Here is a 70,624-nt window from a genome sequence, read left to right on the forward strand (position 1 = left end):
CACAGGCAAATGGGAAGGGAAACATGATAACTGAACTCTGTGGACTTTTTAAATTCATGACAGACATCCAAGAAGGCCTGAAAACGTAATATCTGGCTAGGGAAGAAATGAAGGGTCATCTGTTCTGACAGCTGAGTGCCTACATATGTAGGTAGAGGTGACTTCTTTCTGGGTTTGAACATCGTGGCACATAGTGCCAGCTTGTTGGCCGTTAAGTAGCCCTGGAGTCGGTGACACAGATCGATGTGGCTTCAAAAGCGCACCGTGTAAACTGAAGGGATGATTCCCCCAGCTCAGATGAAGCTCTGTCCTCCCTGTCAGAAGGGTGGGAATCATATCTCCCCATTTCAGGCAAGGTTTGCTGAAGCATTGTGGAGCACAGCAAGCGAGAAGTGATGTAGAGGTCATGTTACATGGTTGGGGCTGAACGGATCTATAGCAGCTGCCACTGAAAAGTGGCCCCCACTTGTACCTCCTATCTGCCAGGGCATCTTAGCTCCTCTGTTGTGCTCTTGTCAAGCATCTTTTTTGGTGTTTACTACTTGTTTAGGGCTGGTTTTCAGTTACTTAAGTGAATTAGCTCAGTAGGGAGTCAGATGAACGCCCCAGATGATGCGTCTGGAGTAGGAGGTCACTTTCCAGCTGTGATGGGGCATTAGCTCAGTGCAAAGCACAACACGTAACTTCTTCCTAGATATGGCACGAGGTGTAACGTGAAGAGAATAGCAGTTTTACTTCCTAAAAGCAAATCAGCTGATTAAGAAAATCTGGGCTGATGGCAAGACAACTGACCGCCACCAGAAACTTCACCTTGGTGAACATGAGCAGCAGCCATGTTCCCTCAACAGAAACTAGGAAGTGACAGCCGCAGCAGACCAAGGGGCTGAATGAGAGCTGCCTTGCAGGGAAGAGGTCTGAGAGGTCACAACCTGACCCTTCTGTCCCACACCACCCGCATGGGGGACACAGCCTCCAAGAGCCGGACGCGAGCTTGGAGACCTCAGTCTCTGCCCTCTGTTTGGCTGCAGGATTGCCATGCTGTATGTCCTTCCCTCTGGAAACCCGGTTTTCACATTACACGTGCCAATTGGATTAGCAGGGTACGTTACTTTCTGTATCCCTGATGCCTGCCCTCCTTCTCTGTCAGATTTTCTTCCTGACCTTGCACCCAGCGGAGAGGACCAGGCCAGATTCAGGTCCCAGCCATCAACACGGCTGACTCAGAAGGGCAGATAGATCCCCTGGTCAGCACAGCTGTCTGCATCTGGCGGTGGCAAAAAGGCTGCTTAGAGAGTCTGAGCCCATTCGCCTGCTTTCTGCGGTCCCTGTCCTTCCTCTTCCATCAGCGTCTGATACGGTTACAATAGGGTATGTCCCGGCAAAACAAAGACCATGCCCGAATTAACTGTTCTTTCATCAAAGCTACGTTCCCAAACTAAATGTCCTTTCCTTAGATTTGACATTCTAGCTTCGTGGAAGCTATAGAAACAAAACCTAGTAATTAAAAAGAAAAGGCAATTTTAGCAGACTGTATTAGCAACAACAACCAAGTGCTCCAGGAAAGAAAATCTATACCCTGTGGCTGTGGACACAGGACCTGATTTACTATGGGAACAGCAGTAAAACATGACTGATTCCCCAGGGTCTTATTTTTGGTAACCCCTCCTCACAACACATTCTTTCTTTACCTTAGAGCATCAAACTAATCTAGCCATTAAAATCTGGCGGTAGATGCTGCACATTATAGCTTATCTTGTGGGTTAATCTGATCCTTCCATATTCTCATATGATATAGAAATATTGATGTTATTATTAATTAAACATTAACACATTCTGGCCTACTAATGCTCTTCTATTCAAACCTCTTTACTATTAAGTTTGCAAACGTCTTGAGCCAGGAAGTAAGTTAATACAGTACCAGGCTAGTTTAGTACCAGGTTAGCAGGAAGCATTATCGCTTTCCTTGTATTAACAACAAACCATTGTAAGCTTGCTTCTACTGCACCAAAAGCATTTGCTGAGCTCTTCCAGAAGCCTGATTGATTTCTATGACAACCTTCTGTGTTGTTACTACTAAAAGCCTCGATATACATTAGAATGAGACATACAGGAGCTTTGAACATGTACTGAAGGGTATGGTGTATGTGTGTGTGTTTCCTCTCCTGGCTATTGGGCTCGCTAATGCTTGGGGGATGCTTCTTTCCACAGATGATGAACAGCATCTCACTTGAGGCTGTGGGCTTGCTTTGACAGCAAGTATGAGCTAATATGAGGCACCTCACATGCTGCCTTACGTTGCTTTTTGAAGCTTGGCTGTAAGTTGGTTAGCTGCCCCAGCTTAAAAATAGACCACAATGTTTTTGGAGGAAAGTGTTTTCAGTATCCTCCCCCTCAGCAGCTGTATCAGAGAAAGCCCCATCAGAGCAAGCTGGACCAGAAACACCTTAAACATTGCCGCCCTTGTGCTTCAGTTTGCCTTACTTGTGCAAATGTAAATGGCATTTGTCTGCCTTCATGAAGATTTTGAGACCGTGACCTCATTATGGACAATTGCTTAGTAACATTGCAACACTAAAGTGACATCTAATGGCCTTCTGAAAGGATGCTCAATAGGTATGTGAGTGCAGAACCACATAAATGAGAACGGGATCCAAGTTCATCCCCGTTTATAAGGAGAGTAGAAAGAAAATATAACAAACAGAAAGTCAATAGTAAGTTCAGCCAGTTCAATGAAGCTGGACCTTGAGGACCATTGGGCTAACATAACATCATGTGATTTAAATAAAAACTAATGAGAGTGAATGGCATGAAGAGGCTTTGCTCTTCAGTAAATTTGCCCTCAGCATCACTTTGCTCCATGCCCCTGCTGAACGGCATCCTCAGGCCTAACTGGGTGCAAGGAGAAGGGGCTGATGGTACCCGTGGTTGCCCTCTGCCTGCAAGCTGGCAAGGTGGGCTGCTTGCACTCCAGCCACAATGCACTCAGACCAAGCTGACTTCTGTTCCTAACTGCTTAGGCCAAAACAGAGCCACCAAGGAGAAGAATAAGGACTCAAGACAGACTTTCATTTCCATGTCTGTAATTAATTGGATTTGGCTCTGGTTGCATTGGTGGAATTTGCTGCCTCTGTTCCTTTTGTGTGAAAGCAGCGCTAATACTTAATAAGGATGATCTGAACATCCCAGACATCAGTAGCATCAGTGGCGTGACAATGTCTCCTAGAAATAAGCTTTAAGTATGTTGAGAAGGGAAGTCAGTACCTTTGGAAGAAATAGTTGCTTTAAGTTGCTTAAGTTGCTTTAAGCCTGCTCTGTTACGGCCAATGGTAGGTCCTGAGCCAGCGAGAGAGGGACAGCAAAGGCTGCAAATGAGCATACGTATGCAGACCTGCTTCCAGCTCTTTTGTCTTCTATAATCTTAAAAGGAAGCATAAAAGCTAATTTGTTAATGCATGCCTAAGCTACCAAGGCAAACAAGCTGCAACACCCTAAATTTAAGGCAAACACCAAACAGGCAGGGAGAGGAACAGGCGATTTTGTTGGCATGTGCTTTGAGCACATGCATTTCTTTACTGCGTTTTCCTTCTCTGCGGGGCTTCCTGTCCTGCAGAAAAGGCAAGTGACACAGGCAGGAAGACAACACAAGTGACCACGCAGGAAAACATGTCCAACAGCCACCTCTTCCCACTCTAACACATTGATACACCTATTCACACTTCTCGGAGGTTGGTATTCCCACCTGAGCCTCCAAAATAAACCCGCCATGGTTCTATGGCTCGAGCAGTAGAAAACCATGGTATAAAATGTCAGAGAGGGGAGGAAAAAAGGGTATTAACTATTACCATCAGGGGAAAATTACAGCCTTGGATGGGAGGATATTTTTCTGCTCTCATCTGGCAGTGTTTGTGCAACAGCACAGTGCACGATGCTGTGACATTCAAGTGAAGTTATAGTGCTATTTCTCAGATGCAGAAGTAAATTTGACTGTAGTCCTATTGGATTTATAGGGGAAATTAAAGAGGTGACCTTTCTTCCTAATTAAATTCTTCTTAGATGGCTCACTTTGGGAGAAATGTTATCCTGTTATTGGGCAGGAGCAAATCCTATGCCCCAATGAGTCAGCGCTCTGCATTCCACATGGCAGGTTTAATGCTTATGTGTAGGTTCAGAAGTGATGTCCAGAAACGCAGGAGTGGTCTCTGCTCCTGGTCTGAGGATCTGCAGGGCCAGGATTGTGTGGGGAGGGGAGAAGCAGCTTCAGAGGGAAGGAGCAGGCACGTGGATAGCGGGGGCTTGAAGCAGCACAACGTGTCTGAGACAGGCTGATGACTGCTGGGTGTTTCCAAATGGGATTTTAAGGAAGTGTATGCATTGTCATCTTGTCAATAACGGTGTCAAGCCCATGAAAGCATTTGTGTTTGCACAAAAAGCAGCCAAACGCTATGTTTCTTTCATTTCTTGTTAAGGCACGGAAGAAGAGAAGGACAAAAATGAGCAGAGATTGTTTTTAGGAGCAGGTTTTGCATTAGTGTCATTATGAGTCAACACTTCACTCTAAGTTTCTTTGTATTAGCTCCCACGCATAATGCAGATTGAAAGGTTGCTCTGCTGCTTCCAGATCCTTCCAACACACAACCCAAAAGGTGTTGTTTTGATCACGTTCTTAAAGATGCTGGAGCGCCACGGATGTGCCTTAACACCCCAGAGCTGCTGAGTACTGGACCTGGTTTTTGTGGGTTTGGCTTTGGTAAAAGGGGAGCAAAACCACTTCCACAGCCACATAAGTGCAGGTCTGGCTTTAAATTGCCTGGGTACCATGGCAACATTGGTCTTCCAAGTGAATAGGAAAAGCTTTTGATACAAGGAGGAAAACCAATACTCCAGGTAGCAACTCAGAGGGTGCAAGTGGGATATAAAGGGCACCTGTGCATGTGCTCAGAGCAGTGAGCATCTCCTGACATCCTCCAAAGAGACCTTTTCCCCTGATCTATCACAACAGCCCAGATGAATCAAGCACTGTGCCACAGTTGTGGCAGTGGTGTTAAACAGTGGCAGTGTTTTCGGGATTCCCCAGATCTCAGAATATGGTTGACAGCTGGACTTGATGGTCTCCTTTCCAACCTAAAGGATTCTATGGCTCTGTGAAGATGGGCTACAGCTGAGTCCCCACACAAATAGCAGGTGGAGAAGGTTTTGCTACTGCAGTACAAGAGCTTGAGATGTAGTCAGGTGGATTGACTGGTGGATTGCATGAAAGAGCTGCAGTGAATGGTTCAGGCCTTGCCTGGGGAAAGGTAAGTTGAGGCTATAAAAACCCCAGGCTCATGTGTGTAAGCTGAAGTGCACATTGTTTTACTGTTATGGGAGCTTTTGCTCCGAGGCAGTGATCCTGAAATGGCTCAGCACTGCCAGGAGCTGCTGGGAATGTAACAAAGCGGCTATTAATCTTTCTTTGCTGTTGGTTATTAAGGGTGTTTTATTTCTGGGTGTTGATGGAGCTGTTATTAAGCAGTGGCAGTGTGGCCACAGCTGAAAGAGAACAGTGTAGGAGTGTGGCATGTGTCTCCTATGTGCTCATGGTCCTTGCAGGAGCTGCTGGGGTTAAGGGCAAGCTGGCTCTCTTGGGGAAGGCTTGCAGTTCAGATGTGCTGACTGGCATTATGAAGGTCAGTGTAGGGAGCTTTCAGGAACAGACCTGCAGTCCCCACATGCTGGGAGCTGATTTTCAGGCTCCTGTGCATTCAGTCTAATTCTCTACCATTTCCCTTGGAGTGCTGTCCTTTTAGGGTTTCTTAGTGTAACCAGAAAGCTTTTCTGCTTGGATCTCAGAAAGAGACCCACTGAAATCACAGTGTGTGTTTTGTACGAGATTCACTTAGCCCTGAAGGTCTTGCTTAAAAACAAGTCACTTTCTCTTCCTGCTGTGAAATGTTTTATTACATGAATCCTTTCCCCAGAAGCATTACTATAGTAGAAGCTGTATTATGAGGTGCTAAAAACAATGGCTGGAACAGAGATGATTTTTGTGTGTGTTAATAAGTCAAGCTATGGCGATAGCCTTTCAAGACAGAATAGGAAGAGAAGCATTATGTGAAGGTGATTGTTGTGGTAGGTTTCTGTGTTTTCTGGATGTGAAGCACCTGTAACCAGTTGAGTCAAAGTAACTGGATAAAGAAGTAGTGGCCTTTGTAGTAATTGGCTATCATTAAGTTGTCTATTATTAAATAGCCTTTGTAGTAATTGTCTATTTTAATTTTTCTCCTATTACTTCTTAATTTTTTTCCCCTCTTAATATGTTTGGTGTAGGATGAGGATCAAAGGATCAAAGCAAAGTTACTTTTTACGGCCAGAGTCAGCAGTATTCTGCCAAATGAACCCATGAATGATTAAACAGCTTTTATGCTGTTTGCTTTCTAAGCGGGAGCTGCAAAATGAAACCAAGCCTTACTACTGCCATGTCACTGAAGCAGGCTGCACGAGTGAACCTCACTTTGGCAGAGTATGTTCTGTATTTAAGATGTCTGTCTCGGTGTAATATGATGAGTCCCTTAAGAACTGCCTTCTGCAGTTGCTCTGTGAATTGCACTCCCACTGGAAGCAAGCACATCCAGGCAAATTGGATTATTAGCTGGAGATAAATGGGCCCTGGGAGCACTTAACTGAAGGAGTGCTGATGCTCATGCCCTTCAGCTAAGTATAAATGCTGTCTCTTACAAAAGGTACGGAGCAGGATGTTTCAGTTCTGAACAATGTCTGCTTTCTTTAAGAGGCTGTGTACCAGCTACACTGGGATGAATCATAAACCTTAGCATTCATCTAGAATGAATCTTCAGTTTTGAAGACAATGAATTTCAGCAAAATGTTACCTTCTTCATAGTAATTTTGAAGTAAAAGCAGCGATTCAGCTTTGTGTTCGGGACAATCATCTTAAAATGACAGTTTCATCTGTACTGCAGGTATACCGTGTATGATCAAGGCCAGCTGAGAGCAGTAAGCGTGCTTTAAACTTCAAAACCTTTCTTTGCCCTGGTATTTTTAGAGTATGAGACGCAGACAATGGAGGATGGAAACAGCTGGATTTCTTTGTTCATTTGCAATGTCATAGTGATGAGAGGCAAACCCCCGGCAAAGCCTGCAAGGAACTGAACTGCAGTGGTCTTGACTGCTCTAAGCGGGGGATGATGCATGCAGCACCCTGCAATGGGCAGAGAAAACCAAGGTATTTTGTTGATTCCTGGACTCCTTGTTTAAAAGTAAAAAGAGAGAGGAGGGGAAGGTCTGATAGGAAAGCAAAATCAAAAGCTAACGTTTCTTGCCTAATACTGATTAGTCTGTTTCAAACACATGTTGGGTCTATAGGGAAAAAATGCAAGTTGGAAAATAGATGAATTGGAAGAACAGATGGATTTGAATTTGTCTTTCCAGTGAGCAGGCTTGATATAACCCATGGAATATGGGAAAAGATAGAATAAAAGATGTTCTTGGACAAAAGGAAGACTGGAGTGGAGGGGATCCCTAGGAGGGGAGCCAGCTGCTCTGTTAGAAAAAGGGGGATCCCCCTCATTTGTGAGGAGGAGATGAATGACCTCTACAAATGGAAACATAAGAGTCAGACTTACTGTCATTGATACCTCTCCTTTTGTCATCGCAAGCCACCAAGCGTCTCGAGTTTTAGTTGTCCCTTTGGTGAGTGCTTTTATATATTCTCAGGTAATAGTTCTAATTTAAACCTATCCATAGCAAGTGAAGGGGAAAGTCCTGTCATGTTGGCTGAGAATGAGGGAAGGCGGATCTCTCTTCGCATTAGTGGGAAGTTGCTCATAGCAGAGACCGGTAATGTGCATTGCTTCTAGAGAACTGGCATGTGCTTGTTTCCTTGGCTGTCTAAAAATAAGACCAAATGCCCAGCAAAACGTACATGCTCTCCCCAGAACCAAGCTTCTGTGCAGGCAAAGCTGCTGCACTGGGATAAGCTGCACCCATGTCCAGTGGGAGCTACTGGGGAACGAAGAAACAGAAGACAGCGTTCCTGCTGAAGTGTTTTTATTGTAAGATGGATGAGTGTCTGTCCATCAAAAGGAAACCCAGACCTCCAAAACGCCATATTTCTTGTCTTTCCTTCTTTAAACTGTTTTGCTCTTAGGAGTGAGGAAAATAGACTCCAAAAATAGCTCTTTATAGAACATTACTTATGATGCAAGCACTTGTAACTACATTTTATCCTTTGAGATAAAGGCTTCGGCTATTGTCGTTTGCTTGGTGTTTTGCAGAATGAATCATGTTTCCGCCCTCGGGATTCATTACAAATGCAAAGCACTTCTGAGACTTACCGTGGTGTCTGGGAGTGCTTTAAAATCCTCTGCACTGAAAACGCAATGAAAACACAGTTTCTATCACCCATTTAAACGGTAGGAATCACGTACATACAGCCCCGTCCGTCACCACCCCCCTGAAATGGAAGCAAAAGAAGTGTCTAAGAAATGATGAAGCTGAGGCAAGTTCGGAAATGTGGTCTCTTGAACAGGATCCCAGCAGTGTGATGGGTGCAGGGAAGGGTAGCAAGGCCCTTACAGCTGTGTCCCTGTCATGGTTCTGAAGGAGAAACGTTGACAGCCCTGCATGTCACTCGCAAGATTGAGATCCAAGGCACTGTGAGGCTGCACAAGATCCTAAGCTATGTGAGGAGGGGTCCACATAAAGCTGTAGGTATGTTTTTGTCATGTTTGTATTGTTTCATGGCCAGGGCAGTAAGAACTTTTCAGAGGGTGGCTCTGCCAGCATCTTGGATGATGCTAAATTAGCTCTCCCCTCTTTTGACATAGCAAAACACCATAATGAATCCATCTCGCCTGTTAAAATCTATCCACTACAAGTCCGGACAGGCAAAAGGTAGGAAGACGACCAGCCAACAGGGAAGTGGATATAGGAAGCATCCTGTGTCTAAAGGTCAAGGCACACAGACATTCAACTCTGCTCTGTTACACAGAGGAAGCACAGAGTCTTGGCAGGTTCTGACATTACTGTACACAAAGGATTTGGTGTGGGACTCTTATCTCGTGCTTTCCAGGCAACAAGGGATACTGGAATTTCACTGCAGTAGGCAAATGCAGTTTATGTGTCCAGCTATCTTTAACAGGCGCTGTACTGGTACATGTGTGATCAGCTTCTGTTTGCTGTGATATCCTCCTGATCCTCAAGTACCGAGCATTAAACAAATCTCAGGTGGCTTTCCCACTCTGGCACATGGCCAATCAGACTGATTTCCCAATGGTCTTGATCAGCTTCATTTTATCTTCTGCGAGGCGATTGGCTCTAGTATTGGAAGAGTTGAACCTGCTTGTGGCAAAACACTGTTTAAATCTCCGATACAGATTATGTCCACAAGGCTAGCTCAAGTGGTATTGCTGTGAGATGATGACTGGTGGAGCTAGGTAATACGATGGTGCTGGAGGAAGGTTCATAAGCTTGAATTGAGGCTGTGTGGAGACCCAAGGGCTGGAGAGGGTCCTTCTCTCTGCTGAGCTTCCACACAGCAGACACAAGAGGTAAAAATGAAACAAACCCCCCTCAGTTGTAGTGCAAACTATGGTCACTTTATCTCTGTCAGGGTCTTGTGATGACCTTGGAAATGGAGTTTACAGGGCTGCAGTTCCGTCCTGTCAATAGCTCTTCTGTGGTTGTGATTTCATCTTGTGGCAGTGAACGCATAAGGACACTATCATGTACAGACCACCCTTCCAACTCCTGCTGCTTTGATCAACATACAAACAGCAATCTATAAAGCAGAACCTAGAAGCAAGCAGGAGAAACAAATGCAGCTTATGTGGGTCACAGCAGCAAGTTTTAAGTTTACTTTCATTTTTGTTTCCTCCAGTCTAGATCCTCGTAACTGGCGCCTGCTACTTCACTGCACTCAGCCCGAGGGCATGAGCACGTATTCAACCACCTAAGGAAGATTAGGGGGCCTATAAGGATGCTGGGGAGGGACGCTTCATTAGGGACTGCAGTGATAGGGCAAGGGGTAGTGGGTTAAAACTTAAACAGAGGAAGTTTAGATTGGATCTAAGGAGGAAATTCTTTCCTGTTAGGGTGGTGAGGCACTGGAATGGGTTGCCCAGGGAGGTTGTGAGTGCTCCATCCCTGGCAGTGTTCAAGGCTAGGCTGGATGAAGCCTTGGGTGGGATGGTTTAGTGTGAGGTGTCCCTGCCCATGGCAGGGGGTTGGAACTGGATGATCTTATGGTCCTTTCCAGCCCTAACTTTTCTATGATTCTAAGATTTGTGTCCCTGCAGCTGAGACACAGCAGTTGCCTGCCAGTGCTCTGAGATGTCAAGGTCAAAGGGGACTGTGATGACCGAGGAAGAACATCAGGAACATGGCTGGAAAACAAGGTTTGAGCAGTTGACTGTGCACTATAGTCAGCAGGAGCCAGTGCAATTCTTGGTCAGTTGTATTCATGGTTAACAGCCCTCACTAGCGATTCATCTCAACTGGTTTGTCTGTGCTTGTGTGTGATTTTTATTCAAAACACCATATTTTCTTTGTAAGTTATCTAGTTGCACTGCCCTGCCTCTACTGGCACTTATAATTTCCTTTATCTCAATGAGGAGCCTGCCAATAACAGAGCTATGCAGTTCAAATGCTACAGACACTTTTGATTATCTTTTCCTTATAAAATTAACTGGACTAACTTCCTGGTGTCACTCGCTGTCAAGTATGAGTTTTCAGTACTTGAATAACCTCTGCAGGTCTTTTGGGTAATCTACTTAGCAAACCTTTTGGTGGGTGAGGGATGACAACAGCCGTGTCAGTCATATCTAGGGGGTGGAATGCTGAGCTGCCCCATAACCGTGAACAAGGAAACTGAAATCTTAAATTCAAAAGAGTGAGAGAAACAGGTTCTTTAACACTTGGAAGTGCAAATAATCAGTGTAATAGTAAGGTCATTCAAGGTATGTGCTTGAAAGAAGGTAAATCTGTTCTGCTCTGTAACAGTTTGAAGTTCTATGTGCTTGCTGCAGCCCATCACTGCCTGGGTGATAGCATCACATGACTCAGACCTGATCAAGTAGGGATAAAAGTGGCATAGGTGGGCTGAATGCCCTGCTTTTAGGTGGAAATAATGATGCTAAAAAAAAAAATGAAGTTTCTTTTCATTTTTTTTCTCTTTTTTTTTTTTTTTTTTTTGTTCTCCTTTCCTACTTAGAAGGGGGTTGGAGAAATAAAAATGAGATGAAAAGTCAAGACTGAAAGGGAGGGACATGGGTAGGTTTTGAAAGACAAAGGAGGAAAGACAAAGAGTTAAACTTCCAGTGATGGTTTTCTTACAGGGTATCAAAGCTACTCTCTGCTTAATTGCAAGGACTATGGAGAGGCAGGACAAGTAGATAACATTGGCATTTTATATGGAAATACATTTGTGGCAAACGCTGAGGCTAAGCTGGCATGAGGCAGCTTGTGGAGCTCATGGGCATGGTGTTTCCTGGGGGAAACACTGCAGCCCTGCATATGTGAATGAGAAATCTTTGGTTTGCTTGCACTAAAAAATAGCCTCATTTCAGCTGCACATCCCTTGGGGCAACTGGATGCTAAGAACATGTAAGAAGAGAGATGTTTTCCCTTTTGCTTTCCACATGGCACACAGAGAACAGGGTATCCATTAATCATAACAGCCTCCGGCGGTCTCAGCCTCGTGGACCAATGCTTTTGGAGAGCTCTGTTGATTAGCTGATGCCTTGAACTTATCAATCAACTTCTTGTTCACTTTCAGCAGGGCACCCATTGAGGACCATGTGAAGTGTGATTCGCAGGGAGGAGCACAGGCATGTTTGCCAGTTCGACTTGGCTTGTCAAACTCCGCTCAAGCTTGACCTACCCAAGCGCACATGACTGAGCACTCTGGTAGATGTGAGTCTGCACATCAGCACATGTCATCACCTGGAAAGCTCAAACGCTGCTTTTGCTTGGCTGAAGCACTGCCATGACTTGACTTCTGTAGAGGGTGTTATCATTGGCTTCAGTGGTAGCTTAACTGGGTCAACCTCATTATTGTTGAAACTCTATCTTTTTTGTGTGTTATTTATTTTATTTGAAATGCAGCAGGTTTCAGAGTGCTGTGATTCTCTTAACTGGCTGTATTTCATCTACTAGTATGATTCATATACTCTGTGTCAATATTACTTCTCTTGCTCCCTGCTACACATAGCTGTCCGTACAAGCAAGAGAGAAAATGAGAGTAAAATTAGTGGCTGGACAAGTGGAACAAGACCATTAACTGATGGAACAGCAGGGCTTGTCTGCCTTTAAAATGCCACAGACTGATAAATGGATACTGTGCCAAAAACAATGTGCTCACTTAGCCTTTTTATTTTCATTTGAATTGATGGACATCCAAATAACTAAACTGTTCTCAGTCCACACAGGCGAGACAAAATAGCTCCTCCATTAGCACTTGGGGAAGCTGCTAGGCAGGGCATTCAGCTGCTTCATTTTAGATGAGATGCTCTGTCAATGGCAGTTTTATGTCATGTCTGGATCTCTGAAGACAGTTCAATTGGCTGTAATGTCCAAGATGATTTTGTGTGTTGGAAGCTGTGGTGTCACATCAGAGGCCTCTAGTGCATAGTCAAGCATTGTCAGGAATTGGAAATTAGGAGCTCGAGGAGAAGAGAAGTAAATATGAACACTGTGATTCGAAGCTGCATCTCCACGTGACAAAGATCTTGAAAGCAAGCAGCATGGTCTTCATTCAGTGGAGGAAGAGAAGAAGTTCAAATTTGATACTGAAACAAATAGTAGAAGACGACTAATAATTGAGTATTTAATAATCAATTGCAATTCATTTCCATACTTTGGTAAAAGCCTCATTTCAATTAGCTTGCAATTTCAGCTTCCAAAAAAATAAGAAATTAAAGGAACAGCTTTTGTGTGCTGGTTTTGTCTCCTGTGATGGAAGACCAAAATGTCACTGACTTGCCTGCTTGCATGCAGATCTCTGCATATTATTAATGGCATACCAGTCATTATGAGTATGCACCTAACAAAGGTACAGGTGTTTGACCTTCTCTAGGTTCAAAACGAAGCTGTATTATAAATTCAGATGGGTTATTGGCAAGGGCAGCCAAAACCTTTTCTTCCTCCGTTGGAAGTAATCTTGGCTGTAATTTGAAGAAATGATTCAAGGGACAAAATATGCAATCATACAGCATTAATCTTTGTCAGGTGTGATGCGAATTGATTGACTCAAGAATATTTACAAATGCCTTCTCAAACGTTATCATGAATCATCACTTCAACACTTCAGTTTTCACAGGCACGGTAAGATCCGTGCTTCACCAGAGTTTGAGGAAACAAAACGCTACAAGTAATATGCTAAGGAATTCTTACGGGTGCTAAAATAAGGTCATAGTAGAATACACTTTGCATTGTGTGTGCGCTATTCTTCCTTCCATGTTATTCTGCAGCTTGTCAGGTATTCATTAGGGACTGTAGTGACAGGACAAGGGGTAACAGGTTCAAACTTAAACAGGGGAAGTTTAGACTGGATCTAAGGAAGAAATTCTTTCCTGTTAAGGTGGTGAGGCACTGGAATGGGTTGCCCAGAGAAGCTGTGAATGCTCCATCCCTGGTGGTGTTCAAGGCCAGGTTGGACAGAGCCTTGGGTGGCATGGTTTAGTGTGAGGTGTCCCTGCCCATGGCAGGGGGTTGGAACTGGATGATCTTAAGGTCCTTTCCAACCTTAACCATTGTATGATTCTATGGTTCCCACTTAGCAAAGGGAGATCCTGAGATACAAGCCAACTGTCACTTCTGTTGTGCAGTTTGGGATAAGCATCATGCTGATGTTAGTAGCTCTCTAGAGTATCCTGATGAGTTAGTTCACTAACGCTGGTGAGCTGCTTCTAGGCTCCTACCAGCTGAAGGAGCAGGAAAGACTGACCCTGAACTGATCATAGAGGCACCTTTGATCAGAAGGGAAAGACTTCTATGACACAGAGAGGATTTTGCGGATGACAAGTTTGCTAAAATAATTGCCTCTTTCCCATCTGTACTCGGTGGTGAAAGTGTGATTCATCTTTTCTGTTTTGATTGCTTTTTTGTCACCTTTGTGTATAGACTGAGTTTCAAAAACAAACTTGGATTGATATGCCTAACTTCTAGACAGGCTGAGACAGGTGAGATAAACCCTACTGCTCTCCTAGCACTGCACTAGGTTTGTGCAGCACAAAACAAGCTTTTTTTCCTTCCTACAGAGCTGAACTGCTGGTACCCTGGCTTCCTGCATAGCATCTGTGGAATACAGGCAGGCATCTCAGCTGTGGCTTGAGACTGTCAAGTCTACCTGTTGCAGCCCTTCCTTTAATCAGGGACTTGGTGCAGGAAAGGGAGGAGCACACATTAAGCTAAAAAGCTGCTCCTGGTTCTGTGATGGTCTTGGAGAGGTGGGAAACAGATAACCAAGCTGCCAAATGGATGTGCATGAGAAAGCTACAGCCCTAAGAGAGAATGGTGTGAGTAAACCCAAGTGTCACTGTCACTGTGTGCATAAACTGAAAGCCTGTGATTTGAGATAGTGGGTTTTACAGTAGTAGGAAAGCATGGGGAGGTAGAACTGATGTGGAAGTCATGAAGGGCAAGAAAATAGGATGCATCTGAAAGTTAATCAACATAGGTGGTATGTTGGTTTGGGTCAGAAAGAGGTAAGAGCTGTCTTTCGGTATGCATTATGTGCAGGAGGTAAAATCAAGCTGCTTAATACCAGCCAGTTCATGCATACTAAGCAACAATTTAAAGCCAGTAGCCCTTTCAGGTGGACCTATGTGAAAGCATGTTTCTCCACAGAGCTCAGAAATGGAATAACTGGCTTATGCTTCCTTTTCAAGCTGACCTGGAATTATTGCTATCAGAGGAACATGAGGGAGCAAGCCTATGATTTGCACTGCCTTGATTTTTATCTTTTGTTTTTTAGTCTTCAGACTTTTTTATATAGGGAACATGCAGTTAACGGCTCAGAAGGAAACGGCAGCGCTGGCTTACATAAGATGATTTTTTTGCTAATGTGTTTCATGTTTTATTTCAGTTTGCCAACCTCTTTATTCTCAGCTTTGCTTGGAAACAGAATGCACTTAACTTAGAAAAATAACCCCTCAAACCCTAATCTTCCTTTTTAAAAGGAAGAGGTGGAAAGTAAGCGCCAGGTACTGCAATGTTGGGTTAGCCATGGCTATCGCCCAGCTGCTCAGTCCCTTCCTCCCCTCCTCAGCAGGACTGGGGGAGAAAATGGGAAGACCAAGGAGATAAAAATAATGGTTTGAGACAAAGGCAGGGAGGTTGTCTGCCGATTTCTGTCGCAGGCAAAACAGACTCAGCTTGGGGAAAATCGACTTAATTTGTTGTCAGTTAAAATGTAACTACTAATTTGTAACATGGAAACAACACTGTTCCTTCCCCCTTTCCTAAGCTCAGCCTCATTTCCTCACATACCACTCCTCTACTTGCCCGCCTCCCTTCACCCGCTGAACCCAGAGTAGCACAGTGGGGATGGGGGGTTCATGTCAATGCACAACGGCTTCTCTCTGATAGTTGTTTTTCACTCTTTTCCTCTGCTTTAACACAGGCTTTCTGTGGGCCATAGTCCTTCAGGAATATCTATCTGCTCCAGTGTGGTCTCTTACATGGATTGCAGCATAGGTCTCCATCCTGGCTCCTGGAGAACCTCCTCCTCCAGCATTGTATTTTTTGCTTAACTTATTTATTTCTTAAAGCAGCCCCTGTACACCTTAGATGTGTGAAAGGTGTGTAATAATGTTATTTACCTCTTTGAAGGGATGGAAATAACTTTCATCTCAGCCTTTCGGTAGAGTTTTGAGAAAGTGGCATATAATTTTCATACCAGGTTTAAAGCACACATTTAATGCTCTACCTTTCAACTGACTCTCGTTGCTGCTTCAGTTTAACACCATGGTTATTTTTATATTCTCGGGAGAAAATATGTGAAGTTGAATAGCTGAAGAAAAATGAAATCTGGAGATAATTGTGCTTCCTTGGAGCACAGAGGATTTCTGGAATAAACATGCAAAAGATTTGATGCTGAGAATAGAAAGTATTTTTACGCACAATGCTGTTTTAATCTGTGGACCAGCTTCTGTTACACCATTTGTATTATAGTAGCTCCCTGTGCACAGATAGTGGAAGGCTTTGGGAATTCCATAAACACTTTAGGAGACCATGTCATCTTCCCAAAATTAAGTTTAATAAAAAAAAAGTGGCATTTGGAAGCAATTTTATATATATATAAATATTATATATATATTTATATATATGTATTAAAATAGAATGAATTAATAGATTTTCCTATGCTTCTAAAGCATTAATAAGACCCAGAGCTTAAAGCATTGCTTCATACGGTTAAAATATGGCATAACACTGATTGCTGTTCTAGAGAAAATAACAGAAAATGATTGAGGACGTAAATACTGTGCTTCAGGGAACAGCCGAAGACTTAACACACAGAAATATTTTGGTTTACAAGTCCATTATCTAACTGTAGGACTTTTTGCCGTGTAGTTGAAGGAATCTGTTGCTGGTTACACAGAATGTAGATCGCGCTTTGAGTTCGCTTGCTATGAGGTCTGACTACATCTTTTCTATTCTCAGTTTTGGTGATCGCTAGTTTCAGGTTTTTATCTTCAAAGATAAATTAATAGAAGGATGGTTTGGGGTTTTTTTAACAAATGTTGGTATTTCTGCAGTGCCGTTTCTGAAGCTGACCCAGGGAAGGCATTGAGATTGTTAATCACTTAAAAGTCAAGTCAGCTCTGTAGTTTGCATCCATTGAGGAAAGTACTGGTTTACATCCTCTATAAATATTTAATTACTAAAGAAAATAGGATGGCACTGCTATGGTACAAGTGACTTCCTGCATCTGATTATAAAAAGATTATCAGTTTGAAGCCTAATCTATTTTAAAGAGATGAAATATGTTGCCTGGAGCGGTTAATTTCTAAGTTACAATAAATAACCAAGTTGGAGTGCTCAGCAGGCACATTACGAAACTCCATGGAAGAGTCAAAGTGCTCTTCTTGATTTGCAGCTGTTATCTGCTATTTGCAGCACTTTTACTCAACGTGTTTACATTTTGCTTCTTTTAGTTGCAGGAGTTTGCTCTCGTATTTACATTTTACTTCTTATTTTCTTGTTCATGGCAACTTACTTTGTGAAGATTTAATGGTATATAGGTTTTAGCAGTGTGATTTTGTGTTTTAACAAATGGGAGTCTATTTTAGCTTTAAAAGACTGTAAAACCCCTATTTTATTCAGTCTGACTTGATGTCTAAAGTTACAGGATAGCATCCTTCTAATATTCACAAAGGAGCAATAGGGCAGATGAGATTACAATTGGAAACTCATCAAAGTAAATTGATGCCTCTTTTGGTCCTGACGTTGTTGTTAGCTTTCTTCAGCTTCAGAAGTGGAAGTAGTGCCCAAGAAAAGGTTCAAGGCTCTTTAGCAGCTTGGACCAGCAATAACATCAGTTTTGCTGGTATGGACAAAAAAAGAGATCACCCAGCAGCTAAAACTGAAGATGAACTAAGTGTAAGTAGGTGACTTAAGTGTTCCTGATTTCATACGCTTCTTGACACTATTCGGTCTCTTATGTTCTATTTCTCAAGTATTAAACTTAACATCACAGTTAGATTTAGTATAATTTTCTGTTTTGTAACTCAGTCTGAAAATGTCAGCATATGTTTCATTGCCGGTAACATGTGTTTTCAGGCAATTGAAATAATGGCCATGTCAGTGTGACAATGTGAAAAGCTTATATTGGTGTAGTGGCAGTGGGTTTAAAGAAAAAAGGATTTCTTGACAAGGAAGGCAACATTAAAGGTAAAGTGTTCTGTTTTTCCCTGAGAAAATGCCGAAGGGAACACTTGCATGAGCGTTAACTCGTGACAAAGAAGCAATAAATAATTTAGTGTGTGGTGATAGTCACATTGCAACTCCAGCTGGAAACCAATTCTAGAATACAAGGACTAAGTTGCAGTAGAGAAGAAAGCTGAGTTAAGAATCCTGATCCTTACTGAGAGAACATCTTAACTTTGCCTTTGGCTCTCTTACTATAAAATGTTTATGGTAAACTAATATAATCTAGGAAAATATTTAAAGTGTACTGCATGGCATTCAGTATTCCTATGAATCCTGTGTAAGTGAGAATTTTGACATGCAAACCTTCATATGTGAAGTGCATTTTGTTTAGTTTTATTCACAATAAGGTTAGAATTGCAGTAGATGCGATGAAGACATCACTTGTTTCAAAAGCATATTTATAGTCTTTAATGATCCTGGAAAGGATGTAGTTTTCAAGAATAAAGCCGTCTGGTGAAGTCTACAGCTACAAGAAAAAGGCACAGGAAAACTTAAAACTAAGATAATCTTGGGGGAAACTTGATCAAAGTGGCCCAAATTTCAAATGCAGAACTGGGCATCCATTGAGCTGTCTCAAGCTGTCCTACTGAATGCTTGAATGTAAAAGGGAACCCTACATGACAGAGCAGAGCTTTAAACAAACACATAGGCATTTCGGTTTTCATTCTTACACAGAATTGTACTCAATAAGGTATTTAAAACATAGTGAGAACTGGTAAATGGAGTCCTTCTTGGTAACATGCAAAACATGCGCAGTTATTTACATAGACAGGAGTCTGAAAGCCTCCAGTTCAATATTTTCATTGGGGTTTTCTTTAGGAAATGAAGTGTACTACTGCATTTTGTTATTATTCTCATTATTTATTTCTCATTTTTATTCTCATCTTCCAACATCCTCAACTCTGACGTAAAAGATTGCCAGCCACTGTATTCAGCTATGGGACTGGCAGGATATTTATGGTGATGTGGCGTATGCTTTCTCTGTGGGGATACACAGATCTCCCTTACTGAAAGCATTTCTAGGGCATAATATCAGAGCATCAGAAAAATCTGCATTGGTGGGGTCTTCTGAAGGCTTTTAAATGTTAGAGAAGGAGGGCTAACACGAGAGGCAGCACAGATTTCCTGGGGCTTTGTATCACTGAGGTTTGAATACTTCTAGGGATGGAGGTTCCCTGACATCCCTGGGCATGGCTCAGGTGTATGGGCCTCATGGTGAAATCATTTCACACACCCTGCTCAGTCTAGCTGGAATTTCTCCTCTGAAATGTATGACTGTTGTGGCTGTCTCTTCACTGTACATCAGTGATAAAAGCATGGCTCTGTCTTCTCCGTAACCCTCTTTAGATAAGGAAATCTGTAATTAGGTTTACTCACAGTGTCTTTTCCTCGTCTCCAGTAATACAACCCCAAGGGCCTGAAGTGTACTTCATACCCTCCAGCCCCTCACCTCTTTGTGGCCTGCCCCTGGAACCACTCCAGTTTATCAGCACCTTTGTTATAATAATGGGCCCAAAACCAGACACAGTGTTTCAGATGTGGCTTTACTAGCACTGGGCAGAAGGAAACAACTACTTATTACAGTTTATAGCATCACTTCTGCAAACGGCTAATAGTTATGCTTGTCATTTCCTGGGTGTCAAGTTCCATCAGCACATAATTTTTGTAGCCACTATATTATAATACTACATTGATAACTCAAAGCGCAGTTCTTAGCTGAGTACTCACTAACTTTCATAGTCACATACTCATCAAGTGAGTTATGGCTAGTGGGAATGAAAAGTAAGCTTTGTGTCCACACCTTCTAGTATATAACAAGCCGCATACTCTTGCAGTGTGCCTTCTGAGAAGCTTTGAAGGATGTAATGATGGTAAATAGCCACCCGTATGCAAGAGGGACTGGCTTTGTATCTGCAAGCGTTTGGAAGAAAAAGACATTTCTTTCTGACTGAAGTTTTAAACTGCTACTAAATTATAGTTGTGTATATGTGGTTACAAGCAAATGTATATGGAAATATGTTCTGGTTGTTGGTCAGTCAGTTGCTCTTAGAAATGTTCCATGTTTTTTGTTGTCTTTCACCTTATTTTAGGTAGCCAACATCTCGGTCCAAATGGTAGCTGCAGAAGATAAGCTGGCAAAGAGGATCCTGGCAAGGAAAAAGCATGGAAAATTGAAATTGAAGAAAAAAGATAGCTTGCTGTGGAATTTTCAAAACAAAATAATTCTCTTTACCCTCATTCTATTCATTTTAGGAGTTGTAACCTGGACATTACTGTGGCTGTTCATTGGTGAGTTGCCGAAAGCTCATGCCAATTTTATACATCTCCATCCTCAGTAGCACTTTCAGCTGGGTTTAGGATCTCACTTGCCCTGAAGGCTGTTTCTAAATTAAACATAGAACTAGTTTAAACAGGGCCCGAAACACTTTTGGGTGTCTCTAAGATTTAACAAGTAATTATAAGAACAGGCATAGCTGCTGGCTTTTTTCATGTGACTTTTTTTTTTTTTACTTTTTTTTTCATTAAGTCACTTTCTTATTACTATTTTATTACTATTTTATTATATTTTTATTTTTATCATTATATTTTTTATCATATCTATAAATGTGACTTTTTTATTAAGTATTATTATGTTATATGTGCTAGCTATTGCACAGACCTGACAGTTCCTATGAGCTTTACCCTTCAGAAATGTTGACTTCCACTGTGTTTCTTGGCCTGCTGAGGGTCAGGTAAGTCCTTTGTCTCTCATGCAGAACAGATTGATAGAAATTAAAGGGGAGTAAAGCATAGAAGTGTCTAACCAGGCAGTAAAAGCGATGTTCTGCTCTTTAGACCCTTGGTGCTAATTCTGTTTAAGATTCCTTAGGGGTGTTCCAGAATCTGGATGTTGATATTCATTATAGCGGTTCATTCGAATGGTGCGATCGCATGTGTAGGGAACAGGTGCTCAATTAACAGTATTGTGGTACTCCTCTAGAACCATTTGGCTGTGAAAACATAATGTTCTTTCAGTTGGTGTTCCCATTGTTAGGCTGAATAGAGCAATTTGGTTTAGAATTTAGTCAGAAAAAAATCTCATTGTTGTTAAGACAAAGAAAAGCAAGAAGAGGCAAGCTGTCTCCTTTGTGTCTTACAGTTCAGGCAGAAAACAAAGATGCGTTGTATTTTGTCGGACTGTTCCGTGTGGCCAACATAGAGTTTCTCCCAGAATACAGGCAGAAGGAGTCAAAAGAGTTCCTGTCCGTGGCTAAGAACGTGCAGCATGTGGTAAGATGAGTGGGCTGCTTGGCTAACAAAAAGACCAAAGCGACTTTCAGGAGCCGCTGAGTCTGCTGTGGTATTCTTTTTCTGTTCCTTATTTTGTCTGCCCTCTGGAAGACCATGTACAAAGGGTGGCTATCTGCAGGTAGGAAGGAACTGACTGCTTTCAGCTTTTTAATCACAAGTTGAGTTTTGCAAAGGTCTGTTTGACTTTAACATTTACTCAAAATTTTACGTACTTCCCTCCACAAATAGAGGTCTATGAATAGAACTCTACAAAAGCCCTTCAAAACTTGATTGCCCCTCCAGAGATACTAAACCGATTAAGTCTTTTGCATTTAAATTGGTATTTTCTGCCAGTCTTATGCCTTAAAGCATCTGTAATGACCTTAGAGCTCTCAAGCATATTTACATTTATGTTTCCTTCTGATGGTACGTGTTCTAAAGAGGGTTATTTTTCCCAAACACCTTGCATCAGTCAAAGCAGAAATAGCCATCTGTTGTAGGCAATTAAGGCTGCTGTAAAGTGGGGAGAGAGGAGTGGCAATCTTGACTAAAATGTAGTTTGACTTGAAAGACATTTGGTATAGGGAGGGAAAAGACCTTAATGCCAGGAAGTGCAGCACTGTCCACATAAGGATTCAAGCAATAGTATGAAAACTGCTAAAAATGCAGCCAAGCAAACAACACAATGTCAGGTGCATCCGTGAGAGTCTTGAATAACTGCTTGTTTTGTCTTATGATAAGAACTCAGGTTCCTGTTTTCCTGCACAGGACATGTCTTTGCCCTGCTCTCCATGGAGCAACTTCAGCCTATTGAGAGCCCTGCATCTTGCTCTTGATCCAGAGCATCCTGCCATTGTCACACATAGTGGAGAGAGGTGGCAGACAGCAGGTGTGAACTGCCAGTGCCACCACCTCCTGCTTGAATGTAACTTGGAATTTGCTTCTTGCCTGTAAACTTTTGCCTGAACTCACCAATGGATTTTGCATTGCTGAAACTGTGCTTCATGGTGATGGCACTAAAATTGCTGGGGGAATTTGGGGTTTTGCTTATTTTACTACTTAAAACCCATGTGTTCATGGCTGCTGGCCCACAGACCCCCAGAGTGGTGGTGGAAGAACCTCTCAAGATGGGCTTCTTTCCCCTTTGATAGTAACAGTAATATGTAGAATCACTTCTAGCCTAATCTAAAGAAAGATACAGCTCCCACAATTTTATTTAGGCCCTTAAAATAACTGACAGACGTCCTTTGTCAAATACTGAAAGTTAGGGACTAATATTACTGTAATTTTTGCAGCCTTTTCTTCCAAGTAATCTGTGTTTTAGTCCCTTGGGTACTTACTTAACCAGCACGATCTGAACAGCTTGAGGTACATGCCACCTTGTGGCTTTAGAAGTGTGCCTCCTTGAACAAGAGAAAGGAAGGTTATTATTACACTGTCACATGCACCCAAAGAAGTGGTGGAATCAGAAGCCTGCTTTCCACAAAGGCAGTCCTGCACATGAAATGGGCAGAGATTTTCTTTCTCCATGTATTTTACACTGGGTGTTTTGGAAAGAAGTAAGTTATTACTAAGCTGTCAGTGGAGAAAATAGGCACACATTGAATCAAAATGCAAAAAAATCCATATAAACATTAGAAATAACCGCTTAACTACAAAGGTGATGAAACAGTGGAGCAGTTTGCAGAGCCTGTGAACCCTCCTTTCTTGGAGATACTCAATTGAATATAGCCCTGAGGAACCTGGTGTAATTGACCTTGCTTTGAGGGGAGGGGTTGGACTAGATGCTCTCCAGAAAGCCCTCCTAAAGGCTCTAATGTATGCTGTAAAATGCACCGTAGTAGCAACACACAGAACATTAAAAGTGCATGCACGTTTCCCGAAGGCTGGCCTGAAGCTTCAGCGTAAGGATAAGGAAGCCCTCTGTGTTTGGAATTTACTGGGCAAAGAATGTGCGCCATATTCAAAACTCATTTATTTGGAAGAGACATTGCTGTACGTGTGTCATCCAGCCTCAGCAAAAGGTTTGGTGTTTCCTGGGAATATTTGACTTATTATGAATGCATCGAAGAGCTTGTCTGTTGATGTCTGCTGCTTTGCCTAGCTTGGCTGATGTATGTCTGGAAATGTGTGCATACTGCATATTCTCGGTGGGAAAGAGGATATTCCTAGGAAAGCCTAGGCTCAATCTTAATACTTTCTCTTTCAGATGAACTTGGTCTACACAACCTCCTCTTTCTCCAAATTTTATAAGCAGACCACAGTTTCAGAAGTCAGGTAAAACTGTGGTTAATATTATTGCATTTCTGCAGGGTAGTGTGTAATGCAATGAGCCCGCAGGAGAAACCTATTTCTGATGGTTATGATTTTATCTCTGCTACATACTTGTACTGATAGCAAAACACATTTATAACCTATACTGATTAGTTTCACTGAAGTATGGGCAAAACTAAAGTCATATAAGCAGTTGCTTGTCTGCCAGAAGTATAATCAAAGGTTAACAGAAATGTCCCTAGAGGTATTTGGTGATGCTCTGGCTTATAGGTCACACAGAAATTTAACCACTTAAACAAGCTCTTAGAGCTGTAACCACTTAAACATGCTCTTAGAGCACAGCTCTGTATTATGGGTTAAGTTGTACATGTTTTCTAAGTAATGTTATGGCCATAAAACTATTTCCTATTAAGAGAAGGGCAAAATCACTATAGAATCATAGAATCTACAGAACGATTTTATGATTCCAAGATTGGGGTGATCATACACATCCTATGATGGGTTACTTAAATAGTCTAGGAATTGTTTCTTACGTACTGCACTGCACAATACAGGGTGAAATGCATTGTGATGCAGTGTTCTGCATGTCTGGTGGTGATTATTTTACTACTTCTGCTTTGATTTTTAGGAGCTAATCCAGCTCTACTTCAAGTAGATATTTACTCTATCTTGGGGAAAAAAATATATCCAGTGTGTCACAGTTGCCACCCAAGGTGGAAATGAGCCATATACTTCTAAACTTGTACTTCAGAAGCTTGTGTCGAGTCTAGTCTTCAGAAAGCTTTCAACATGAGGATAACCTGTAGGACCATTTTATTTCAGTAACAACAACAATGGAGGCCTTCTTGTTCACTTCTGGATCGTATTTGTGGTACCACAGGCAAAAGGCCAAGTGCTGTGTGAGGATTGTGTGGCTGCCATTTTAAAGGATTCCATTCAGACAAGCATCATTAACCGGACCTCGGTGGGAAGTCTTCAGGGCCTTGCGGTCGACATGGACTCCATTGTACTAAGCGGTTAGTATTAGCCCATGCCCATATCCTTGAGGAAACACTTCATTAAACAAACATGTTATCTTGGAGTACCAAATACTATAAATAAACCAAAATCTTTATCTGGCAACTTTAGCTTCTAATACTAAATTTATTACAGAAAAAAAACGGGGAAAAAGGAAAATCAAAACCAGACTTGAGGTCAAATGAAGGTACAAAGTATCCTTGTGAACAGCCATTGCAAAACTTCCTTTATTTGGGGTGCTTATGTCTTTAGTCAGGAGCTAAGCCTGACACTTTGTAGGCAGCTCAGATTTGGGTTAGTGTGTGCCTTTAAAAGCATAAAAAGATGAAGGGTTAGGGTTTCCAGATAGGTCTAACTTTAGCTCCTCACTGAAAATGTGATTCTTGTCAACTCTTTATTTAAGATTAAGAAAATGGATTATAAAGCTGCCCATTCATTAAACAACTCCTGCGCCATTCCTGTCTGGGGAAGAAATTAGCAATGTGGGTTTCAAGTTATCTGCAGGTGATGTAATTAGCTACAAATTGTTGTATGAGTTCTATGAACGAAGGACAGAACAAGCTACAGTCCAAGGTCTCTGTCTAGCTGAAAGATGAGAAAGACTTTGTGTCCAAGGGTGAGAAAACGACCTGGGTACCTCAGTAGCAGTCCTTAAATTGAATTTGACTCATTGATTGACATGCAGTCTCTTTATGCCTCAGGCACTGAGGTGTCTGGGGACATGATGCTTCCAAAGCAGATTGCAGGATCTACAGGAATGAAGGGGGCTTGGGTGGCCTCCCTCATAAAGCTTGCTGTTCTGTCCTGTGTTTAGTGCTAGAACTGAAGTGTGATTGAATTTAACCCTGAATTCTGGCTTTTAGGCAAATGAAGAAACTCACACAACTCTTTTTCTATGCAGCAGGTCTTCGGTCAGATTATTGGTCATCAACAGGAACAGGTAATCCACCGTTTTGGCAGCTTCCTGGTAAAGAAGTGGAGAAGAAAGCTTAGTTCTTGCCTTAAGCTCAAAGATGCTCTTCAGAGTCAGTTTAAGAGGGTTAAATTCAGCTTTGACATTTATGTCCTGACTTGCTGTAAGAGAGACCAAGAGTGTTATGTGCAAGAAATATGATCCGCCTTTAATGTGACTGGTAAACTTCATGCATGCACCCTGTGGCATGGTAGGAAATAAACTCAGTCAGCTGCTTACTCTTCACTGTGTTGAAGAGATTAACCTTTTCTGACCTGGGTAGTACTGAATTTAAATCATTGCCTTTTACACTGAATGCTAGCAATGCTTTGGTCCATCTGTCCATCCTTTATCCTCCTTTACTCCCTTTTTCCAAGGTTAATGATGAACTTTTCTTTCAAATAAACTCCCTAACAGAAATGAGCTTAAGCAGCTCAGTTTTGCCAAGGTTGTGGTTACTTGCATACCTGCTTTGTTTTATATTGTAGTGTGTAAAGACTTCACAAGCAGTTTAAAAGTACAGCACATCTATATTCACCAGTACGTGGAATATGCACCTAGAAAAAGTGTGCTGCTAGGCTAAGCAGTAGTGTGGTTATCAACCTTTGGTACAGACACCTGATAAGTTTCTGTTGGGCTAGCAGTTGTCAGTCAGATAGGGATGTGTTTGTGTTCCTTGCTCATTGACACAGGCTGACTCTTCATCTTTTGAAGCTGCGCTGTTCCAGTTTCTTAAGTGGTTTATACCTTTCCATGTCTGTAGATTTAACTTCTTTTTGTGAGACATTAACTTGTTATACTTATAGCTGTGATTTCCACTTCTGCTATCTTGCAAGATTTTAACTTGCATGCTTCCTAAGAATCTAACAGCTACTTTTGTCACTGTTACAGCCAGGTTAAGGTCTAGTTCTGTGGTCCATGGTTGGAATTCAGGTCATAGACCCTGGACCATGTTTTGCAATGCTTAGATTGGTATCGGCACAGAATTCATCAGAATTCAAGTCAGGTTTGCTACAGCATTCATTTGCTCAAAACCTTTCCTGACTCACACTGCAAAGCATAGCAATATTGGGCTTTGTCACATCTCCTTTACACACATTGCAATTATACAACATGATTTTGTGCTTTGGTACTTACTTGCACCACAGTATCCTCACCCAGTGTTCCAGGGGAGAGGAATTAGTACAGTCAGATCTTGTGTTTCAGTTTATTACAGAGTGCAGTCCCTAAAAGAGAAGAAAATAAGAAGGGTCCAACACAAATACTGATGCTAAGTATTTTTTAGGACTCATCTGGTATCTCTCACATGAAGGTTGAAGGATGACCTGTCATATTCTAGATGTCATTCATAGACTTAGTGTCAACCACAGGTGGCAACTGGTATCTCCCAAAAGCTTTGTGCTGGTATGCAATGAAGTTGTAAGGGAAGAGCAGCATGGATTGCCACAGGAGCTGAGAAAGTGTTGTACTGGTGTAATTTATTGAGTTTATTGGGTTTATTGAGTGTGTCTGCTTAGGACTATAGAATCTGGTGCATAGATGAAAGTGTTAATGCTGCAGCATACAAGGAAGGTGCATCTCATGGTGCATATTTTGAGAGTAACGGAGTTACTTTGCCATGAAGATGCACTCAGTTACTAGTTCAGGCCCAGCACTGGAGTGCAGATCTATTAAAGAATGGCTTGGAGAGGGGTCTTGTATTCAGCTGAGGCGAGTGACTTGCATGGCCATGATATCTGGCAATGCAGGGCTTGTTTGGGTAAGGACTGTATCTAGATTTGCTTTCAAGCTGGTATGCTTGCATTAGTACTAGTTCCAGAGCTAGCTCTGAATTCTCTGCACTGTGCTCCATACCAGCAGTGAGCTTGTCGGTTTATTATTACTTAGCCGAAATAATGGCAGTCACATAATTCTAAAGATTATGATCACAGCTGTCTTTGTTAAGGGTGAGTAAATAAGCACAAACAACCATTATAAGAAGAATGTTACTGGGAAGAGATAAGAACAAGAAGGAAGTAAGAACAACAATGGCTCAACCAAAGCTTTAAATAGTCATAACTGTAATTCAGCTGAACGGTATGTGACCCTTATAAATTGCTCATAAACATTCAGAGCATTAGTTTCAAGATTGCAAATTGGAAGTGGAAGTCGAACAAAGCCTGCCCCTTCCTATCTTGATTAATTGCTGGTTAAAAGGCCAACATTTAATTCCAGTCAACAATTGATAGTGAACTTTCACAGCGCTGTAAAAGATGTTCCATGATGGTAACTATTTCAGAGACTTGTGTTCTTAACAGGCAGAAATCAATGCAAATATTTCCTTTGGATATTATTCTCCCTAATTTGTATTTTTCTCCTTGTCATATTCAAAGAGCTATGTTTAGAGTTATAGATATGACCAAACAAAAAATTCCCTAACCTTTTTGCTGACTGTGAGCTGCGATGTTGAGTTGAAGACCTCAATATATTTGACTTGAAAGTCCCAATTGTTGCAGTTTAATTGGAAAACTGGATGCAAGTAGGGTAATTTTCTGGTTATTAAGTAAAATATAACACATTTTTTTGCCTTTTTTTTTAATATAAAATTATTGTGTAGATTGGGCTCTATATATTCCACACTAACTCCTTTTCTGGCAGTGACTCCTAATGTGGCAAAAGTGTACAAGACTTGACAGAGCAAAGGCCTGATCTGAATTCATTTAGATCCTGCTTTGAGCAGGACATTACATGGAACAAGAAAAATCCTAGTATCCCTTCCAAACTGCAAGAACTGGCTAATCTGTATTTAGTGGTAACACTTATAGTGCATTTCACATTATAAGAACCCAGATGTTTGAACGGTAACCTAAAAAAACCCCCCAGAGTAATACAGACATGTAGCTGAATTTTTATTTTGGTTTTATTTGTTATAAATACCATAATATTTGTAGGGGGAGGAGTTGATTTATGCCTTAGCAGTAGGACATTTCCTAGTGAACAATTATTTAAGCAATTTATCCTCTGGGAGCCCCACAGAAGCCGCAAATACCTGCTGTACAAAACGATGCTGCTTTTAAATACACTGCAAAGACACCTTACAGCATTGCTTGCCATGCTCTGTAGTTTTATGAATAGACTTTCCCTTGACCACAGACTTATAAGTAAGACGAAAACAGTGAGTGGCACAGATAACTTTGTTTTCAGGTTTAGATATGCTTTCGTATGTTGCTTTACTTGAAAATTATTGTATTTTTTTAGATGCCACGTGAATTTAACAGTTTCTGAGTGTCCAATGTTGAAAATGTGCCATTTTCACAGGGACAAATTGTATGTATGATATGTATGCTGATCGCTTACATGAGCGCTTTCCTCTGGATATCCGCACTACCTCAGGGTCAACGATCTGCTATTTTAAGCTGACTGCATCAGTGGGCCATCTTATTCGTCTTTCAATAGTATCCCTTCATATTGAAGCAGATAACTGCATCACTGACTCTCTAACCATCTATGACTCTCTCATGCCAATCACACATAAGATACTGTACCGGTGAGTACACTGGGGGGGGGGGGGGGGTTGCTTGGTTGTTCGGTTTTTGTTCTGTTAAAACCACTTTGTTCTTCGAGCATTGTGCATACCTGGCAAGTTGCGTCCCACCACCACCTCCTCCTGCCTTAATAAACTGGAGAAGTTTATGCTGCTAATAAAAGAAACAGCAAATTATTCTTCTGTAGTCTTCAACTAGAGTGCGTCTTCGCTTAGTTACAGAGCTATGAGAAGTTCACACATTACTGGGTGGAATTTTCTGTTTGTATCGGGAAACAGACGTTAACTAAAAGAAACTGTCAAAATCTCCTCCCCTAAGCAAACTCTCCTTCCCTTCTAATATTAGTGCTCTTCATACGGAGACTGAAGTTCTAAAACCGGGTCTCGTGATTTTTGGATGCTTACCACCACCGCTCACCAGCTCAGTGCCTTTTTTTAGCTGCTCTATTTGAGTCTGTTTTAGGGGGTTTAAAATCTAGAGTTGAAGCTGTGGTGGCTTGAGTGCTGTGGACTATCACTTCCCCAGCCTCCCCTCAACGCTCCAGTATACTTGTTAGGTGATATTTTCGTCCAGAATTCCTGTTAACTGGTTCCACAGGGCTTTGTTAGACCAAAAGGTGAAGACTGCACCTTTGGTCTAAGAGAAAGCACCTCCATCAAGCAGATGAAGAGCTCAGTGCTTTGACCCTGGAAATCCTTTTCTCTGGCCTGTCAATGTGTGTGTAAGCCCCAAAGAAGAGCATTGGCTTTTCAGTCCGCTTCCATAGCTGGCCTTTACCAACCTGAATCACACTCTGACTTGTCTATAAAACAGCAAATGGTTTTCACTTAGTTGTTACTATCTGTAGATGGCTGAGGATGCCTGCTAGGTAATGCACGTGGAAAATAACATTTTAATGAGATCAGTTGATTGGCTTAAGTTCTTCATTTCTGACTTGAAGAATAACTCGCTTGTCTTTCCCACTCCCCAACAACAAGCTAAATATGTCGGTCTAATGAAATGATTTTTCTCTTTCTACAAGACTTTCTTTACTGTTGTCTTCCTTCATTTTAACTTGGAGTGAAGGCTCAAAGTCAGTATTATCTCCCAGACCTAACCATTCCATCTTCATTATCATGTTTGCAGCTAAGGCTTGACTTTCAAATACTGGGTTTCTAACTGGCCGTGTGATAGATGTTTAAGAGCAGGGAATTTTTACCAGGCTTTGAAGTAAGTAAGCACTGCAACAGTGGAAAAAATTTATTGACAGAATGCATCTCCTTTCTTCCCCCTCAGAGCCTGTGAACCAGCTGATTCGCTGGTGTCACTTGTGTCCACAAATAACCTCATGCTGGTGATGTTTAAGGCAGCACAAATAAAGGAACGGAAGGAATTCCACGGCTATCTTGAGGTCATTACACAAGAAAGTAGGTTTGTTCAGGAATGTGTTTGTTGTATTGTTTCTAAGATTCCGAAGTGGTTGCCACTTTCCTGACTATGAACAAATGACTCCTGTACCTCAGCTGGTTTTCATCTGCATGCCTGTCTCTCTGCTTCCTTTCATCTGCATTGCCAAGCGTCTGCCTTCCTCCTGAGTGGCTTAATCTGTGCAGATTAGCTGTTCTTCACTGAAATTCGGAGGTAGAAGGCAGCAACCAGCAGTCTGAGCCCAGCCGATCGCGACTGCTTCTATCAGTAGATGGAGCTGTTATTCCGGGTGTAGCCCTGCTCGGGATCTCTCCTGGTTTAGGGCTCGGCGATGATGTTAAAGGTGGAGCGAGTTGAGCACGAAAACCTGCTTTCAGAAAACAAAACTTGAGTAGCTTTCATTTTCTACCTGTGCCTGTTTCCACATTAACACAAAGGAGCCGGGTTTGTTTGTCGTGCAAGTTAATGGTTTGCTTGTTATTGCTTTAAGCTTTAAGAAGTGTTTAGATCATAATCATAAATAGTACAAGGAAATGTACCTTAGAAGCACAAGGAGTAAAACTCCAAGCTAATGCCAGGGAATTCAAGCTGCCCCAAAAGATGCTGCATACTTTCCTTTTAAAAGTAAGTAAGCATCAAAGTGCCATCATAAAAACATGTGAGAAAGCCTCCATCTTAAGTAACTTCAAATTCCAAGCTCTTGTTTGGTAGATTTAAATCCAGAGCTGAGTTTTCTTTGTTTCTCTGTATTTTGTTTCTGCATTTTGTTTTTAATGAGTTATTTAAATCCATTCAGCAGTGATAAAACGAAATTTAGGTTTTGAGGAGGCTGGTTAGTATAGCATGTTGTCCATTTCTCTTCTAAACAGCTGCATTTTAGAACTAGAGGCACTCATGTATTACTGCAGTGTGGATGCACTGATGTGCAAAGCAGCTCACTAAGACCTGTCAGCAGAACTGCCCCTAGTGAAATACACAATATAAAACTTCACAAGGTTTTATCCCGGTCTTGCAGAGCCCTGCAAGCATTCCTAGGTTTTTACATCCCTTGCCTGTCTGTGTGGACAATTGGAAAGGGTATCCTTTTGCAACGTGACCCAGATAAATGGAGTTTGTCAGCTGCCCTGTTTTGCAGTGAAGAGTTCTGATAAATTTGGGCTTAGCATCTGAATATCTGTTCGTATCTGTATGAAGTATATTGAGGTTCACTAAACTTTGCTTTCCTTTTTATTCCCTAGGGTGTGGAAAAGCAATACTGACAAAAGAGAAAATTGGCTTTGAAGGGAGAATCACAAGTCCCTATTACCCAAGCTATTACCCTCCAAAGTGTCTTTGTGCATGGAACTTCCAGGTAACATGATTCTCTCGTAGGCTGTTGCATGCTTTGGGCGCACAGAGACTGTAAGTAGAGCAGAAACAATTGTGTAGGGAGTAACCTTCATCCTCATGAATGCAGCAGTTCATAGATGTGATATAGCTGAATAGCTGGCTGTGCTCAGGTGTCTTGTATTGGGGTTTTCCTTTCTCTTTTATTCTGTGAGCCTTTTCTTAACTAGAACACAGTTCCTAAGCTGTCCTATTATAAAGGCAAAGACCAAAGTTTTAATGTTGAGCCTGCAGGATTGTTTTAATGGCAAAGAATGTAAGACTTCACTGTTTTTAAATCACCTCTTCCCACCCCAAAACAACTGGTAAAAAGTATTCCCCTAATGTAGTTATTGCTGCCGCATCTGTGATATCTCTTCTCAGGCTATTTCGATATGCTTAATAAATTTGCCATCTAAGATGGTCTGTCCTGTCAGTACAATCCCGCAGATTGTTTCCTCTTGGCATCATTTTTCTGCATCTTTTCAGGTACATTCCTGCAAGCAAATGTCTAAAAGTTTACATCGCTTTAGAATACTGTCATGCCTGGTCTGATGACATTAGTGTTTCTCTATTGATGCTGCTAACATAAGATCTTTGACTTATGGTTTGCCTTTCAATGTTTTCTAAACAACTGCTTTTCTGCTTTCCTAAATAATATGGCAATGGATATGGTGCAGTCCACTTTCTACCTATCTTTTCTTTCTGTTTATGTTACTCGTGTCTGGTTAAGCTAGTGATTGCCCATGTTGAAAGTCACCCATCTGCATGGAATCCAGCTAGCAATGACCTACAGCCAATTCCTTTTCTAGAAAGCGAAGGCAATTAGTTCTTTTTCCTTTGTTAATCTTTGGGTCTTCAGTGCACCCTGGACTTCTGAGGGGAAAGCTCCTGAACACTTGACATGAGTAACCCCCAAAACTTATTTCTCACACCAATTTAACTTGTCTGTAGTTCAATGCTGAAAACTTCTCTTATTTCCCCCTGTTCTCTGTTAAAGAAAAGGAGAAAAAACTCCATTTGCGGATTCTTGTCCTGAACCAGCCCTTGTTTTTAAAGGAACATTGCCTTGCCTTGCAAAAAGGTTGTTACTTTTAATAAAGGAAATTCTAATTCATTATGAACCCTCATGATACTGGGGGTCTTAAAAATCTTCTACAAAGTGCTGAAGGATGTTTGGCTCATCAGGTACTAGCAGAAGACTACAATATTGTGGTAGAAATAACTCCTAGTGTTACAAAGGTGACACAGGTATTCAGTGCAGTGCCTTAGCTAACAATCCACTCAGGCTGTGTGTCCCTACAAAAGTAAATTTGGATGGGTTTGAGTGCTTTGATCATGATACAAAAGCTGCGTTCTATGGCCAGTGGCTTTTTGAAGATGAAAGGACTGTTGTTGGATGTGGAGAAAGCTCGCAGCTATGGTGGGGCTTTGCCAACCTTTGCTTTTACTCAATAGCTGGCAGGTGTCTCAAGTGCTGGCTGTTGAGCCAGCAAAGCCAATACAGTTCCTGGAGTGTTGCATTGCCAAGCACCATAATTGCTGAGATAAATCTAAAGACTTTTGTGCTCGATGTCTGCAGATGGAAAACGATGACTGCTTTCACTGTCTTTCTTGTTCACAACAGACTCCACAGAAGAGCCTTGGTATAGCTCTGAAGTTTCATAACTATACCATCAGTGAGAAGAATATTAAAGGCTGTGAGCGAGGGTGGTGGAAAATTAATGAACGCATGTAAGTACTTCTTGTAATGTTATTAAACTAACATTACCAAAATATACCTTTCTGTCACTACTGCAGCGCACTAGGATGGTTTCCACAAAGACAGAGATGCCTCACTGGTTGTCTCTTAAGATTCTTTCACTTTGGCTCATGATATATTTGAAATTCTACAAAAATATATATGTGGATATATAAAATTTTCTATTGTCAAGTACAAGAAACATGAAAACAAGAGCCTTTGGTATTCTCTGGAGAGAAAGAAATGGGAACAGTTGAGTGAAGAAGGATGCTCTTTGAACCCTAAAGTAATTAAGGGTTTTCTGGGATCGTTGAACAAGGCCTGTTAAAAACCCTTTTAAGTGAAATTTGACTCTATGGTTGCTCATGAGGACACCGAACCTAATTAACTTCTCAGCGAAAGCTCTTACAATGAGATAGTTGGATATAGAAGAGCAACTGCTTCCGCATTCTAGTCACTGGCTCTCTTGAAAGAGAAGCTGCGCGCATTGGCTGCCAAGGTACCACTGCATTCCTTAAATGTTTATTGTTAAAAGACTGCTGTTTTTAAGTAAGATACTGCTTTTCCATGCACATTGTCCGCCCGTTTTGCCTCAGATTTTTAAGTCATCTTTTGGTCACTGGGTGAGGAGACAAAGTTGGATTTAGGATGTTGGATAGTATATATTTCTTTTAAAATCTTTGTTCAGGTGAAAACCTCAGTAAGATCAGACTTGAAACTGAATTTGTGAGCTCGCTGCTGAAACTAATCAGCCAGTTAGGCCTTTAAAAGTGTAAGTGAAAGAATTAGAGAGGAGAGAAAACTTTCTATATTCCTTGATATCACATTGTACTTACATACTCAAAACTCAGTTGGTCTGAACCTGCTAAAGTGGAACCTTGCTGGAAACTGGTTGCTGGACTAGATGGGCACATAAAAACACCAGTCAAAGTAGAACATTTAGTGTGTTTGAGGCTTTTTTTGGTGTCCTTTTTATGACACAATTGGAAAGATTTGAGACATGAATCAAATAAAAGTAAAATCTGGAGAAAAAAGGTGATGGTTTCATATTGTAAGGATATGATTGAAAGCATGAAACCTTTTGATAGTCAATATTTTTTTTTTCTTTCCCCAGATTTTAATGGTTAATGAAAAGGGACAGACCCCACTTTTTCAGCTTCCTGTAATTGCAGTTTATAGCATGCATCTTCTGCTGTCTCAGGTAAAAAGGGTGAAGAAGCTTCAGAAGGCAGATCTTGGTACATAAAGACTGCCGCTGTGAAGATAGCGCAGATAAGGTTCTTTCAAACTTCTAGAAACATAATCTAACCAGAAACACCGAACACAACCATCTGTCTTCCTTGTCTTTCTACCAGTGGACATGCAAAGTTTCCTTTGCCTAGTCAAGAGGTGTTGCAGTCGGTGAACTGCTTTTGCTGAAGTTCTTAGAGGCACAAATATTGAGTTTTTGCAAGCAAACCATTAGAGGTTTATGTGAACAAAGAGGGTGCAAGTATTTTCTTTTGCTTAAAGGCAGTAATTAAAGTGTGGCTACAAAGAAGACTGTTTTTACATGAGACAGACAGCGGGTAATGGGCGCAAGTTTCTTCTGGGGAGATTGTGACTGGACAAGAGTAAAGTTTTTCATAGTGAGGACAGTCAGCCATTGGAATAATCTCCCCAGGGAAGTGCTGAATTCCCCAACATTGGTCTCTTTTAAGATTCAGCTGGACAATGTGTTGGGCCATTTAGTCTAGGTCATGTGTTTGCCAAGGAAGGCTAGACCTTGGGGTCCCTTTCAACCTGGTATTCTATGATTGGTGCAACATCCTGTTGTTTCTGCTATATGAATGTTTCTACTCATCCCCTTAGTTGGGGATGTGGTGTCCCACTTCCTGCTTAACGGAATCCCTTAATTAGTTTCTCTCTGTGGCAATGGCACAGAGTTACAGATGGTGCCTTGCAACCTCTGTTAGCCCTGGGCCTGGAGCAATGGCTAGTAAAACCAGCAGAAGGCTCCCAAGGATTTGTAGCTCTGTCTTACAAGTCCCACAAGCACATGGCTTCCTTGATGTAGCTGTATCAGCTCTTCCACAGACAGGCAGGAGCTTCCTCTGCTTTTGGTGAGGTGAGGTAGTTTCATGTGGCTGAGAAGTGGGCAATGCAGCCTTCAGTTTTGGGTGTGTTTTGTTGGGTTTTCTTGGAGGGGTGATGGTGGCGGGGTTTTTTGTTCGGTTTAAATGGTGCTAAGATTTGTTGTGAGAAAGTTGTCCAAGTCACTGACAGAAGGAGAACTGTCGAAAACGCTGTGGGTTGATTGAGGGGAATCAGATGGTTAGGTGGTTAAGTGGTATTTTGCTATGCACTTTGGCATGCTGGTTTAGGTTGGGAATGCTGATGACAGAGACACTAAAATGAGTGAGAATGAGACTTCCTGTAGCAGGAAGTCTTCACTCTTAGCTCTGGTAGATTTATTTCTTCCTATTTTCACAAGTGTTTTCTTCATTTATTTTTCTTATTGCTGGAACAGAAGCTCCCAAGTCTGTTCAAAGGATGTTTCATTTTCATGCGGCGAAACAAAGCACATACAGAAGCATATGAATGAGCATGGGCATACCCTATGGCATGCTTCAGTGTGGTGCATAGGACACCAAGGCAATATCTATCTATAGGGAAATCACTGACCAGTTTTCCTCCATCCATTGAAATGAAGAGTATTTGTGGGGCAATGCCTGGTGTTGCCAAATAAACAAGGCAAATATTTATCTCTGGATAATGGACTCATAGAATCATAGAACAGTTAGGGTTGGAAAAGACCTTAAGATCATCCGGTTCCAACCCCCCTGCCATGGGCAGGGGCACCTCACACTCAAGTCCATTGAAGTCCATAATAGCCCATTAGTCCATGTAACAATACAATAATCCAATTTCATAGGGTTTTTTGAGCTCCTTCTAACTTCAGCATGGGACTTGCACTGCTGTCCAGCAAGTGTGGGTACCAAGAATCAATACAGCTGTTTCTGCTCTTAAGTCTATTTAGACTGATGAGTACTTTTCTTGACAGGAGTCTTAAATCCAGATGGTTTTTGTCTTAAGTATTTCATTTCTGGAGAATTTTAGTGGAATAGAAGTCAAGGTTTCTTTTTACTTCTGGAACAACTGCTACTGTCAATATTCACTGGTTTATTACATTTAAATCTCTCTCAATTTTAAAGCATGACCCAGCGTCTGTCCCTTTTAAAGATGATTTTTTGGGGGCATGTTTGTAACGTGGAAGTGCCAGTTGCAACATCTTTGGTGTCTTTGATGAAAGGGGATGAGTGGATTAAATGTTTACTGGCATCAGGGAGCATTTAGGTATTTCTGAGACAAGTGGCCCACCAGGTCGAAGTCCAGGGCAGCTCTTTGCCAAAATGGCAGCTTGAAGTAGCTGTGCACCCAAGGGATTTCCTCTCCTGCCCCATCCAGCCTAGTTATCTGAACATGCAATTTTCAAAGGTAAAACTCCACAATGTAAATGGTGGGTGAAGGGTGGGTGACTACTTTCAAGTAATTTCAGGTTCCCTACCTCTATTCCCCTCTGCCTCCAAAGTTATCCCAGTGCCTATTTTATCCTATTGCCTTTGTACTTTCTTCTTTATGGGCAGTCCTCAAAATCAGAGCAGCTGAATTTACACTCTACTGTGCTCATATTTCTCCTGCCACTAAACTTACTGAAGTCTTCCCCAAAATCCAAATCTTCTGAAAAACAGCTATCAGAACTGGTGACAAAAATACTCATTTCTTTGTTATATCCCCATTCCTGTAGACTTTCTGGCAACACATTTTGCTTGCATCTGTTTGTGTGGTCACGAAGGATTGTAACCAGTATTTGGGGGTATTTGGGCACTTGTTTCCGGTTTTGGCTCTTTAATTACATACAGTATGACGGTATTGCTGAATTCCTGTGATGCTTGCATTTAAATTGTATGTAAGGCAGTTTTGACGTGCAGGCTGCTTTAAAGCTCTTTGAACACTTTTTAGGTACTGCGGTTACTACGTTGATCACCAAACAGTCTTCCACGTTGCAAGTTCTGCTGTCAGCATCGAGCTTCAGTGCAGTTCGAAGGTCTCAGAGAAACCACTCCTAGTGGAGTATGGCAGCTACAACATCAGCCAGCGTAAGATGGGTTCAATCTTTTTCAACCCACCTTTGCATTTCAGACCTGTGAAGCAGCGTTTTTGAGGTCCATTAGGACCTACTTAGGTTTCTGCAGGAAATTCCAATTCCCTCTTGGGTTTTAGCTTGTTTTCTTTTCTAATCTTACTAAGTGAGGTGATTAGCAAACAAAGAGCCTGTACTTAGCTCATTAAGGCTATGCAGCCAATGTTTGCGGGCATCTGCAGCATGCTCTGGTTTCCTCTACGCAAGCAGTCTGCTCTCGTCTTAAAACTTCCTGCAAGGCTGTGCCCGCAGTGCAGTCAGTTGAAGCCTTCTTTCCCTGCTTGTTTTCACCCCCAAGGTTTTGTTTGCAATGTTTCTATTACTACAAGGACTTCCAAGTAATAGAGAGCATCCAGTCACCAACCGCTTATTCCAATGTTTCCATCCATTTGAATACTACATGTGCAAATACAAATCTGAGCTGAAAAAAGTCTTAAGGAGTCGATGAAAGTGTACCAACTGCAAGCTTTTTCAAGGCCTACAACACACGACTGTTTACTGATACTTTTTGCCCTGTGTTAATCTTATGTGTTCATGTCTAAGTACTAGAGAAGCAATGGTTTCTAGTCAGAGATATTTGTCACATTAAGGCAATTTTATGCATTGCATATATATGGAGTAGGTAAAAAGGTGGTAACTTCGTGATTCTATTCTGGAAGACAAACATCTATTTAATTCAGAAGTCACCTTAGTACAGGTTACTGACTGAAGGTGCAAAGTGCTGGGTATGTTGGCTATTGAGAGTGAGATCACCCTTAAAGATAAGCTGTCTCATGCCAGTGACTGCAAATTGAAATGAGCTGGCAATATTTGGGAGAAGGAAACTTTAAAGGGGGGTTTTACTTGTTTGTTTGTGTTTGCTTTTGTTGTTTTGCCGTACTTCCAGCCTGTCCACCTGGACATTTCAAGTGTTCTACTGGCTTATGCATCCAGCAGATGCAGCGCTGCGATGGGATAAACAACTGCTTCGATGAAAGCGATGAACTCTTTTGTGGTTTGTATTGGCTTATTAGAGATCTTGACCCCAATGAATGTATTCTCTAGCCTTTGAAGACAGATGAAACAAGGTGAAAACTTTATAGGAGGGAGAATAAAGGGAAAGAATATAACTTCCTTTGCAAGTTCAGCTACAGACAATCATAGAACCATAGAATAGTCAGGGTTGGAAAGGACCTAAGGATCATCCAGTTCCAACCCCCCTGCTGTGGGCAGGGACACCTCACGCTAAACCATCTCACACAAGGCTTTGTTCAGCCTGGTCTCGAAAACCATCAGGGATGGAGCATTCACAACTTCCCTGGGCAACCCATTCCAGTGCCTCACCATCCTCACAGTAAAAAACTTCCTCCTTATATCCAATGAGTCAGTCTCTTCGCTTAATTCATAGCTAATTAGCAAGGGACAGAACTAAGAGCAAAGAAAGTGTGGCATTGGAAGGCACAAGAAAGACAGATATGTAAAATTATCTTTATTAGGCTGTGTTTTGAGTTTTGCTCGTGTGACAGATGCTGGTAATTATCAAGTTATCTTCTGTTTTGAGATGAGTTATTTTTGTGGGGCAATGACAAATTGGGGTGCATAGAGTAGATAATAATGTCCGCGGTGAATGAGGTTTAGCACTGGGGCCACTGCACTTGGGGCAGTGCGTGAACTGGGTGACTGAACTCCTTTGTGCTTTATTTTCTGTGTGGATAATGTGGCACTCATACTCATCCTTGTACTGTGCATTGAAGGCAGTAAAGTGGTACCCGGGCATGGTCAGAAGGCTAGTGTTAGCAGTAAAAGCACTCCTCTGTGGCTGATCTGACTTATGTTTTTCAAGTTGTCTCAGAGTGGAACTGTAACTCCAGCTTCACAACACGGGATAGCCCCCTTGCCTGCAATGGAGTGAGTGATTGTGAGGATGGAAAAGATGAGCAGAACTGCACCCACAGTAAGGATACTCTCTTGATTAATTTTCTTCCTTTCTTCTATCAGCTATCCAATCCCGACTTGAATACCGGATGCCATATTCAAAGAGTTAAGAGGCACTATCAAATCTAACTCAGACTATATAATTCAGTTTTCAAGCCATTATTGATTTTTAAACTGCTTCTTTTTAATGAGCTCTCAAACATCTGTTTCAGCAAAATACTGGCAGGAGAATTAAGTACTCTGGGTGGAAGATAGGCATCTGGGGATTTAAAGCTTGAATCCCTGATTTTATCTCTTTAAAGCATAATCTGTGCAAATTATTTCCTAGATCTGTTTTACCATCTGTAAAATAACCATGAAAGCGATAGTTACCCTGGAGCCGTTTTAAGGGTTATAAGGTTAATATGTTTAAAATGCTATGGAAGCTATAAATTTAGCGCTAGGCACATGAAAGATTTGAATCAGCCATTTCTTTAGCCCTTCAGAATAAATGGACAGGATACTTCTGTGTGTTGACAAAACTTGGTTGGAGTGGCCTTATTTATTGAGAGCCACAAGGAAATACCAAATGCCAAAGTCGAGGATTGCAATTTAACTGGATACAATTAGTATGACTGCTTTCACTGTGATCTTATATTTCAGTAGCAAATATGAAAAGAGACTTTTCTTTCCGGAGTGCTGGATGTTTTCTGTTTCTAGCCTAACAATTGCTGTACAGCTAATCTTTAACTACTATATCCAAGTTCATTAGTGCTTTGGGAAAGGACTCAGTCAACTTGAGGAACCTTGGTAGTCCTACTTGAGTAGTTTATTCTACTTAGAGAGAAGTTTAAGCTATCCCAGCCTAAGTGCTCTTTTGCAATGTTCCCTTCCGAGCTATTCATATATGTATGAACCTTTTATTTGTGCAGACATGTTTTCACGTGTCAAGCTGAGCCAATAGTCTCTCATTTTGTTTACCCTTTCTTTTTCTCCCCACTATTTCAGGTATTCCTTGCACCAGCCACACCTTCCAGTGCAGGAATAACATTTGCATTAGGAAACAAAACGCAAAGTGTGATGGGACTGTGGACTGTATCGATGGAAGTGATGAAAGCAGCTGCAGTAAGTCCCTCTGGGATGTTCATCTTTTTGAACTCCGGCCTTTCTACACAATAAAGCCCCTTATTACTTCCTGGTTTGGAGCGGGTATAATGCATGCAATGGGTACTGAGAAGTGGGCAGTGCAGCCTCCAGTTTATTGCATGCTCTCAGTGTAAGAGGGAATGATCAGCTATTGGTTTACTTCAAGTCTGGTTAAAGATCCCGTGGAAGGGTGAGCTTACTGTTAGGGGGAGTCTTAGCGGTAAAGTTTATTATACCTACATTAAGGAGCAGGGAAACAGGGTTAATTGCAGGGTGAACTTGGCTAGCTGGTAAGGCAGTGTTTTTGCTCCCTGTGGCAGTGTCAGGGTCCTCTGTTGGAGTCAGACTGTATTTGGTCTTCAGGAGTTACACAGCTGCAATGAGATAAAACCCACCTACTCTTTGCTTCTCTCTTCTGGACAGAGAAGATGCCAATGTATCATAGGATGAAGTTAGGTTCTAGTCTCAAATCTTCCTAAAGTAACCCCTGTACAAGCTTTTCAGTTTGTTTTGCTGTAAAGTAAATAGGTGATTGTTACTGCAGTAGCAAGAGAAATGGGGTTAGGATTTGTTGTTTGAACTGAACATTCTCGGGTGTTTCTGGCCTTTACCTGTATGCCTTGGATTCAGTAGGGCATCTTAAAAGCCTAGCTGTAAGTCTGCTTGTGTTTGGAAACATTAATGCTGCTTTTGACACTTTGAGTGCCGGGAAGTGACCAAAAGCATTAACGCTTGTGTGTGGGACTAAGACTCCAGAGCAGAAGCTTTATGTGCATGCAGTAGAGATGGACATATGGCTTTGCAGAATGGTCTTTATTCCTTCAGACTACAGTGTGCTGTTTTTTGTTGTGCTGGGAGATTACTTATTCACCTGTGAGTTAGTAATATACGGCATTTTCTGACTGTCAGTTGTTTCCATGCGAATTAATGATTAGACCATCTGGTTTCTGCAGTGTTGAATGATCACACTCCACATATGTGGCTGCTATTATCAACATTTTTCTTGTCTCATTCCCACTGTTTTGGCAAGAAATAAGCGTCCTGATGATGCTGAACTTCATTCCTTCCTGATGGACTCCTTTCAGTTCAGGGCTATTAAAAAAATGATGAGGGATTGCCTGTTTTTAGATATTCATGTTGACACTTATATAAATCAATTGGTCCTTTAACATTTCTGGCACAAGAAATATTTAGAGGCCAATTTCCAGAGCAGACCTACAAAAGAAGCTTATTACATTTCCTAAGCCAGAGCCTTTTTCATGGATTCACCTCTTGCTTCAAGAAAGAGCTTTCTGATTAAAGCAGGAAATAAGTGATAGTTTCTGTGGAGCTTCTCTCATGAAAGGAAAGCACCATGGATGTGGATTATAACCTGAAATATCCCTTGCAGGTTGTGGCAGCAGCAAAAGCAGCAATCCCAACTCTCGGATCGTAGGCGGTACAAACACTGAGGAAGGTGAATGGCCTTGGCAGGTCAGCCTCCACTTTGTGGGAGCCGCTTACTGTGGGGCATCAGTGATATCGAAAGAGTGGCTTGTGTCTGCAGCACACTGCTTCCAAGGGAGCAAGTAAGCAGTCCTCCCCCTAAACTCTGCCCCAGATAACACCAGTGTCCCCAGACACCTTTAGCTTCCAGAGTTTGAACTGTTCTGAGGTGGGATGTGCTCTCCTTTTCTACCTGTCCCACTGCTGGTAGGTGTTTCGGGGTGCTTTTTTAAGAGATGACTTGTGTGTTTGCTCCCAACCAGGCTGGCTGACCCCAGAGCCTGGAGCGCTCACCTGGGCATGCAAACACAAGGGCACGCCAAGTTTGTATCTGCGGTGAGACGGATCATAGTCCATGAATACTACAACAGCAGGAACTATGACTACGACATTGCATTGCTGCAGCTGAGCCAGCCATGGCCAGACACAATGAGCCACGTCATCCAGCCCATCTGCGTGCCTCCCTTTTCACACATAGCCCGCAGCGGTGACAAGTGCTGGATAACAGGTTGGGGCCAAAAGCAGGAAGCAGGTATGGTTTTTGTAGCTTCATTTCCCAGGCAAGCAACCACCTTCACACAGTTGTAAGGGGGTGGTTGTTCAGGACACCTGCCTTGGTTGTGTTGCTGAGGTGGGCAGAAAACCATAATGATTTGAATCTACTGTCCTACATAAGTAGGTTCCTGCATGCACACAGCATCATATGCTCAGGAAAATTGGCTGCCGGTCCTGTGGGTCTGGAAGTCCTGTGCACTCATGTTGTTAGCTAAGACTTGAAGGGAGCTACGCCGTGAGGCGTTAGCTCTGTCCTTGGAGTGCAGCTTGACACCATGGCTGCACCTGTAATGGTGCACTCCAACCTGCTTGTCCCTGAGCTGCCTCTTCTCTTGTGTGAATGCTGGTACCTTCTGCCTCCCTTGTGGCCTCTTTCCTAAAGCCCTTCCAGTGTAACCACGGGTGTGATGGCTTCCCTTGGTGTAAATCATGTAGCTGCCACCGCACCAAGCCCGAGGTCTTGCCACCAATGCCCTGGTACAGGCAGTTTGCCTGCATTTGCAGGGCTTTCCTGGTCCAGCCTCACCTGCCCTTCCAGTGTTGCGAGCACTGCGGTGACTCAGCCATCCTGCCACTCCTTGCAGACTGTAGGAGAGGCAAATGCATGGTACAAGGCAGTAGCAGGTAGCGAGCCTCCAGCATTTTGACATGATGTCCAGAGGCAGAATTGCCATCTGCTAAATTACATTCAGCCTCCTCCCTATAAATACCTGTGAGAGAATATATGGTTTCAAAACCAACCACAACCACCTGAATGGGAAAGGATGGCAGTACAAGATGTGTGTTGTTTCATAGAATCATAGAATGGTTTGGGTTGTAAGGGATATTAAAGCTCATCCACTTCCAACTTCTCTGCCATGGGCAGGGGCACCTTCCACTAGACCAGGTTGCTCAAAGCCCCATCTAACTTGCCCTTGGACAATTCCAGGAATGGCATCTATAACTCTGGGCAACTTCTCTGGTTTCCTCTTTGACCAATTGATTAGTTACCTGTGAAACTTGAAAGCTGATTATTCGAAAGATAAATGTGATGCCTGAAAAAGAGTTTTCTTTTCCCTGATCCCCTCTTTTCTCTTCATCATTTTATACAATTTAATTGCCAAATGGATCTTTTTTTTCAATGTACTTCATTAATATCGGCTTTATCAAAACCTGAAACAAAGTTTCAGGGTGTAAGGCAACACTTGTGTGTTTTAAAATGTTGGTAAAGTTTATTTGGCTATACCCAGTGATCACCTGGCGACATTCTTAGAGCTATTGTATACAAAGATGGGGACAATCTGCTCTTGTGAGACCTCACTTGGAGTATTGTGTAGAGTTCTGGTGTCCTCAACATAAAAAGGACATGGAACTGTTGGAACAAGTCCAGAGGAGGCCACGAGGATGATCAGGGGACTGGAGCACCTCCCGTATGAAGACAGGCTGAGGAAGTTGGGGCTGTTCAGCCTGGAGAAGAGAAGGCTGCGTGGGGACCTCATAGCAGCTTCCAGTACCTGAAGGGGGCCTATAGGGATGCTGGGGAGGGACTCTTCATCAGGGACTGTAGCGACAGGACAAGGGGTAACGGGTTCAAACTTAAACAGGGGAAGTTTAGATTGGATATAAGGAGGAAATTCTTTCCTGTTAGGGTGGTGAGGCACTGGAATGGGTTGCCCAGGGAGGTTGTGAATGCTCCATCCCTGGCAGTGTTCAAAGCCAGGTTGGACAGAGCCTTGGGTGGGATGGTTTAGTGTGAGGTGTCCCTGCCTGTGGCAGGGGGTTTGGAACTGGATGATCTTGAGGTCCTTTCCAACCCTGACTTTTCTATGATTCTATAATTCTGGTTTTCTGGAAGCAGGTATCTTATAGAAGTGCTTTACCAAAGCTTTCAGACAGAGAGGACCAAATCTTGAGATATGTCCAAGTTCTTTATGCTGCTAAAGGAATAATTTGTGTTCTGTAACTCTGACTCATAATCTTGCTTTTAGATCCTGCACCTTCAGGTATGGCACCCTAATTGCGAATCTGTCTCATGATGACCTGAATACCTATGTAAGATTCTGTTTCCTTTTAAAACTAAAAAGAGAACAAGTTAAGAAGCCTTGAGGTGTTTGCAAAAGGCATTAGAAAAGGCTTTTTTGGCTAACCCTAGCGATTATGCCATTGGATTTGGTGTGGCCAAAGGCCCAAGGCCACATTACACAAACGCCTGACACTTAGAAGAGTGTTTCTGTGCTATCGCAGTTAGTTGTTTGGAATCTGGAATAACTTGGATGTCAAAAGTACCCATGAATATTTTCTGAAGACTTCCTGTTTTGTATTTCAATAGATGAGTAAAATGCCAAGCTCTGTTGGATCTTTCTCATTTCAATGTGTTTTCCAGATGACGAAGGTTCAGCAGTTCTTCAAAAAGCAGAGGTAAAAATCATTGACCAAACAGTGTGTCATTCCACGTACGGGATTATCACAGCTAGGATGTTTTGTGCTGGACTCATGTCTGGGAAAAGAGATGGATGCAAAGTACGTATCTCAGCACACTTTGCGTAGAGTTTATCTTGTCTTTCATTGTTCCTGATGAGGTGTAAGAGTTGACTGTTTGTGGTCTGTACATTTCAGTTCAGAAAAACAGCAGTGTAAGAGTTCTCTATCGCCAAATCCGTCATGTGGGTGTTTTCAGTCTTTTGCTGCTTTATGTGCATGAGTAGCCACCCTAAGTTTCAGTGGCAGGCCAAGGGATGGTCAATTTGCAGGCTGCAACAACAAGTCCAAGTGAGGCAATTTTTGGCGCAAGGGTCTCCCAGCTGAAGGAATAAGTTAGAAAGCAGCTTGTCTGTTTCCAGGATTCCTCCCTCCCAATTTGGAACTACAGGGCCATCTGATGAGATGCAGACATCTAGGCATAGATTTTCAAACGTATTATATTTCTGATCTGGAAATGCTGAAAGATAATAAATGTGAAGTTCTAAATGTACTTCTAATGAATTGTAGTAAAACTATATATGCACACAATAAATTTATTTAATATATTTCGTATAGTTTATATTATTTATGTTACATAACTATTATATAGGACTTGTATAAAGCGTATATATTTACTAATAAAATAGTATATTTATTACTAAAATATCAAAGTACTGAGGTTTTTTATATATAATGATGGAGATACAAAATCTGCAAGATGTTCTAGCTTTTACTGGTCTACATAAAAGTGAGAAAGACCACAATTGCTCTTAGGACAGGCAGTGTCCTAGGGCTTTCTGAGTATAATGCACTAGCTGCTTCCTAGAGATTAGAGAAACCATTGACATAAAGCATCATTTTCACTAACTGGAGAATTTGTTTCTGCAGTTATCTGTATGGCCACTGAAGATGTAGCCAAGGAAAGGCACAATTTACAGGCCTTTTGGCTGCATTTCCCTAAGGGCAAACGATTTGTGACTATGTATGGCCGTTGTTAGAACTGATTGAAATGTAGTATTTCTGTCGTGAAAAACTCTGGTGTTCAACTTTCGTCCCAGGACTTGAAGAAAAACCGTGAGAACTTGCTAAATGTAAAATCTCACTATTTATTATTTCCTTGGCAATTCTCTTCTAAACTAAATCTTTAACAATTCTGTGATACATTTCAACAGCATCTTATTTTGAGCAGCAGGTGGCTTTACTAGATCATCTTCTGATACCCTTCTACCTGCATATCCTAAAATCCTATGAAGTTAAAGCAAAATCGTTTGCTAGCTGTAACAGAAGATGTCTGGAATGAAGGCATTTCTCATGCAAAACATTTCCGTTTTACCGACTCACTTTTTGCTTTTGGAAGTCCTTTTTTTGCACCCAGCATTTTGGTAAAGTTTAATTTGCTACTGGTTGTCTATTTCAGTGGTGTTGTGCATACAGTAGAGTCTTTCAACAAAGGTAAAGCTTGGTCCAAGAAAATTTGCCCATATGGTGGCACATTGTTTTTGCCTAAACCTCTGCCAATATATTTCTACAAGAATACTGTATAAAGGAAGAGTACTGTTCGCTTTGTTCAGTACTATGGAATTATGTCACCCTGTATAAATCTTTGAAGTCAATAACAGACTTCATTTTAACCGCTTAAGTCAGAAAGATGTTACGTGCTGCTAAATATTACATGCTGGTTTATATCTACTAGAGGAAAACACGGGGGGCTTTTTGCCTTTAGGAAAACTCCACTGAAATCAGTTGAGGAATTCAACCTGTTTCCATTTAATTTGAAAGAAGTTAAAGCATCATTTAATATTATTGTTTGTTTTGGTGCATGTTTTTTCAAGCTTACTAATTTTTAGAGTTGTAAATGTGTAACCTATATATGAAGATGCATATTAAGGAGCAGATCAGGGGTTTAGCTTCAAGTTTGAGCCTAGGAAACAAAATGTGAATTTCAAACCTAGTCTAATAAATCTCTTTAAAGAAGAAATAAAGAAAAAAACCCTATTGACCATCTGATGGTTTGAACTATGTGAATGGGAAAATACAGTCACTGTTGGGATTACATAGGCAAAATATGTCATGTACAGTTTTAATAATCTGCATTGTAAACACTTACAACTCAATATATTCTTTTTAGGGTGATTCCGGTGGACCTTTGTCATGTCAAAGCAATGGAGGCGGAAAATGGTTTTTGACGGGCATTGTTAGCTGGGGTTATGGATGTGGAAGACCGAATTTCCCAGGTGTCTACACAAGAGTGTCAAATTTTGCACCATGGATTCACAAATACGTGCCTTCAGTAGTAACTTGAAAACTGTTTTCTTGGACTAAAACGCGTTTTGAATTTAACCATTAAAAATCAAATTTGGTAAAATTGCTCATTGGTGGAATTTCTTTGCACTGCTCCCTGCTGACTGTGCAGTATGCGTATGGAAGTAAAGCATTCCCTTTGTTCAAACTTTGATGAAAGAGGACAAGACTGTTCTGTGTGGTGTTTGTTCTCTGCAGATGCCTGGAGACGCAGGAGGAGGTGCAATAATAAACATCTGGCACTTTGTGTTAGTTTTCCAGGTACCAGCTGAGTGCATGGGCTGTCATTTATTGGGAAGCTGAAGACACAATTGACCACATAGAGGGAGAACTTAAGTGTTACTCAGCCATTTCCTCTGAGCTGTGTATGGCCCAATACAGTAATAACTGTGAGGCAGCAATAGACTGTTAGTACTCTTGCAAATGCTACTTACCCTACCTCTTCCACTCCTCCTCCACAAAGAAAAGCTGTCAGAGAGGGCAGAAAGTGAACTCAATCCTCTAAAAGCTGTAGGGCCTTCATTTTTTAGTTCTGTGGTGAAGCATGATAAAAAACGTTACTCTCGCTCCAATTTACATTTTAATTAAGTGCATGATTTGGAGTTATTAACTCTTTTATTTCCTGCCTTAATTTCTTCATAATCAAGTTCATCCACCTGAGGACTTGAATTCTTTATCTTTAGGCAACCTTAACCAGAGGAGTAAACATGGTGATGTGTGTTACTGCAATCATCTTGTCCTTGCCCAATGAAACTGATGCTTCTCCTCTCTGAGACCTACAGCCATGGAACTGAGTTCTCTGAATGTATATGATGTTAAATAAAGTCCTGATACAATTTAGAGATGATGGAGAAGAGTCCTTGTTTCCTGTAGACACTTTTTCTGTGTGTTTCTGCTCCATAAGGGAAGGAGCAAAGTATCAGTCAGTCAGTGTGTTGGGTGTGTGGCGGGGATAGTGTAGAGAAATAGAGGACTACAGCAAAGCAGTCTGTCTACAGCTTTAGTTTGCATTCCTGAGCAGTGAGGATTGCCTTCCAATCAATCCCTTTTGTAGTCTCTGTGTGATCTGTGCCGGGGTTGTTTGGTTTGTTCCCTTTCTGTTTCCCAGGGCTGAGATTTCTTGGACCTGTTTTGTTTCTCCAAGTTTCGAGCTTTGTGCGCACGCTCTCTCCCGACATGTATGAAATATGTTATTCTCCTGCACACATCCTTGATTTTCCTATTTGCACATATAAAACTCAGAACTTGTTGGTTTGGTTACTTGAAACTGTGTTTTATTTCAAACCAGAAATGTGAATATGAGTTGCTCTGCAGTTACATTTATTCTGTGGTACTGGCCTGTGGCTGGAAAATTCAGGTGGTCTGTGGAGCTGTGCATTTCTTCTCTCTCATATATATTTCTGTGGATTCCACCAGGTATTCACTAGAAGTTAACCTCGTTTATCTTTCTCTGGAATTTCTTATCTGTAAATTGCTTGCATGTCCTTTGCGTTCTGTCACAAATGATTTCCTATGCTTGTATTTCGGAAAAGAATAATGGATCTGTTATGGAATTGAGATCCACACCCTACTTAGCCAGTTAGGAAAACAAAGAGTTACAGTGATGGTAACTTCTCCTCCCCACCTTCTTTGATTGCAGATCAGCTGGCTCCGGCTTCAGACAGTATGGCAAAGGTGAAATGAGAGAAGTCTGGTGTGCATAGTGGAGAGAGCAGTGCGATATTCTGGGTTATGCTGAAGAGATGAGGTTCATTTAGGGTTCTGTTATTAGGTTAGTCAAAAGGCATTTGTCAAGGCATCATGATGCGAGCTTTCCCCTCCAGCCGAGTTTCTGTGTACAGCATACCAGCTCCACACAGCTCTGAGCAGACTGCAGGGCAGGTAAGAGACACTGCTAGCTAAGCTTTACGGTAGGAACACAGTAAATGATCTCTCTGCCTAGTCTGGTGTGTATTCACCTCTATTCTTCATATGCAAACTGCTCCTAATGAAAGCAATAACAGTTTTTCCCCTTGCTTACATAGCTTGAAAAGCATGCTGCAAGCAAGCAGCAGAGAAATGTAGGTTTCAGGTGTGACAGAGCTGATAACATGAAATATATTATCTCAATTTAAACCTCTTTAAAAAAACTGAGAAGGTAAATACACTGTACAATAGCTCTTCTTTTGTTATCTTACTGATGCATTCCTGTGTCTTTCTCTAGGAAAGTCTGCATGTTCGCTACTGCCCAGCCTACCAAGAAGGCTTGTGTCAGAAGTATTGTTTCTTCAAATGGATGAGGTCCTGTTTCTGGAGAAGATGGCTTCTAGGAATACTACCTATGATTTTTTCAGTACTTACAGTAACCATACTAGTCCTGCACTACTCATTCTGTAAGAGTTATTCCCCAGCATGGTCTGGGTGGGATGGGTGTTTTTGCACTGTGCGAATGATTACTATGGAAAAGCTCTGCTTGAAACAGCTAAGCACATAATGCATGTATAAAGTGCCCACTTTCCCTTCTCCTTAATGTCTTTGCTAAAGCAACGCAATGCACAATAATTAACAGATGATAGTTGCACAAGAATAACAAAGGTATGTGTTTTATCTCTAACCTCTGTTTGTCTCTGCTTGTGAATACCGTTGTTGTTACAACTGTTGTCTTTCCCAAGAACACATAGGAATTGAATATCTTCTATTCCCTTTTTCCAAACAGAATGGGTAGGTAAATTACGTACGGTCCTTCCCAGATCTCAGCAAACAGCTGTTAAAACTGTATCTATCTCTTCAGGAGGAGATAGCTGCAGTAAACGCAAGTTTAGCAATTGAAGCTTCCCAGTAGAAGTACCCGTCCGAACCTGTACCTCATTCCTTTCCTTGGGACTGACTTAGCACTCTGGCTATTATTGGAAGTTTCTTTTAAGAGCTAATACCTACAGATGCCAAGGACAAATACATGCTTCTTCAAGCCTCTTGTTCTGGAAGTTTTTCCGTAATATTATTGGCTATGCTCATCTTTTTACCCTTTTTTCCTCAGCTCCAGCATTCTCCTTTATTTATATTGGTGGGAGTGTAGAAATTCCTAATGTGACTTACACAAGTGACTTGAACGATCCAAAGTCACAGAAATTCCACCTGCAAGCAGTAGCCATCCAAAATTATGTAAGTTCCCATGTAAATATAACAATAACTTCAAAAGATTTAATACAGAAGTGGACTGGGAATGAGGAGAAGACACCATTTAGTCACATAGGGGTTTTAAAGCTAGAATGTACCTCGATGTTTTAGGAATGTAGTTGGAGAGCTGGGGTTTTTAATAGCTATCCCCTAGGTAATAAAACCTGGGGGGTTTCAAGGTTATGGACAAATTATTCTTCTTAAAGGAATTTGGAGTGTGTTTGTTTTAGTGTGGGGTTATTTGTGCTGTTGTCTTAGTTTTGTTTTTTAAATACAGCTCCAATTCAGTGTCTAACTTGGTTTTGTTTTCCCTTATCCCCTATTTTCCTTATCCCCCTATTTGCTTTCTTTCACTTCATATGCAACTTCCTATTCATGAGATCAATATTCTTTCTTGGGTCCATGCGAACAGCAATCTTGAACACAAAGCAGTTCTCTGTTAGCCTCTACTTCTCAAAAGAGCCAATCTAGTGTCTCAAAGCTGCTTTGTGCACAGCCAATACACATTGCTCATGTCCAGATTGTATGTTAGAAGTTTAAAGACTGAAACAGAGATATAAAGGTATTCATAAAGGCTTCTTTTTAACGGCTAATTTTGAGCTGTCTCAATGGTCTTGAAATGTTATGCATCTCAAAAGGTTTTGGTTCTGTTTGTATTTCAAATGAATGCACATTTCTGATGCGTATGAGATATTTTGTAAGAAATGCAAGTAGTGCTTGCAATATGAGGGATGAGGAACGGGAAAGGAGGAAAAAGATAAATACTTTATAGAACAGGAAATGGTATTGATACTAAAATGTAATGCTTTACATTTTCTTTTACTATTGCTCAACAGTTTGCAGAAACATATGAATCTTCCTTCTTGGGGAAGTATTACTTGAAGTCTGTAGTGGCTGCTTTCAGGTGGGTCCTGTTCCTGCATATGATATAAATTTGAGATATTCTATTGCAATATTTTTATCTTTTTTCCCCATGGATTTTAAATGAGTCTGGAAGAACACTGCAGATTTCTACAACAGAGAATGAGAAATGCAGAAATGCGCCTAGGTGTGGCAGCTAAGAGCTACGCTAATGGTGTCAATTCTGTATTGCCGTGTAGAATAGGAGAGAAAAAGGAAGTCTGATTAATTGTTCCTTGGTTTATGGATTTCTTTGTAGTTTATCTGCTGTTCATTTTGGAAATTACAATTTTAAATTACAATTGCAATTTCATTTTTGAAATTACAATTCTTTTCCTTGACCGCTTGCAGAATCTGGTCTTGCTGTGAAGCTCCTTTTTAACCTCTCAAAGCAAAAATTAGGAGTATAATTAGACAGGGCACTCTATTTAAGCTCCTAGTGAGAAATATGAGTACACTGAGCAGATGGCTACTACTGTTTTGGTAGCCTCTTAAAATTTCTGGAAGCCCAGTCCATAGGCCATTTTAACAGGAGTGTGATGGGCTGTCTGTTTTTATCCCTTAAGTAACACTTTGTACATGTATACATACAGATTGTCTATTTCAACAAGAATTATGTAAAATGTATGTATGAGCATAACATCATATTGTCATATGTTGCCACAGTCAAAGGACATTAAAGAAAAACGTGTCTGCAGCTGCAATATGATCTTGAAAGTGTGTAATTATACATCAAGGATGGAAATACCCAATTCCATAAAAGATATTGTAAGGATTTGGTGCGAGGTGTAGTTTTCAATCTCAGAGTCTAACAGTTGAAGCAGTGTATTTCCAAAGCACTTCTACTGTATAGAAAAAACAATAGTTAAACAAGAGAGCTTTTTGCCACCATGTTCAGCTGCAATTCTCTGCACAGCATTGCAACTGGCTATGAATCTGTGCAAGCCAAAAATGCAGAGCAGTGGAAAGCACATCCAACATACTAATTAGAGTCTATTTATAATGCATCTTTTTCCCTCCACAGTGAAGGAGAGTCTGGACTTCGAGCTTACTACTGGAATACATTCTGGGCACCACAGGATGTGGTTGCTTCATTTAGAAACTTAACCCCAGTGGAACTAAAGAAAATCAGTGCTAAACAAGCAGCTCACGTGTTCAGTTCTTCCGAGGAGGAAGATTTTGATCTTGTTACGATGGAGCTTTTTGGTAACAATGTACCTGTCGTTTAGTACCTGTTCTGTCTATTTTTCTTACTCCCGTTTGTGTCTTTGGCTTGTGTGGCTGATAGTTATTAAATTTCAGTTTCAGATTCCACAGAATATGATGTGATGCTAAAATCAGGTAATAATGCTTCAATCCCAACTGATATCACTTTGGGGGAAAAAATCCTGTAACAGAAAAACAGCTCTTTCGCTGTTATTCTTGTATGTGTAGGGCCTACAACACAAACCAGGGATCTCTCTGGCCTGTATTCCAAATGAAAGCTGGGAGGAAAATACCTTCCAGCTTTTTGTTCTCATGTTCTGACTAGAATGGTTGAAATTTAATAGTTCCCACTGCATTGCAATGAGGTGTGGCTCCTTTACTTGGCATCTTTTAAAAAGCTAATACAAAATTATACATAACTTACCTGCTTTGTGGCTAGATCATTGTGGTTGTACTTAGTCAGCCACCAGTCAAGTGCTATAGAGCTTTAATTCACTTTGCCTTATTTATCCGTATCAAGCACACATTGAGACTGACTTCATATACTTACTGCTCTTGTTGCATCCATGCAATGGATGAAGAGAAAATGGCAAAGGAAGCAGTAGGTTTCAAGAATAGATGTAGCAGCTTCAGCCAAGTACCCTCCTGCTTGCTCAGTGTGTGATGAGCTGCTGGTGGTTGGACATTGTACTTCCCTGGCCAAAGCAGAAGAAGCTGATGCAGCCTGGTAGGGAAAAGGGGATGGAGATTCAAAGGTAAGGATAAAAAAGGGTTAGAGTAGTTAAGAAGTGTGGGTAGGCACCTGTTGCTGCCTATTCTGAAATTTTACCTAATAATTTATCTTTCAACTTAATAGTTTTTCAGCCACTGATCTAGCTTCTTTTGTATAGCAGCATCCTTTGACCTGTATGCCAAGCCAGGTAACAACAGGACTCTAACTCTGATGAATCCCAAAAAGTCTTATTATCAATGGAGGCTGCGAGTTCCTTCTAACTATGTGGTGAGACTGGTAGTTATCTCTTTGCATGGTGTCACTCCAGAGAGCTGTGCATCACACCGTTTATCAGCATATGATTTCCTTCTTCCTCTGCAGAACAAGATCATTACAAGGTATGATAGTACAGAGAAAAGATGTTTTATTGAGCTGTACAGAAACTCTCTGAAACTGTAGTGATATCAAAATGATATTAAATGGGCTTCCAAAATGTAAGACTCCAAGTGCAACTTAATTAATAGTCTTGTATAGGGCAATAACAAGATCTTCTCTATTGTCCCTCCTCCCCACAGTGAACAAGGATAATAGGATATCTTCAGTTGAAAGGCACCAGTAAGGATCAAGTCCAACTCCCTAAACCTCACAGATCTACCTAAAACTACACAATATGACTAAGACCATTGTCCAGATGCTCCTTGAACTCTGACGGAGAAGTGACCACTTGCCAGGGAAGCCTGTTAGGGATTCCTGTGGGGTTTATTCTACATTACAATTAATTTATAATAGGATATTTTTCATAATAACTCAGAAAAATGCCTTTTTTCAGTATTCTATTCCTTTTAGAAAATAATAGACTTGTTTTAAAGCGGTCCAGTCATAGCCAAATCTTTAATTATAACAGGGGTACTGTGTCTGTGGAAGGCTCCATCCTGAGCCCCTGTGTAGTCCATTTGCATAAGTGAGATCAGATGATATTTAACCTTCAGTAGCCACACGGCTCCCATTTTCCAGAGTCAAATCTCACGTATGGACATGTTATCCACCCTGAATCTGTATTTATTAACAAAATAAATAAGTTTTAGAACCTGAGATTAAATGTTTTCAATGGGGATATTTTTTATACAGGCTAGCTGATCATGTGGGTTCGGTTACGAGTGTCTGAAACGCACTGGTTTAGTAGTACCTTACCTTAACTTACTTCAGAAGGTAACAGACTTATTTCTCTCCTTATGCAACAAGACACAAGAGCTTGTCGTTGTTGGTGGACTGTCGGAAGGACAGCCATGGAAGTGAACACGGGGTTTGTGTAAGGAGTTAGTCTCAGACTGTAACATAGAATGGAGAATCCCATTCCTGATGATAGGCTACACCTGCTCTGCTGCTGATTATGGGACTGTTACTGTTGCACATTATAAGCAATGGCTCTGTTTTTTTGGGAACCAGAAATGTAGAGCTGGCCATATGCATGAAAGCACCTGGAAGCTAGCAAAACCGGTACAGGTGTATGACTTAACATGTTCAGAGAAGGTCAATGCAGTAAGCTGTGAGACATAAAGCTCAAGAACGTGCAGTGGTATCTATCAAAGAACCAGAGCAGAATCTGATCATTTAAATTACGTTAAAATCCTAATGGTACTCAAGAAAAGTTGACTTTTTTGGTTACTTTTGTTGCCCCCCTAGCTATGTGTGGTTTTGCATATGCCTATTAATTTTCTATTTAAGATACAAGCAGCTAGTGACATATTTTGGACAGATGTGGTAGAACCAATAACATCATTTCCAGTATCCATGGCAGCCAGAAATTACAGTGTTATAGCTATTATTCCCTGATGTTCAGGTCTAGGATCACACATGGTGACTAAAATGATTCTTACCAGCTACTGCAATCTACTAAAGAGTGAGTGAGCTGAGATTGTGAGGTGTAGTGTAAAAGCAGACATCTCATGTGTACAACTCTTCTTATATGTGCTTGCCATACTATGTAGGTTATACTATCACAAGAGATAAAGCTACAAGGTAAGTCAGGCTGTCAGCTGGGTAGCACGGCAAGATGCTCCAAGACTTACAACACGGCAGTGCAGAGGGCACTCAAAGTGTTAATTTTGTAAAGGATTTGCCAGGTATTACGATAAAAAGTATTTACTAATGTCTGTGAAAGAGGCAAATCATAGATCCATTGTCTACTGCCTCACATGAAATAGGAGCAGGGAATAGCCAGCTAAAGCCAAAAATGATTACTTTCAGTTTTTTTACTGCTGGCACTCTGGATCTTGGTGGTGGCGAATAATAAGGTTGTGATGGAAATACTCTGCTATTGTGAGATCTAAACTTAATTACTTTCCTCTGTTACACATAGAAAAAGAGAAAACTTGGATTTATTTTTTTTTCCATACAGATATGTAAATTTATTGAAGGGAATCAAAAAATACTGCGGATTTCAAACTGGAGTAGATATACAGGTGAATTTAGAGATGCAAGAAATAGCATCTCAATTTAGAAATGGCAGTTAGTTTTCCAGGTTGGTGAGATAAATTAACTCATCATTATTTAAACAAAAGAAGGATAATAAGAAGTAGTTGCCATGCATGGAGCTTCACATCTTGCCTGACAGCTCTTGTGATGTGAAACCAAGCTGAAAGTTAATGGAAAGTAATTAAAATGAAAGGAAATGCTTTGGGCTTGTTATCTGTTGCATAAATAGTGCTCAGCACTGCTGCACTGGCACTGTGTGCCTTTTCAGTGCTACCAGCTGCTTCTCAGTGTCTCTATCACTGCTGAAGTAACATAATCTGGCACTGCCTTTCTGGTGCTTCTGCAGGTCGGAAAATTCCAGGGCACCTGTTAGGCAAGAGTGTTTGTGATGTTCATCCAGAGTGACTAAGGCTCAGTGCTGGGAAACTAGTGTCTTGTGTACTATCACTTGGGTGCAATACTAATAGGGAAGTGGCAGCCAGTGGAATGCTCCTGAAAGAACAGATGACCAGATGAGTGTTACTTCTGCCCCCTTTCTCAGCAAAGATGACTGGAATGTGGGAAATGTTTTCTTTTGGTTTTCTTGGTCGGGGTTTTTGATGCCATTTTTGGGGTATTTCAGATGGTGTGGGCCTGGGGCCTGGACTCCTCCTATTGTGCGTTTAACTTCGTCAAGTAATGTAATGTTGCTTACCTTTTCACTGGACCGAAAAGAAGAAAGCAGCATTTTAAAAGCTCACTTTCAAGCTGTTCCTAAAATCAGTAAGTAATTAATGGAAACAAGCATCTGATGCAAGAATGTTTGTCCCTTTTGTTACCTCTAAAATCAAAAGTAAGTTGATATTGCCTGAGTGTATCTGGGGAGATGGATTGATGGCATGTAAGTCATGGAATTATCACTCCCATCCACCAAAACAATGTCAGGCATTACTCTTAGTATACGGTACCCCTGAGCAATGGCAGCAGAGCAGCCAGCCGCATAGCACTACAGGCATTATATATCTAGGCAGAGCTAGATAGCCGCTGTGACAGAGCAGCACTTGCATCAGTTTAGGCAATCCATCCCCAGCTTAGGGATGTGTTTTTAATGAAAACAGAAAACAAGAGCAAGTGTCTCTAATATGTCTTTGATCCTTTCCTGAAAGCCCTCTTCAGTGTAGCTAAGTGTATAGGTACAGTGTATATATGCAGTTAAGAAAAGTGTATTCAAGACCCCAGCAGTATATTCCAAGCCTATGGAGTACTATGAATTTTGCAGGAGATCGTGGTGATTAGTGAAGTGTTTTGAGTAACAATAAATTGTTACTTTATAAGAAAAACATTTTTAAATGGTGAATTTAATTTTTTAAAAATTGTTATTTTAAATTGCTTAAATTTAAATTGTTAATTTACAGGATAAAAAATAATCGTTAATAATTGTTAATGTTACAGGAGATATAGGAGCTTTTTAAGGGAAAGCTTAGCCACGGTTACTTAGCGAGGTCCAAGTGAAAGAGTTTTGTCAATTAATCAACTATGTTTTAGCTTATGGAACAAATTATAGCGGATAAACTTATCCAAAGCTTACGCATTTTGGCTTCTGTCTCTGCTTAGGCAAATACTTATCCCATGCACGTTACAAATTGAAGTGGTTTCACTCTTCTGAGGATGGGCATTCCAAAGGATGTGTAGCTCAGGATTTGCCACAAAACTTGGCTGTTTCCAAAGCCATCTTATTTTCTGTTATATTCATGTTTGCATTTACTCTGTTACCTAAGGAGAATTAAAGGCACCAAAGACTGGTTATGTAACAGAGATCCTGATAGAAAACAAAACCTTAGAGGCATGGTTCACATGCGGCATGAATTTTCAGACTGAGAACTGCCACACACAACGCCCTGGTTCATAAGGAATAAATCAGAGGTTCCACTTTGGGCCGATTGCTTTTTAATGCTTGAAAAAGTCAACAGAAAGGTCAGAAGTAAATTGGAAGGGGGAGGTCTGTTGTGTCCACATTTCATTGCTGCTCCCACCTATAATGAAAGAAGAAGGATTTAGAAAAGAAACCAAAAAAACAAGACTTTCAGTCAGGGTTGTTTTGTATTTTGCTTTTGTTGTAATTTGATCCAAAAATAGAAGAAATTCAGTATGACGGGGAAGTGAAGTTACGTGATTTTCTGTCAACACAGGCAAAATACGATATTAATACTGTAACACTGTCACAACTGCTGCTTCTCTTTCTGTACAAGAGGAGGTCCTAGCAAGTGAAGTAGGCTCTGCACTTTAGTCCAGTTGAGATAACTGTGTTTCTTGCTGATGTATTTCTCTCCCAGTGTGTGGTGGTCATTATATTTCCTGGAATGGGACACTGAGTTCCCCTTATTACCCAAGTTACTACCCACCAAATATTGACTGCAGCTGGATCATCAGAGTAAGTGCTGAGAAATCTTCTAGTGATGACTTTGCTTTATGTGATATAAAATTGGGAGAAACGGCTTTTGTTGTGCGTGAAATGGAGGGAAAAGATACCAAGACTACTGCACCTGACTTCTTAGGGACCCATTTTTTAACCTGTCTGACCTATAAGTGCCAGCTATGGGAAGGAGTCATTGCCAGCTTCCAAAAGTTTGAGTTTTCATAACAGAAGTGAAGTGATGGGTAAGATGACAACTGATAGCAGCCAGAGAAAATCACTCATAATCAGGGCTTTGCTTCTATGTCAGGAAGAAGAAGAAGGTCATTTAAATCATGCCTCATATGATGGATACCACACTGTATTTCCTTGAAGTCTGCAGAAACAGGACTTCTTTGCTCATATATTCAGCTCTGGCTTTCCAGAAAGCCCTTTGGCTGGACTTAAAAACTACTCATGATTTCCACCAACTTCCTGGTGTGTTGATCTGTTGCTCCATTAAGCGTTTAACTGCTTTTTTTGACTTCCCCTAACAAAGGATGCTCTCCATGTCTACAAGTTGATTAAAGTCTCTACCTTTCACCTGCTCAATGAAAACTGCTAGCAGTTTGTAGCATAAAACTCTCACCTATATGCAAGAAAGGGAAGAAGAAGGCTTTCTAAAGCAAAGAGGTCATAGCTAATGCCATTGAATGACCAGCTGCCATAGATACCTTTAATCTCTTATTGAAGCTACTGGAGCACACAGCAGTACAAACACAGCACGAACCTCAAATACTGTGCGTTGTGCTGATTGCAGGAAGACTTACATGCTTCTCTCTGGCACAGTCTGGCCAAAGAATTTGGGTCTAAAAGGATTTCTATGTGTGTTCAAAATAGTGAAGTTTTGGTTCTCCGAAGGTGATGACTTGCATAATAAAATGCAGTATTTTTAATCTGATAATAAGCAAAACAGTATTTGCCATCTTAGAAGCACAGGTCTTTTAAATTTTGGATGCTTGTGTCAGGATATTCATCCTTTGATTTTTAGGCACCATTGCCTGGCTACAAGCTCTCCTTAAAAATCCTCATCATACAAATTCAAGAGAAGTCTCCAGGGTCCAGTAAATGTGATAAAGACTGGTTAGAAATTGATGGGGTTAGGTGAGTAAATACGCTGTTTTCTGACGTATTAATTTGCCCTTCAATGTTGAGCAACGTACCGTACTTAAGCAAAAGGTGTCTTGCCACATCCAGCGCAGGAAAATAAATGTCAATAAAAATTGGGTGCTTCCACTGAATTTCAGCAGAAGAATGTTCTTAATCCTGCCCTAACACTGATAATTTGTCATTATGTTCACTTAAGCATCCTGCTTTTTCTACAGTGTTAGGCACTCACTTTGTTGATCCCCTTTAAGAGCAATGACGTAGAAAACTGGGATTTTATGCAGTTGCAGTTGAACTGTAAATTCCTGGCAGTGGTCTTGATGTTGGGGAAGAGCTTGTGGCATCTGAAGTTTCATTTTCTATGCTGCTTACTCTTCAGTGATCATATTCTTTTCCGTAAATAAGATGAATTGCAATGTGTGTGCTTAGAACAAAAAAAGCCCCGGGCCTCCCGAAACACCAAACAAACAGCAAACAGCAAACCTCAAAAAACCAGTATCCAGAGTATAGTGAAGCCAGCATCAGTACTTGGATTGGGCTGTATGATTCCATATTCTGTTACTGGATTTGTAGCCATTTGGTTTGCAAACCTAAAGGGGAAATCTGAGATCAAGAGTGCTTCAAAGTGGTTTGTATTTCTAAGGTGGACTCTGATATGGGTCATCTTGTTGTATCTGTATCAAAGTCTACTAGTCCCAGAAAAGTTGTGGAGTGGAAGACACTTGTAAGTAGGCTTTCTAATACTTCTGTTGTGATGTTTTAACACTAAAAGATAGCTGATCTTTCTTATTTTAAAGCTTTTGGCATTGATACCTTTCATTGAAAGGAGAGGTAGCTGGATGGCAACAGTCAGTTTGGTTAGAAATTGATTATTCTCACTTTTGCCTTGCTAGATACTGCAAAGCTCTTCCTGAAAGCCACAGAAACAGAGAATACGGTTACTCTGTCGCAATCAACTTCCATTCTGACGAGCTAGTCACCCACAGAGGGTTTTACATTGAATATAAAGCCTTCAGTCACACAGACCGTAAGTGAATAAGCATGTACTTCATTTTTTTTAAGGAGAAACCTTTGAGAAACCTCATCAGACCAACCACATGCAAATCAACCTGCCTTTTATCCTTAACCTAAGTGCAAGAGATCAATGTTTAAAATGTTACTATGTATCTAATGGAATAAGTAAATGTACAAAATTAGGTAAAAGATGCTTTTAGACGTTAGTACTCATTTTCTAACTTTTCACACCACTTCTGTAAAACGGGAAGTAAAATTTCCCAGTTTCTCTGGATCTAATTATTTGTCATTTTGCCCATGTGTTAAAATAGCCAAGCTGCACCATGAAAACAGCACAGCAGAGAGTCTCTGAGCATGACTTTTGTGCCGACAGGAGTTAACAATGAATAGTTCATCTTTGCTTTAAAGTCACAACTCAGCATGCTTTGAATGAGCTTCTAGGTTTAGACAAATTAAGTTTCCTCTGAGAGTAGATGAGGACCCCTCGCTAGCAGGTATCGCAGGAATACGATTGCGTTTCTTACACCCCTTTCCTGACTCCCCAGTCTACGCACTTTTGGGTAAGTGTTAGGTTTTTTTGGATGCTTCTAGAAGGTGGAAGAGGGACTTTCATACTCATATTTATTTGTTACATATCTTAGAAAAGATGCATCTGCAATGTATTACTTACAGATAACCTTCTCTTTCCTTTACCTGGTTGACATCCATTGTTGTTTACCCTAGTTGACATCTAGGTAGGTAAAGTTCTCTGTGCTTTCAAGAGATCAGTTCGTTTTGTGAAACTTCTTCAGATCCTCAGCTTAACTGACTGAGTTCTGAGTATTGTTGCCGACTTAGAAATATTTATGTGTTAAGATCTCTGGAATAGATTCTTGCTTCATGTCTTTCACCAGAAATAAGTGGCAGATTCTGTAGTCAGTCATTCTATAGGATTCATATTTTCAGGGATTTCCTTTTCTAGCAACGTATGTCTCTTTCTAATGGAAAAAGGTAAAAACTGTGCTGTGTTCTATTGTTACTGTGCTTACTGCCTCAAAACCAGCTCAGAGATGAGTGAAAGCCTGAAAATACCTTGTTTTGGCTTTTTGTGGTTTGCTTTGGTTTTGGGGGGCTTTTTCAACAGAGAGAATCCCCAATCTTTGTTGCATGTACAAGCCTTGACTTTCTGTACGCTCTGCTCTGTTTCTAGAACTGAGCCACCAAGGAGGTGACACAAAGCCAGGTAATTGTATCTTTAGGAATCCAGTCTTTAAGCTGGAAAGGCTGCTCAGATGGTAGTGGTGGATTAGACTGTGGTAGGGCAACTATTTCTTGTTTGTGTTCTCCTGTAAACAGTTTCCTCCAGGAAGCTTGGAGACTGCTGAAATGATCTCTAAAATATCAGCAGCTATCTTTAAGATCACATGAAGGATGTGGCGAAGATCTAAAAGGCTGCAGAAGAGGCTGAGTAACGTGTTTAAAGAATGGGAGAACAGAATAAAACAGGCAGGGGTTTTCACACCGATCTTCACAAGTGAAGCTTCCAAAACCAAATAAAGCAACAAGTAGTCAAAGTAAACTATCTGTAAACAGTGAAATAAGAGTTAAAAACCAGCATGAAGGTTTTTACTTCGTTTTAGTTCTCTGCTGTGACAAGATGAATAGAGCAGAAGTTGTACTTTGGCGCTGTTTTGTGTGACAAACTTCTCAGTAAGTAAAGGAAGCATTGTGAGGCAAAAACATACAAAGCTGTTTCCAGAGTGTGATTGCCATTGACTCCACCAAAGTGGAAGGATATTACTGTTGTCATTCTGCCAGTGTCTGTTCTGTGTGTTTTTCGTTAGTGATCTAAGTGATAGATTGGAGAAGATTCTTGTGAAATAGGAGAACCGCCACATCACAGAAAGAGGGATGTATGTGAGAGGGATGTATTTAACGGCTGATCCTGACAAGCTGGAGAATGTATATGGAGAAAACTATATTCCACTCAGTAAAAACAAGAACTGAGCTTAGGTGATCAAATACACATGTGGATTCACTAAGTTGCTTTTTTCAGCTGAAAAATGTCTGGAGGTGACAGTGGCTCAAAAGTAGATTTGAAAGTCAGAGTTACACAACTTTCTGTGTGTTGTGTTTGTTTGGTGTTTTGTTGCTTGGGTTTGTTGGGGTTTTAAGTGCCACACTTGATCTTGCCAGTCACCAGTGGGAAGGCTTCAGCTAGAGTATTGTATCCAGACTGGGCCCTGAACACCAAAGATAGGGAACAACGAAGAGCAGCCAGAAAGATTGACCGGAAAGTAATCCATGGCCAGAGAGAGCAGCATAAGTCAAGTAATGCAGTAAGTCTCTCTGTCACTGGAAGCTACCAGACTCTGCCAGCTGGTGTCTGGCAGAGATGGCACAGTAACATCAAGGTGACCTCTGGTAGGGTGTGTAGCATATGGCTGCTAGCCAGCTATTGGGATTATAAAGCATTTATAGACCTTTCTTCTTCAGGTTGTAATCCAGAACGGTTGAACTGTGGTGATGGGAAGTGTAAGCACCAGTATAAGACTTGTAAAGATGATGGCAGCTGCGGGGAGGACAGCGATGAAAACAACTGCTGTAAGTATACATTTTTAGCTATTTTCCAAAAGATGGTGGAAAGCAGAAGCAGGAATATGTTTATTTTAATGGATTAATGTAGTATTTCTATGTGTCTTTTTCACATCACAAAGTACAAGTTTCATAATAGTGGAAAAATAAAACCCCAAGCAGAGTATAACTTGTTCTTAGGAAAGTCTAGACAAGAAATTAATGAAGCAAAACCCAAGCTAACAGTGCTTTTAGTTAGATGAAATAACTACAGTGTGCTGATGATTCTGTTAGAAGAGCACTTTCTCTGAGCAACAGCCAGATCAGTACCAAATAATGGGACGGAGAGAGACATCATAGCTTTGGGACTTCTGCCCTTTGATGCATGTATGGTCTCTTTCAGTGTAGATCCACAGTGGTTACAGGCATTGCTGGTACTACTAATGTCTCCCTAGTGACTTGTTGCATTTTGCCTTTGTAATTCTCGCCTTGACTCGAATCCTTCAGTTAGCCAGGGGCATGTCCTTGTTTGTTGGAAAAGTAAATAAATCCACTGTTTATGGATCACTGTAAGCAACTGACAATGAGAATGATAGTAACAGAAGCCTATTGCTGAGATCTGTCAGGATTCCCTGTGAATCCCATGAAACTGTGATAATCCTTAGCCAAAAAACTTATGGAAGCAGGTATAAAGCTCATCCACAATTTTCTCAGCTTTTACTTAATAATAATAAGGTTGACTTCCAGATGGCATCCGCTGTGAAGATTTATGATTCGTAATGACAATAGGGCTGGTGAAGCTAAAACAAGCCTTGCTTGGTCAGTTTAGAGTTAAGTAACATGGGGGTGAGAACAGCAGGAAGCTCCTCTTTTTCCCTATGAACAGTGGAGACTAAAATTAGCTTGACTGTTAATGAAAGTGGAACATTCCCCCTCTCCGCCATCTATAGAGGGACCAGTTTATACCAGTACAGTCTATGACTTCAAGCAGACTGGAATATGTAGATTTGAACAATTTTTATCACATAGGTTGAAAATACAAGTTTGTTTTAGTCATTTGAAACCGTGGCTCCAAACATGACACTGTCTTCTCTAAATTATTTCAGCCGATGAAAGTTGCTCCCCTTACGCATACAAATGCCTCGATGGAAAATGCTTGCTGAAGCCAAATCCTGAGTGTGATGGGAAAAGAGATTGTGCAGATGGATCTGATGAAATGAACTGTGGTGTGGTAACATTTGTTTAAAAATGAATGACTTTGGGAAACTGAGTCAGGAATGTGTGCTGTGGTCAAGCATTATTGGATTAAGACTCGATTAAATCAAATGTGAATTAAAGAAATTCATCTTCTGTTAACATCGGTATGAAAATGTCTGTCTTGAACTTTGCATTCTTTCATTTTAAATCCACTGATCCAGTCTGTCTATGATGACTTATTTCAAGCAGTGCACTCTTCCAGGGTAAGCTGGTAGGTCTTAGTGCTTGGGTTTTGCTGAATGAAATGCAGTCAAGGAGCTGTACTCCTTGTACATACTCCTATGTAAGGAAGGAGAAGATAGGAGATTTTATTCAAGTCAGGTTTTGGAACAACCCAGCTTAGAACTGTGCTTAAATATCTTTTTGAGTTACTAAACTCATCAAAAAGCTGTAAGGGAAGACAGGTAATGATGGGTTTATCAGTGACCTGCCTAGTCAATGAAAATGTGCAAGCACACTTACCTTTTAACTGATTGCACAGCAAGAAAATACTTTTTATTTCCTAACAGCTTTGAGGAGTGTGGGTAGAAGTTCATGTATTAAGCATAATAAAGTGAAATGACCTTGTGTTTTTTGTGATGATTTTATTAAATTATCTCTATCAGCTTGCGGAAGACACCAGCTGAAGAAAACCAGAATTGTTGGAGGTGAAGATGCAAGATCTGGAAAGTGGCCTTGGCAAGCAAGTTTGCACATGGGAGCACACGGCCATGTGTGTGGTGCATCTCTTATTTCCAATAGGTGGCTCCTATCTGCTGCCCATTGCTTCCTGGATTCTGATTCTGTGAGGTATGAGGAAGTTACATTGCCAAAGAGTTAGGTTTTCGGATGAACACCATAAGGCAGGGATCTCAGTAAAAGCTATGGTCTTTCCCCCAAGAAAAGAACTATTTATTGATAAGTGGAGTGTTAAACTTGCCTGTGTTCTGTTTAGGTAGTGTAAATTGAAGACTTACCTTCTCATTGTGGCAATGAGTCAGCTTGTCTGACTTCCAAAGCACAGTGCATTGCAAGGAATCGGTCTTATAGCTCCAGGAAAATAGTATTTTCAAAATAATAAGTAAAAACATTACTTAATATTTTAGGAGATGAACACTATAGTATATCTATCTTTCTACTCCACCTACTCCATCCACTTTTCTTTTGTTGAGTTCCATTAAATACTGAAAAGCAGATAAAAGGGAGTGAACTGACGCCACATTACTTTGTAATGGGACATTCTAAAAACATTCTCTTTACAGATACTCCATTCCTTCGGGATGGAGAGCATATATGGGCTTACGTACTATTACTGAAAAGAGCAATCGTGTGGCTATGAGATCAATCAAAAGGATTGTTGTCCACCCACAGTATGACCACTCTATCTCAGACTATGACATTGCCTTGTTGGAAATGGAGACTCCTGTATTCTTCAGTGAGCTGGTACAGCCCATTTGTTTACCCAGCACCTCTAGAGTATTTGTTTATGGAACTGTCTGCTATGTAACTGGCTGGGGAGCCATAAAAGAAAATAGTATGTTCTTTTCCTGGATTTACTTCTTGCAAGTTTGGCTTCGTGTTAAGCTCTAACAATGAAATACTTCAAGTTGTAAAAAAATACCTTTGGTTTACTTAGTAGGTCTATAAAAAAACTAGAAAATGGCCCCTTAGCTACAGTCTGTCAGTTCTAAATGTTTGCTTGGGTGGCAGGTGATAGATGACTATTTTAAGTACTCGGGTGTCACAAACCATTGAAAACCAAATGACCATAGGTCTGCAAAACTATGCCTGGTTTTGATGCTCGTGGCTCATTTTATCTAGTGAATGGTTCATAAGCAACCTTACAGGTAAAGAAAACAGTGATTTGCAATTATTATAGAGAAAGAAATTGCCTCTGAGGCTGTGTTTGACGATATGAGGCCATGAACAGCAATAATTGCAGAAGTATTGTGTAAGAGCTTTTTGTCTTAGCCAAAGGCAATTTAACATATGCCCCATGAAGAGTTTTACCTCTGTGCAGCATGCTGCAGTGGAGAGGCAGGAAAAAAGCAAACAGTTGGAGAGAGGAAGTGGGGGATCCCACAGGATCTTGGCTCTGTTTCAGCATTTAACAGGAGCCAGCTGTGGAATTCAGGCTTAGCTTCTCAGAATTGCAGTGGTCCCCACAATTGTGCTGAGACCTAGGTCCTTGTCTTTGAAAAGAAGCCATTTGCTATGGTAATTCTGGCTTTCTTAATGTCTTTTTAAAACGATAATGTTTAAATATAGATGATAAAGTAATAGCTTACTGAAATACAAATGGTTTTACAACTGATGTCTTCTTACAATTACTTCCTTTTTAACAAATGTAAGTAATACTTAAAGGTCAATATAATGGCATGTGAAAAAACCCACATATTTTTCTGTCTTATCTGTTTCATTCCCAACCCATCCTCAGAGCTGAATGAGCAAACAAACCAAAACCCAGTGCTTCCTCTGACCATTCAGATGTTGAAAGGCTATGTTCACTGTTGGCCAAAACATTACTGAGGATATTCAATTAACAATGACACCTTAGGCCAAGACTATCAGAATTAAGCTCTTAAAATCACTTGTGAGTTACAAACTCCATGTCTCAGCTTCATTCCTCAGCTCCTTCCATGGAAGTGAGAGGATAGAGAAGAATGTAGGAATGTCATTTAGTAGGACTTGGACAATGTTCGGAATACAACCATGGTGTAAATTACAACAAAAAGCTCTGGGCATAGTTTGAAATGGCATTCAAAATCAGTCGTATTGTGTGGAGTCTTATAACTTGCATGGTTTTTTATTGCTTTCTGGCAGAACAAGCTCATAAGAATAAGGACTAAGGAAATGGAAAGGTGGTGAATGGAGAACTTCTGTCTAGAGGGTGGTAGAGACAACAGCTTTCAAAAGCTGAGGGCAGGCAGCAATTGAAGGGTGGAGGGGAATTACTCTTCTCTCATCAGCTGGGTAGACTTTGAGTTTGGAGATACTCTCTTTTGTTTGAGGTGATATCTCTGTTAGCAATCTCTATGTCCATAACCTCCTCAATACTATTTGTATTTTTTTAATAGGTCATCTTGCCAAAACCCTGCAAGAAGCTCGAGTGAGAATAATCAACCAAAGTGTTTGCAACAAGCTGTATGATAATCCTATCACATCACGTATGCTGTGCGCTGGAAATCTTAATGGTGGAGTTGATGCATGCCAGGTAATCCAGAACTTGTGGAAAACCCACAAAAGAATATTTGCTTTCATTGGAAAACTGTTCAAAACTGTGGGTTGTTGGCAGTTTGTTGTTCAGGGGTATTATTCGTTAGTAGTAAAGTGAGATGTCTCGAGTGTGTGTGGTTAACTGAACATGGCAGTTGAAGGGTATCCAAAATAAGGAAGGAAATTTGACATTTATGTCAAATACCTTTCATCTTTAGAGGATGCAATACTTAGAGTGAGAAATAAAACATTTACTCTTTCAGACTCTGCTTTCTTATCACTCTAGGATGTTCTTTGATCTCGGCTCCTCTTTTTAGGATCTTCCCTCTCCACCAGCATACAGCCCCTTCAGTCCTTCAGAACTAGCTGTGTAATTGGCCAGACTACATAGCCTCCTGTCTCCAGCCACTCTGAGATCAGCCTCTTGGATTATCAGAACTGGCAGTATGACAGCAGCCTGAGGGAGGGGAAGAACTGTTGTGGCTCTTTTCTTACTTCTTGATAATTTTGTTTGGTTTGGCGATGAAGGCTTTCTAATGTTACTCTTTTTCACGGTACACGGCTTTCTTCTGACCCCTTCCACAGTTTAGCTCCAAGCAAACCCCAAGCAACACCCCAGGGTCAACTTGGAGGCTGCAAACTGCCTTGTATGCATCATAAACAGCTGCAGAGATGAGCTGTGTGTTCATAAGTGCTCAGAGTTCTGTGGAGTGGTGTGTTTACAGAAAGCATACAAGGTTAATACAGCGAAGGGCACAAAGCGTTTGTGAGCCCAAATGCAGCTTGATCCTGTGAACTGAACTAAATGGCCTTTTTTACTTTACTACATTGCTTTACAGGGCTGCGTGCTCCCTTTGAGAAGCCAGTTTTTATTTGCACATTCCTTGGTCTTTGTTCCTTCCTCTTATCTGTGCATATAGACACAGTCTTGATTATGAAACTGCTGAGAATACTTAATTGTGCCTGGGTTTGTTTTATTTCATTTGGTTGAGTGTGTGTGGTATCTTTCTGTTCCTATTTAACACAGAGTATGAGTTCTGTCTTCAACCTGTGAACAATTTATGGTTCCATCCCTGTTGTCTTCTCTCCCCATTCAACCTGTCATCAGGCACATTATGAATCCTGTAATGAGGCATTAGCAATGAGTATTTGTAAGAACTACTTCTTGCCATTGTTTTATATCCATTAGTATGCTACTTCCATAAGTTAAAACAAAGGAAAGGAATTAGACATCTAGCTGGGTACGCTCTATCCAGAAATAAGCTTCTAATATTGAATTCTAATTTGAGAAAGAGGGGCAGGAATTTACTGTCTTGGAATAGCCTAACCTTTGTTACAGTTCCTTGTGTGTGTATATGTGTGCAAGCATTAATGGCTGGACTCCCTTCATTTCAGGGAGATTCTGGAGGTCCCTTGGCCTGCACAGGAAAGGGGAATAGATGGTACCTTGCTGGTATTGTGAGCTGGGGAGAAGGATGTGCTCGACGCAATCGTCCTGGTGTATACACTAAGGTGACAGCACTTTATGACTGGATTCGTCAGAATGCAAACTGATGTGCCAAGGAGAAAATGTACATCATCTCCCATATGAAAGCTGCTGCTAAAGTAGTCTGTCACACTGATGATATAACATGAAATGCCACTGACTGTTTCTTTATGAAATAATGTGCACTTTCTCAATGAAGAAACTATGTGTTGTTCACCTACCAGTAACTGCTCAGATCCAGAGCAACTTCAGATTCCTTATGGACTCTTCCTTTTTATCCCCAGCAGCAGAAACAGCACTATGGTAAAACCAACATAAAATGTACTAGAATCTGTCACAAAATACAGCCAAATCTCTCTTTTGTGAGTCTTCTCCCCTTTTTCCACCTCCCTTGCTGTCTATATATCCCTATGCTTCCACATACACATATGTAGATATTCATGGCCACATCCCATATATACTTAACTCATATATTGCCTTAGTAGTGTAACAGGATTCTAAACATAAATTATTATTTCATATTTCTTGAAAATACAAATGCTATAATCGGTTTAGTGTGCTAAGCTGAGATTAACTAATTCTCTAATTATGCTACCCCTGCATGACTCTACCTTCTGGGCTGTAACTGTTGTGCTTTCTCCAGTGTTTTCCCTAAAGCACCAAATATATATATCACAAATGTTATGATGTAAGAAATCTTCATTGAAGAACTGGAAGAGCATCATTTGGGTGCATCTTGGGTGGCATGGTTTAGAGGGAGGTGTCCCTGCCCATGGCAGGGGAGTTGGAACTGGATGATCTTAAGGTCCTTTCCAACCCTGACTATACTATGATTCTATTCAGGGTTTTTTTTTTGTGATGATGTTTAAATAAGAGGAGAGAAATACTCAGTTTTAATTCATTAAACAAAAGCTAACTTCAGTTCTTTTTGACATTATCTTTATATTTTGAACATACTTGTAGGGTCTGATGTTTGCAGTATGTTGCAAGTGTATTTCTGCTGCGCTGTCTCCTGCATGCTTTGTGAATGTTTAGAATGGTTCTGATAGGTTCACACTGGTTCTCCTGACGTCCTTGGTCTGCAGCAAGCAGAATTTCAGTGTCAGGGCTTTTGTTTTATATCTCTTCCTGGGCTGTGCCCTCATGGTCACACTACATTGAAAGGGACGTAAAAGGAAAGGGGATTTATGTGTCTTTATGCAGCCTTGGAATCAAAGATAGTGGAAGAGGAAATGACAGCCACATTCTTTAACCCTAGCAGTAAATCTAGCTTTGATAATCATAATCTCCTGATTAGCAGATCATCCCAAATCAAGATTATTTAAGGTTACCAAAGCTGTTTATGGGACTTAGGAATGCTGGTATTGAGTTAAATGAAAGTTCTGTGTTGATGGTCTTTAAATTGTGCTCAATATTTGGAAGTGCTGAGTATTAACCTTGAACATATTAAAAAACAAAGAATTTGGCTATTTCAATACCAATCATTGCTGTCCACATGACACACTTCTACTGTACATAAATATGTGATCCTTGTTGAGTTTTAGACCCACCACAGCATCTTGTGGGGAGAACACTACAATGAGGTAGCACTGTAATCTGCATGCAGTGAGATTTCCATGTCTAACACTCACACTGCTTTTCCTTCTTTCCTTGCC

At 41.1% G+C, this 70,624-nt stretch overlaps 2 protein-coding genes and 2 long non-coding RNA genes across 5 annotated transcripts in view; 3 read left to right on the plus strand and 1 right to left on the minus strand.

The window, feature by feature from the left end:
* The first annotated feature begins 8,272 nt into the window (after positions 1-8,272).
* LOC136012919 (uncharacterized) lies at positions 8,273-8,950 on the plus strand. The gene is made up of 3 exons (XR_010612066.1): positions 8,273-8,408; positions 8,525-8,706; positions 8,823-8,950. It is a non-coding gene; the product is annotated as an uncharacterized LOC136012919 (long non-coding RNA).
* An 8,594-nt stretch (positions 8,951-17,544) lies between these two features.
* TMPRSS7 (transmembrane serine protease 7) lies at positions 17,545-47,541 on the plus strand. Its single transcript, XM_065676003.1, has 18 exons — positions 17,545-17,595; positions 20,016-20,214; positions 21,065-21,195; positions 23,405-23,472; positions 24,292-24,485; positions 25,388-25,426; positions 28,736-28,964; positions 30,238-30,368; positions 31,608-31,720; positions 33,362-33,468; positions 37,478-37,614; positions 38,545-38,652; positions 39,481-39,591; positions 40,560-40,676; positions 42,088-42,265; positions 42,446-42,714; positions 45,100-45,236; positions 47,305-47,541. The coding sequence occupies exons 1-18, from the start codon at positions 17,545-17,547 to the stop codon at positions 47,476-47,478; spliced, it is 2,493 nt and encodes an 830-aa protein (XP_065532075.1). The 3' UTR covers positions 47,479-47,541.
* A 1,736-nt stretch (positions 47,542-49,277) lies between these two features.
* Positions 49,278-69,844, plus strand: LOC136012914 (suppressor of tumorigenicity 14 protein-like). Its single transcript, XM_065675997.1, has 17 exons — positions 49,278-49,358; positions 49,681-49,849; positions 50,494-50,618; positions 51,470-51,537; positions 52,558-52,739; positions 52,836-52,874; positions 53,630-53,849; positions 56,549-56,688; positions 58,239-58,336; positions 59,349-59,461; positions 60,358-60,491; positions 62,954-63,061; positions 64,138-64,257; positions 64,894-65,077; positions 65,530-65,801; positions 67,345-67,481; positions 68,879-69,844. The coding sequence occupies exons 1-17, from the start codon at positions 49,278-49,280 to the stop codon at positions 69,035-69,037; spliced, it is 2,349 nt and encodes a 782-aa protein (XP_065532069.1). The 3' UTR covers positions 69,038-69,844.
* LOC136012918 (uncharacterized) overlaps positions 57,836-70,624 on the minus strand; it is a 14,441-nt gene continuing 1,652 nt past the window's right edge. Inside the window, exons 2-3 of one of the 2 annotated variants that reach the window (XR_010612064.1) lie at positions 69,191-69,267; positions 57,836-57,938 (exon numbers count right to left, since the gene is read on the minus strand). This is a non-coding gene — a long non-coding RNA (uncharacterized LOC136012918). Of the gene's footprint in view, positions 57,939-68,436; positions 68,606-69,190; positions 69,268-70,624 lie in introns of those variants that run through there. The other variant, XR_010612065.1, reaches the window with a different exon arrangement.

The sequence above is a fragment of the Lathamus discolor genome, chromosome 4, assembly GCF_037157495.1.
Source record: "Lathamus discolor isolate bLatDis1 chromosome 4, bLatDis1.hap1, whole genome shotgun sequence".
NCBI classification, from domain to species: Eukaryota; Metazoa; Chordata; class Aves; order Psittaciformes; family Psittacidae; genus Lathamus; species Lathamus discolor.

What these genes read in the sequence shown, in the direction of transcription:
- TMPRSS7 (XM_065676003.1), top strand. Translation starts at nt 17,545, where the DNA reads ATGGACAAAAAAAGAGATCACCCAGCAGCTAAAACTGAAGATGAACTA. An exon ending in ATTACTGTGGCTGTTCATTG is followed by an intron (nt 20,215 to 21,064) that starts GTGAGTTGCCGA and finishes TGTGTCTTACAG; the next exon opens with TTCAGGCAGAAAACAAAGAT. An exon ending in ACACATAAGATACTGTACCG is followed by an intron (nt 28,965 to 30,237) that starts GTGAGTACACTG and finishes CTTCCCCCTCAG; the next exon opens with AGCCTGTGAACCAGCTGATT.
- LOC136012914 (XM_065675997.1), top strand. Translation starts at nt 49,278, where the DNA reads ATGATGCGAGCTTTCCCCTCCAGCCGAGTTTCTGTGTACAGCATACCA. An exon ending in TGTTACGATGGAGCTTTTTG is followed by an intron (nt 52,740 to 52,835) that starts GTAACAATGTAC and finishes ATTAAATTTCAG; the next exon opens with TTTCAGATTCCACAGAATAT. An exon ending in ACTGCAGCTGGATCATCAGA is followed by an intron (nt 58,337 to 59,348) that starts GTAAGTGCTGAG and finishes TTTGATTTTTAG; the next exon opens with GCACCATTGCCTGGCTACAA.